The 72,089-nt window shown below is 31.8% G+C and overlaps 2 protein-coding genes and 1 long non-coding RNA gene across 8 annotated transcripts; 1 reads left to right on the top strand and 2 right to left on the bottom strand.

The window, feature by feature from the left end:
• The first annotated feature begins 30,028 nt into the window (after positions 1-30,028).
• On the top strand, positions 30,029-33,832 carry LOC111290902 (putative lysophospholipase BODYGUARD 3). The gene is made up of 4 exons (XM_022882417.2): positions 30,029-30,854; positions 30,975-31,303; positions 31,417-31,616; positions 33,367-33,832. Exons 1-4 carry the CDS (start codon positions 30,278-30,280, stop codon positions 33,692-33,694), a joined length of 1,434 nt encoding a protein of 477 aa, XP_022738152.1. The 5' UTR covers positions 30,029-30,277; the 3' UTR covers positions 33,695-33,832.
• Positions 33,833-39,403: 5,571 nt separating this feature from the next.
• Positions 39,404-41,417, bottom strand: LOC111290819 (transcription factor MYC2-like). The gene has a single exon (XM_022882302.2). The coding sequence runs from the start codon at positions 41,306-41,308 to the stop codon at positions 39,881-39,883; it is 1,428 nt and encodes a 475-aa protein (XP_022738037.2). The 5' UTR covers positions 41,309-41,417; the 3' UTR covers positions 39,404-39,880.
• A 21,471-nt stretch (positions 41,418-62,888) lies between these two features.
• LOC149516172 (uncharacterized) lies at positions 62,889-71,718 on the bottom strand. 6 transcript variants are annotated; one of them, XR_016346445.1, is made up of 7 exons: positions 71,208-71,718; positions 70,851-70,956; positions 70,594-70,717; positions 64,441-64,557; positions 64,165-64,250; positions 63,866-63,890; positions 62,889-63,283 (listed from the first exon to the last, which is right to left on the bottom strand). It is a non-coding gene; the product is annotated as an uncharacterized LOC149516172 (long non-coding RNA). The 6 variants fall into 6 exon arrangements; XR_016346443.1 differs by lacking the exon at positions 63,866-63,890 and having other exon boundaries at positions 62,947-63,283; positions 71,208-71,696; XR_016346448.1 differs by lacking the exon at positions 70,851-70,956 and having other exon boundaries at positions 62,947-63,283; positions 64,441-64,528; positions 71,208-71,674.
• Between the last annotated feature and the right edge of the window lie 371 nt (positions 71,719-72,089).

Below are 72,089 nucleotides of genomic sequence, written 5' to 3'. Positions count from 1 at the left end.
AGCTTTTTCGGAGTCGGTGACCAATGGCTGGCGGTAACGCACGACGATCGACACGACCGTCGGTGACCGACTTTTGAAAGTCGACTAATCTTCTATTTTTTGGTTGAAAGAAAAAAGTTTTTTTTTTTTTCTGAAAAAGGGGAGAAATGAGCTAAAAAAAAGAGAGCCTTTTATATAGAAAGCTAAAGCCTAAAATGACGTCGTTTAAGCCAAAAGGGATTTGCGCAACTCGACCTGTTGACCTGTTCCTTCAACAACTGTTGACGAGTTCAATTGAACCAGTCTGAATCGAATCGAACCAAGGATCGACCTCCTGAACTGTTGATTGAATTATCGAATTGGTCAGATCGATCCAGACCAGCGTTGACAAGACCTTTGACCGGTCCAGTTTAGTTATTTTTTACTTTATTTTTTTTAATTTTCTAATTTTTTATTGCTATTTTTGTTATTTAATGTTATTTATTCATGCATGATAAATTTTTAAATTTGTTAGAATAACTATTTAATTATTTTTAATAATAATAAAAATGAAAACAAGTAGGATAATAACTAAAAAAAATTAAAAATGCTAAAAAAAATAATAATCTAAAACGTAATAAAAATTGAATTATTTATTTTATTTTATTTTTCTTACCTAGATGTTGGAGGGAATAAAAATGTACTTTTAAAAATAATTTCGCTTAGATGTTGAGAAATTATTATATAAAGATTAATTAAAAAAGAAGGTATAAAAAGAATAATAATTAAATTAAAAAAAGCATAATAATAATAATAATAAAAATAAAATTGAATAATTTTTTTTATTTTATTTTTCTTACCTAGATGTTAGAGGGAATAAAAACGTACTTGTAAAAATAATTCTGCCTAGATGTCAAAAAATTATTATATAAAGATTAATTAAAAAAAGAAGGTATAAAAAGAATGATAATTAAATTAAAAAAAGCATAATAATAATAATAATAATAATAATAATAATAATAATATAATAATAATAATAATAATAATAATAATAATATTATTATTATTAAATTAATAATATTATTAATAATAAATTTTCATAAAAAATGAAATATATGAAAAATTTTTAATTAATTTTCAGAAATTATAAAAATCGAACTTGCTTCGAAAATTCACCTAGATGTTGAGAATTTTTAGAGATGTTCACATTTTCTTTAAACCCTAAAATCTAAACCCTAAATTTCAAAATCCAAAAATTAAAATGCTAAAATCAAACCCCAAACACTCTAAACCTTAAAATCAAAACTTCAAACCTTCAAACCCTAAAATTAAACCCCAAACCTCCAAATCTTAAAATGAAACCCTAAACCCTTAAAACCTTAAAATTAAATCCTAAACCTCCAAACCCTAAAATTAGAACCTTAAATCCTCTAAACCCTAAAACCAAAACTTCAACCTCAAACTTTAAAATCAAAACCCCAAATCCCAAACCTTAAAATAAAAAACCTAAACCTCAAAATCTGAAACTTGAAACCTTAACCCTAAAATCCAAAATCTCAAACCCTAAAATCCAAAACCTAAAAATTCAAAAGTCTAAAGACCCAAATTTGATACGCATTTTTGAATCTTCAAAATCTTGAAGCTCTAACCTTCAAAACCTCGGCTTAAGCTCTAACCAAATCAATTTCAAAATCTTAAGGACACGTGTGAAAATCTCACTTGATGTAATTTGTTCCCAAATGCTGTCTAGATGATGGGGTATTTAAGAAACTTTATTTTATTAAGTTTTTCATACAAATTCCTAGTCCTTATTAATAATGAGACTAATTAATAATAAAAGTATAATAGTAAATTAGGATCTTAAATATAAACAGTCGTACCTAAGCTCTACCTAGATGTTGGAGAGTCAATGTGGTCTCATTATATTTAAGAATCCATTTTTTAAAATTGCATTTATCATCTGACATAATATCCATGGGCATACATGCATCACTATATTATTGTTGATGCTCATTTCGTATTTTTTTGTCTTTAATTTTTATTTGTTACCTAACAATACCATTATTTACTTCCTCTTATAAAATATTTTACAAGACAAAAAAATATATATATATTTTAAAGTTGTGATGTTATAAAATAAAACAAAAATAACATTCTGAAGGAAATAATTTTTAGTATTTTACCTAGATGTTGGAGAGTCACTAATAATTATCTTCCATAAAGATTGTTATTTTTTATTTTAAAGAATATTGTGTTAAATCTTAAGCTAAAAGATTTATTTTAAATTCTACCTAGATGTTGGAAAATTTTAAGATAATTTTTTAACTTAAAGATTTTTTCAATATTCCTAAAAAAGAATTTTAACCAAAATTTATTTTTTTAAGTAAAGAGAATTAGTGTTAAATTTCAAATTGAAACCATTTTTATCCAACAACGAAAATAGCGCATAATTAAATGGTACTAATTTATAAGCATTGTGGGGGTGCTAATCCTTCCCTATACGTAACCGATTCCTGGACCCAACTTGATTTTCGTAAATCAAAATTTATCTTTTTGATAAACTTTAAACCTGTTTTTATAGTTTTATTAAAAAGATAAACTTTTGGGTGGTCAATCACATCTTAACAAAGATTGGTGGCGACTCCCCTTTTATTTTTCTCGACTTTAAAATCTTTTACATCTGACGATCCCAAAACTGTTACGACAGGTCACGTTAAGAATTGTCGTCGTAAAGCTTGCGAATATTGACTGGGAAGATACTGCTTTCTTCCCCATCAACCAACTGCTTTGCATTGATAAGATTAGTAGCTTTGGTGAGGTGATATGCATCCCAAGGCATATACTCGGATTGATCATTGCATAAATCTGATGTGCTTGTGTTTGCATGAAGGCTCTTAAAGTAAACCAATGGTGGAAAGTACCTATTGCACCATGATTCATCGAAGTTCTCAAAACATATAAATATCTTAAACAAATAATTAAATAAGTTTATATTTGATTCATTGTTAGTGTAAAATTTTATACACCATCAATGAATAATAGAGTATCACATCATTAATAAAAACACATTTTAAAAAATAGAAAAATTTCTAAAATGACAATGATAAAAGTTGAGTTCAATTTATTTATGTTTTTAAAGGTTGAAAGTGAATTTAAAAATTACAAAGTACTTAAAAATGAATTGAAGTGAATTTTTATTGTTTATGTTTAAGGATTTTTATTTTTTTAAAATATGCTCATTAATGATGTGTCAATATGTGATTTATTGACAGTCTGTGAAATTTTTTATCCAACTAACAATGTATGAAATTTATACACTATTAATACATTAAATATAAACCTTAATTAAATTTTGTAAGCTGCCATCATTTATGCTTTACGTACAATGATGCTATTCTAGTCCAAGAAATAGTGCCATTTCATATGTAATTAACAAAAATGACTATTTTTAGTGCTTTTAAAAAATTAAAGTTTATCAAATCCAAACAAAATTTAAAGTGTATAAAGTGCATGTATGTATGTATGCTCCGTTTGGTTCTTATTTTTTCTATTTTTTACATATGATTTTGGATCACATACAATTAGAGGCAACTTTCTCGTATATCTCACAAATGATAAGCTACATATGTTTCCATTCTAGGATCCCAAACTAAAACCTCCAAGTTTAACCAAAGAAACTATACATTATGAAATTTTAGTTTTAAACTTAATTTGGTTGATAAAAGGAATTTTATATTTCTAAATCTCTTCTTTTTATCTAAAAAAAGTTTAATTTATTTACTTAATAAGCTTTTGTAATTTATAAATGATTTTAAAGAGTATTTTACTTTATAAGATTAAACACTTAGCGGATCAATTATACCCTTATCTCTCAAAGGCATTATGAATATTTTATTTTCTTATTGTATAAGTCTCAAATTGATCAAACTCATTGATGTTGATTATTGTTGACGATATTGATAAAAAAGAAAAAAAGTGCTTAAATAATTGGTATACAATTATGATTCTTTAAAAATTCTAAGAATAAGTAAATAACTTAATTCATGTATCTTTTAACTCTCTTTATCATAATTTTAATGAAAGAAATTTGTTAGAAAACTTGTGTTTCGGGACAATTTTTTTTTTGAAATAAAAGTTACTATTGCATTAATAATAAATATTGGAACTAACAATGTTTAGTAGGAAATTAGGACTGTCACAATGATTTTTCATCTAGGAGACTCGATTGTTAGATTTGAATAAAAATTTGCAGAGTCGTCATTAATTTTTTTTTTAGGTGTGATTGATCACAAAAAACACCATCTTTTAATAACAATATTAAAATTAATTAAAATTTACTAAAAGATATTTTGGTCTACGAAATCAAGATTCGATCCAAGAGTATAGTTATGAGTGAAGAAGGTATTAGTACCATCGTATCACTTGTTCAAAGAATGGTATCAATTAAACATATATTATGCTTTAATTTTAATGATATTATCCTTTAAAATATTTAAATTTAACTCTTTTAAAAATTTCTTTATGCAAAATATATTTTATTTTGAGAAATTATTATTATTTTTTACATTATATAAAATTTCTAATACTTTGGCTAAATTTATAGAAAATATTTTTTATTCAAAAAAATTTCAAAAAAATTGACCATTCAAAAAAGTTTTGAAATTTCATCATAAGATATTTTATTTATTTATTAAAACTAATTTTAAGATTATTCCGACTTTTTGGTAAAATCTCCAAAATTTATTAAACTAATTTTAGAATTATCTTAACTTTTCAGAGAAATTCTAAACATTTTAAATAGATTTTAATATCATTTCAACTTTCTAACAAGATTTTAAATAAAATTATTTTTTATTGATGATAATTAAGAAAATTGATTAAATATTTAATTAATTTTTATTGTTATTAATTTTCTTATTTTCTATTATTATTTATTATTTTCATTTTTTTATTATTTAAATAACTCTTTATTTTGTAAAATTTTTTTTTTGAATTATCCAAACCTTTTGGTGAAATCCAAAAATATATTTTTAGTAATAATTAAGAGATTAATTTAAAGAAACATTTTTTACATTTTTTATTTTTTATATTGTTTAAATAAATCTTTATTCTAAAAATAATTTTTAAATTATTCCAACTCTATAGTAAAATTCAAAAAAATATTTTTACTTGCAATAATTAAAGAAAACCAAACTCTTTTAATTTTCTTTAAAAATTACATTTAAAAGATTAACTTGAACAATTCTTTAGTTTGCTTTTATTTTGTTATTTTTTAGCAAAAATTATTTTGTAAATTATCTAAATATTTTGGTGAAATTTAAATAACATTTTGCTTGTAACAAAATTTTATTTTCCTTAAATAGTTATTTTTTAAAAAAGATTTATGCATTTTTTTTTATTTTTACTAAATCTACATTTTATTTTTATTCTATTTTTATTTTTTTCTTATTTTTAAAAGGATGAATATTAATAGTAACATAAAATAATAATAATAATAACAGTAATATCATAAAAAATAACAAAATAAATAAAATAAGAAATAAAACAAGAAATAAAAAAAAAAGGGAAAACTGACCAAACTGGTCGAGTCAGGTGTTGGTCTATGTATGGATCCTGGTGGGTTGTTCCATTTGTTGGATGCCCTAAAAAGGTGTGGTATTGGCAGCCTATGAAAAGGCATTAATTTTATTTTCTCATTTTCCCTTTCTTTTAAAAAGCCAAAGCTTATTTCATTAAAATTAGCCCTCTTTCGTCGATTGCCGTAGATACCTAATTTTCGGTTGGCCATAGTCGAAAAATTTAGCAAACACCGAAAAGTTATAAAATTTTTAGATTCTGTCCCATTTTCTAAATTTCAGTGATTGGAAATTTAAATGGTTGCCAAAAAACTCATCAATCATTGAAAAATTCAAACATTTTTCAAAATTTGATGATCAAAAAAATTTTCAAAAATTCCCAAGATGTTTCATTTAACCTTTTAAACCCCTTTCCAAAACTATATTTTCAAAAAAAAAAAACCCAAAACTCATTAATCAAAGTTTTTAGTTTTGACATTTTTTGTGTTTTTTACAAAATTTTTTTTTTAATTATTTTTGCTGTTGGTTCTTCTATTCAATGATGACTGTGATGATTGATTTTTTTTTTGCTTGTGTGCGTGTGGTTTTTTTTCCATAGAATTCTATAGTTTTTAAAAATTCCTCCCTGTCTTTATATATATTTTTACCATGTTCACCCTCTAGGTTCCTCTGTGTTCTTTTCTTTACAAGAATTGGCTTTATTTATAAAGTTAATTAAGAGATAAAAATCTCAGATTTTTGTGGACTTCATGGGATTTTTTTGTGGAAAAAATGAAGATTTGTTTGGTGACTTTTAGTCATTAAATTTCATGTTACTAAGTTAAGTAGTGCAGAAGATTTTCAATGCATTAAATGCATGTAACTTTGTGTAAAAGATAAGGAAAAGAAAGAAAGAAAAGTGTGTCAGAAAGAAAAGAAAAAAAAAGTGTAAGAAGAAATGAAAATAATAATAATAATAATAATAATAATAATAATAATAATAATAATAATAATATTTAGAATGAAAAGAGACCGGATAAATGGGTTTCTATAGCTATATTTCTTTACACATTATTGAGAATCAGAATAAGGCAACGACAAAAAGACAATAATTTTGTCCAGTGATTTTTTATTTATTTTTGCTTTTTTTTTTTTGAAAGAAAGAAAACACAAAAACACACCACATTTTTTTTTCTATTGACTGAAAATATTTTTTTTAAAAGCTCTTTTTATAAGAGGTTTTGAAACTTTAAGAAGGCTTTTCTAACCAGAAGTTATGAAACTTTAAAAAAGGCTCATCTAACCAATGGCTATGAGAGTTTACTTTAGAAAAAAGGCTCTTCTAACTAAAGATTATGAGACTTTAGAAAAAAAGCTCCTCTAACAAGAGGTTATGAGATTTTTAAAAAGGTTCATCTAACTAGAGGCAATAAGACTTTAAAGAAAGCTCCTTTAACTAGAGGTTATGAAATTTTAAAAAGGCTCCTCTAACTAGAGGTAATGGAACTTCAAATAAAAAATCTAAAAGGTCTTATAGATTATGCTCTTTGATGTTACAAATCATGCCTAATTTTGATGGAGTCTTCTAACCAGAGGCTCTTAAAATTAAAAGCTCTTTTGACCAGAGGCTATGAAACTTTGAAAAAGGCTCCTTTAACCAAAGGTTATAACATTTTAAAGAAAGCTCATCTGACCAGAGGCAATAAAATTTTAAATAGCTTATCTGAATAGAGGCAATGAAACTTTAAATTAAAAATCTGAAAGGCAATGGTATTTGTAAGATTCCTTTAAGCAGAGGGCATGAAACTTGAATGATTTCTTTAGATAGAGGCTATGGTATTTGAATGATTCCTCTAAAAAAAGGCTATGATGTTTGAACGATTCTTCTAAACAGAAGGCTTACATCTTTTTTAATTTTCACATTCCTTTTGTTGGTCTTGGATTGTCTTAGACTCTTATATTTATTGTGCCATATGTGTGCATGAATGGCATTTTCATGCTTTTGCAATGTTTTACAATGAATGATGATCATGATGCAAATAAAAAGATCATCTTCTTTCTTTTTCATTTTATATCATTTTCTTTTAATTCTCAAGATTTTTCATTGTTTGTTTCCCTTTTCTTTTTGAATCATATGCATTCCAGAAAGTGATTTTTCTCCATATTCCTTATTTCAATGTTTACCACATTTATGACTTATAAGCCTATTTTTTATCGACCTTTATTCCTTACTATTTTGTTTATCATTTTAAATTTTTTTCAAAATAATGTGTATTTCATGGCCATTGTCACTCATTTATCATTTTTGAATTTCATGACAATTATAACACATTACACATTTTCCTTTTTAATTAAAGGGACAAAGGAAAGATAAACAAGGGTGGATTTTATTTCAGTAAAAAGGAGAAGTGTTTTATGCATCATTTAAAAAGATGTAACAATGAAAACAAGAAAAACAAGTAATCATATAATGAATATTTAGATCATTATGAACTAATTCATCAAAGATTTTTTTCTAAAAACTTTTGATTAATGCCCCTAATTTTTAAAAAATGCAGCAAACTGAGTTAGCCCAAAATCAATGAAATCTTTTGGCACATATTACGAATTAGCTACTCCATTCAATGCTTCTTTATTGAAGTTACCTTTTTAGGTTTTCAACTCAGATATCTCTTTGTTCATGTTGCTTTTTTACCTCTTATTTTTTTTTTGTTCTTTGTTTTTAGGCGTAATACTTTTTTATTACATCGACATTGATTGGATTTGGCAAATCATCACTATCCATTTTTGTCAAAATCAGTGCCCCATCAGAGAATGCTTTCTTTACCACATATGAGCCTTCTCAATTAGAAGTCCATTTTCCTCGAGAATCCTATTGGTTAGGAAAAATTTTCTTCAATACTAATTCTCCTTTTCGAAATCGTCAAGGGTGAATTTTCTTATCATAAGCTTGCATCATTCTTTTTTGATACAATTAACCAAAGCAAAGTGCAGCTAATATCTTTTTTTCAATGGGATTTAACTGTTCATACCGAGTGCAAACTTCTTCAGCTTCTTTTAACTCAACTTTCATGATAACACACAAGAAAGAAATTTTAACTTCAATGGGCAACACTACTTCTATCCCATATACCAATGAAAATGTGTAACTTCTATAGATGTGCAAATCAAAGTTCAATAAGCATGTAATGCAAATGATAACTTTTCATTCCAATCTTGATACACATTTGTTATCTTTTCAATAATTCCTTTTATATTTTTATTGGTCGCTTCAACTGCTTTATTCATTTTTGGATGATAAAACACCAATTTATGGTGTTTGATTTTGAATTGAACGCAGACTTTACTTTTCATTTTGTTATTTAAATTAAGAACATTATTCGAAATGATATGATCTCTTTCTTGATGAACTTACAAATCATCATTCTTGTCACATTAGCATATGAAGCTGCATTTACCCACTTTGTGAAGTAATCGATCACCCCCAAAATGAATTGATTTCCATTTAAAGCTTTTGGCGAAATAGGCCCTATCACATCTATTTTTCACATAAAAAAGGTCAAGGTGTCAACATAACATGCAAAGATACCGGATGACCTTACATCTTGTCTACATAAATTTGACATTTGTGACATTTTTTAGCATAGTTGATGCAATATTTTTTATTATCAACCAATATATTGTTCTCATGAGCTGCTTAGTCATCATGTGGCCATTTGCATGAGTTTCATAAATACCTTCGTGGATTTCTTCTAGCAATTTTTTGGCTTCAGCAACATTTACACATCACAATAGTGTTTGGTCTCGATCTTTTTGATATAAAATTTCTCCATCCAAAATGAAATCCATCTCCATTCTTTTCAAAGTTATGTTATTCTCTAATATGTACTATAGGTATTGCTAATACTTGACATATTGTAATATGTCAGAATACCTTGGTTTCCCATCAACTTATTCCTCAACTTTTGAATAGTGAGCTGATTTTTCTCGCTAGCTCTATTTGATGGGTTAGACTTTAGCATTTTCATTTAACTTGAACATTACTGTCAATGTAGCCAAACCATCAGTCATCTAATTGTTTTCTCAGGGTAAATGATGAAACCAAATATTCTCAAAATTTTTTATCAATTTTTATATGTACTTTTGGTATAGAACCAACTTTGAATCTTTAGTTTTTCATTCTCCTTGCAATTGGTATATGGCCAAGGTAGAGTCTCCATAAACTTTCAATGTATAAGCCTTTTTTTCAAGAGTAGCTTGAAGACCTATAACATATGCTTCATATTTTGTCACATTATTTGTTCTATCAAAACTAAGTTTTATAGTGATTAGGTAATAATCTTCTTTTAAAGATATCAAAACTACTCCTATACCATGCCCTAAAACATTTGATGTACCATCAAAATACATCTTTCATGCATCTTTATTATGCTTTTCTTCATCTATGTGCAATACAAACATTAATTCTTCATTTTAGAAACGAATGTCACAAGCACATAATCTTTATGAGTATACTCTGTGAAAAATTTGATAATAGCACTCTTTTTTAATATCTTTTGAGACACATACACAATATCATATTTAGAAAGTAATATTTGCAATCTTGTTATTCTTTATAATAATAAAGGCTTTTTAAATATGTACTTCATTGAATCCAGCTTGTAATGAGCCAAGTGGTATGATACAACATATACTGTATAAGTTGATGAGCTATCCAAGCAATATAGAACACATTTTTTCTAATATTAAATACTTAGATTCATAGTCGGTGAACTTTTTGCTCAAGTTGTAAATGGCTTGTTCTTTTCTTATTGTTTCATTATGTTGCCTTGAAATGCATTCTATTGATTTTTCATGCACTATCAAATACAAGGTGAGAGGTCTTCTAGAGATAGGCGATATTAATACTGGTAGGTTTGATAAGTACTTTTCTACTTTTTTAAACACCATTTGACAATCATTATCCCATTCTCCTGACCCATGTTTTTAAAGAATCTTAAATATGGGGTCATATTTAGCTGTCGATTGGAAAATGAAACAAGCAATATAATTCAACCCCCCTAAAATCTATTCCTCTATTATTAATCATAAAACCAAGAAACTTTCTCGATGTAATCTCGAAAGCATATTTGCTCAAATTAAGTATCATATTATACTTTTTCAAGGTGTTAAAAGTCTTTTTAAGGTCTTTCAAGTGCTCAACTAAGCTTTTGCTTTTGGCTATCATATCATCTATATATACTTTTATGTTACGATCGATCTAATTTTCAAAGACCTTGTTAATTAGCCTTTGATAGGTTGTCCTTATGTTTTTCAATATGAAGGGCATCACCTTATAATAGTAAAAACATTTCTTAATAATCAAAGCCATTTTTTCCTCATCATCTTTTAGCATTTTGATTTGATTGCAACCAAATAGGCATTTATAAAGTTAAGAAGGCCATGTTTGGCACTATCATCCACTAACCGATCTTTGCTAGGGAGGAAAAAACTATCTTTTGGGCATGCTTTATTCAAGTCGATAAAGTTAACATAAATTTTCCATTTTTCGTTATGTTTTTTTACCATAAACTTATTAGCTATCCATTTGGGGTAATAGACTTTTCTGATAAAGCCAATTTATAGTAATCTATTAACCTCATCTTTAATAGCCTTTTGCTTTTATGGAAAAAAAGTTCTCTTCTTTTGTCAAACTGGTTTTACCTCGAGATTAGTATGCAACCTATAGGCTATTACTTAATTATCAATTTGGGTATATCCGATGGTGTCTAGGTGAATAAATCAACATTATTTCTCAGAAGTTGGATTAACTGATCCTTATATTATACTTTAGTTCCAATCTATATGTGTTTTTCAAGGATGCTATCACAGAATGATATAGTTACGAGATCTTCAATTGGTTCAAGTCAATTTTCATCTGAATTTGATCTTTGATCAATTATCTTTTTTTTTTCAGTTAGATTGGGACCATTTCCTACGAAGATAGATTTTGACTTTATGATAAGTATGTTTTTGGTAACTTGTTAAAATGAATGGTTGAATTGGTATGTATTTTTCATTTCAAGCTATATTTTGGCCAACGTATTAGCTTGATTCAAATGACATATAATTGTTTACACCAGTTTAAAAGCTCAGCCATCTTTAGAATTACTTCAAAAATTTAAGAAATGGAACAAAAAATGTCTTTTTGTTGGATCTTAAGAGTTTGAAGTAGCTTAAGAGTGCATTTTAGTCAAGTCGATCTCACATTATCTATTTTTACTTATGGTTTCTTGCTTTTTCTCGATTTCAAGCTATATTTTGGCCAGCGTATTAGCTTGATTCAAATGACATGTAATTGTTTACACCAATTTAAAAGCTCAGTCATCTTTAGAATTACTTTTAAAAATTTAAGAAATGGAACAAAAGATGTCTTTTTGTTAGATCTTAGAAGTTCGAAGCAGCTTAAGAGTGCACTTTAGTCAAGTCGATCTCACATTATATATTTTTACTTATGGTTTCTTGCTTTTTCTCGATTTTTGTTGTTTGTCTTTCTTCAGCACTCTTGATTTTGGCCAAACTACCAATTTGCTTCCTAGTCCTTCTTTTCATTATTGTGACACAACACTATCGTACCATGTACTAGTCTCTCTTAACCTTTTCAACCTTTTCAACCTTTTTAAGAGTTAAAAATTTTACTTTTAGATGGAGAGTTGAGCATATAAGCCATCTAACAGATTGGCCAAGTCAACCTAATATCATATTTAGGTAGATGGGATGTCCCTAACCATAAATTTTATGATTGAAATGACAGTCTTCAATTTTACCTCAAAAAATATGGGTAGTTCGATCGTTTTTTTTCATCGGTACCTGCTCATTCCCAAATCTCACTAGTATCATAGTGGTTGGTTGCAGTTGGTCTTCACTAATTTTCATTTTTTTTCATGGTGTCATAGTACATGATGTCAAGCATGCTCCCATTATTGAACATGATTCTCTTGACTACATAATTATATACTACAGTTGTGATTACTATGGCATCATCATATTAGTGTTGGATTCCTTTTAAGTTTTTTGAGTTGAACGAGATCAATTCATCTTTCTAGTATTTTTTTTCTTTATCGAGGTGCCCATAGCCATGATCATGCTTAGATTGAATTTTTTTTAGCCTAGGTTGAGCTATCTTTTGTAATCACATTAATCACTCTTACGATTGACCTATTGTTATCAGTTTGGCCTTCTTCTCGTCTCAACTCATCTTCTCAAATTTTTTTTGATTTATTGGCCTTCTTTCCCTATCCCGGGTAAGCTTTCTTCAGTCTTATCTATAATCCATTCTAGGTCAACCTTGTCTTTATTACTCTACAAATCTCCTTAAATGAACCTCTCATAATTAGAGCTTCGATCTAATTTTTTAGGTCGACACAATTTTAAGTATTATGGCCTATGTCCCTATGAAAAAGTACATATTTTAGTTGGATCCCTCTTTGTATTCTGTCTCAATAGCTTCGACCATCTAAACTTAGGGTTTATTTTAATTTGCATCAAAATTCTCTCTCAAGAGGTATTTAGTGCAGTATAATTTCATTCTCCATTAAGGCTTCTAGCCTTATGTTGTTTCTCTTTTTGAGGAAGATCGTAGAAATCTTTACCCTTTTTACGACCAAAGAAGAGAGATAAACCTCTCTTACATCGATTGTTTCTCATTGTAGCTCCGTCATTTATATATTTTTTAGCCATAAACAGAATGTTGGCTAGAGTTTTAGGTGATTTTAGTGACAAAGTCAATTTAGGTGATATTCTTTGTCATTGAGTCCACTTGTTAGAAAGGTTACAGTAGCCATTTGCTTCAAGTTTTTTACCTGTAAAACTTTCACATTAAAACGCATGACATAGCTCTTTAAAGATTCACTATAACCTTGGTGGATCGATATCAAACTTAAAGTTATCTTTTTTGTTTTTCGACTATTTATAAATCGAGATAGGAAAGAGTGGTTGAGTTCTTTAAATGTTATAATTGACTTCAATACCAGGTTGCTGTACTAGGACCAAGTTACACCTTTTAGAGTGGTAGCAAAACCCTTACACATTAAAACTTCATCTGTACCCTACATCATCATGTTAGTCCTATTAAGTTCCAAATGATCGAATAAGTTAGAAGTATCGTCGTTGGTTTCTAGAGTCGGTATTTTGAACCTTTTGAAAGGCATGGCTTTGTCGATCTCTTCAGTAAATGACAAAGTCTTCAAAAATTTAAGCTCATCTTCAAATGCCATTGCCTTATTTTCAGCTCTTTCTCCATGGCTTGCATATAAACTTTTAAGTCCTTATTTGGTTAAGGTTTGAGATTTATCTATTTGGATTTTTTGATTATAGTATGTGTTGAGTTGTGACTGGAGTAATGGTGAATTGGGGTATTGTGCTTCTTTTCTTTGAAGGTCGAGAAGGCTTCCATCTTTTCGTAACTTGGTTGTCTTACTGTGATTTTTTGGCCAAAGATAATTAGGTCAGACACATTTAAAGCTTATGGTGGGGTTATGGTTTGCAACATCTGTTTAAGGGCTTATATCTATGCTATCAACGCTTAGAATTGTTCCATGGTTAGGCTAGTTGTGGTAAGGTAAGTTGGTCTAAGTGTTAGCTATTATGTGTTTTTGTCCTAACTAGGATGGTCGTATCTCCTTCTTTTAAAGTTCTTTTCCTAGCTGGCATTGTTTCATGCTCAGCTAGTGAATGGAAAAAGGTCTCTTACCTGGTACATTAAATGTTTGTGTTGAGCTTCGACCCAAGGGTGTTTTTGAAAAAGTATAAGAGAAGAATGATTAAAGGCAAAAACATGAAGTATTCCCTACATTTACACTTCGACATGCAAGTCAAAATGGGTGAGGTCAGAATGAAAGTAGTAAGAATAATTAAAAGTAGATTAAGCTGGCCTTAATAATGCCTAAACATTCGTATTTATAGGTAATGGATAAAGGACCATCAAGGGACAATAAAGATATGGTTAAGCTCATATGACACTGAGAATACATGTCAGGTCAGCACAAATGTCAGAATTACCCCTGACTGTCTACTAAAGGCTTATAATAAGAAAAAAGATTATTATACCATTTTGATCACCAAATGCCCCTAACAATTAGATTCCTTATACATCGTAGTTGCTATAGGCACCAGCATGTGGTAGGCACTCCATATTGAGAACCTTTCATCTTTCTCCAAATCCATATTTATGTATCAACATGCTCATATTGGCTTAAAGGTTTTACATAGATCACCATTGCAATGTTGGCTAAAAATAGAGAATTAACTAGCACCTCATTCTATCTCTTGTTTTTAATATCAATAAGTGCAGCACACTTTGTGTCATGGGCCATTCTTTAGACCAAAATCATGCTTCTATGTTGCACCAAGACTACTTTTAGTCCAAGTCAACCTTTCTTAAGTCTATTTTTCCATGGACAGATCATTTTCAATCTTTTAAGCTATATAGTCATAACCCTTCCTTGGCTTGAACCCTATAAAGTCACACACAAACATTCTCAAACTCGGTAGGGAGGAACCCAACTTCCATCATCATAATCAATCCATGATTTTCAAGGTGGCCTCGAGCGCCCATCTCTGCCCGTAAGCATTAAGATCCTGAGCATCGACTTTCTAGCTCATAAGGGTGCACAGCATCAATTCTCATGATATTATTTCATTCTAGAATGGTAAAAGCCCAACACCATGCCTGTCTGGGACATTCGTAGGCTCTCGTGCCTTGAACCCGAAAACAAAACACATATGCTAGTTAACAGCTAGCTTAAAGCCATAATAGACTCATCATGTTCCTCGAAACTCTTAACTCAGGGCCTTAGTCCCTAGCCTCATTTTAGGCTGTTTGCATGCAAGATTGACATCTTACATCATGCCTGTCCCACCTCAAGAGAGTCAAGTGTGCTACCCCAGCCATGGCACACCTCTATCGATTGGCTATAAAGGTTTAGTAGGATGCCTGTCTACTAGTCTGTTCATACCTCAGGCTCGATGGTACCTTTCTTACATAAACACCATATCATAATCCTTGGTTACTGATCGAACCGACGTAAAGAAGGGAGACTAAAGGGCATAGCAAATGCTACCATCTAACCTTATAGCTTGGCATGATACAAGGTTTGTCGGCTTTAATCGTCCCTAGGTTTACCATGACCCAAGGAGATATCGTGCCATACTCATGACCTGATGATGCCCATCTACCTAAACACGACATGTGCCTAAGAGTACCTCATTTTAGACTAGCTAGGTCATTTTTTGTCTACTAGCTAAAAGGGTGGTAAAAAGTGACAATAGTCGTCCCCCTATAAAGAGTGTAAGAGTTTTCCCAACCATCCTATCAGAAACCATAAGACTATTTGAAATAGGGATTTTTTTTCCAAGCCATATCGAGGTTTTTCTTTACCCAACTCAGCGCCTAGTAACCTGCCTCTTAGCTACCACAATTATTAGATTTTGCTCATTGCTCCACTATCCACTCAAGCATACTTGCATAAGGCTTTGATTGACAACACTCGACTGGCTACCTAGCTCCAAGGTACCCGTCTATTGGCTCGCACTTGTCCACGTATCTTGAGGCCTAGGGCTTACACCGCCTGCACACACTATCAGTAACGTGTTTCTAGGCTTACACTGCTTGTGCACAGCTTCATGACCACTAGTATGCCACAAGGTCTCATCTACTACACAGCTCAAGGTCAGTCATGGTAGGACCAAGGCACACCAGGGCCTAACCATGACACTCTCCCCCACTTACTATATCGATGCCCTTATCGACGCTAAGACCATCTTCAACTTTTTTGTTGCACACAATTGACATTTTTTCATATGTTTCTCACTTGTGCCTTTAAGGATTGAGTTGTGATCTCGTTCAAATGAGGCATTACCTATAGTACTCGTTCATTGTCGATGTAGAGGGGTCATCTCAACTCCACTTCTTATTTGTGACACTGTACTGTTTCACCCACAATCATAGCAAGTTGGGACCTTGAGGCAACCTTGTCAATCATGACCCTCAGTAAAATGATTGACCACCTATTTTACCACACATCGGTGTGCCTTATTGACATGACCCATCATACTAATTATAGGACTATGGCACTGACTCTTCGATGCACCCCTCTAGATGTGGTGTTTAAGTCAAGTGCACTTATGCGGCACTACCCATAATAGACCTTAACATGGTGGTATTCAAACACTTTAATCATTTTACAACTTGAGTCCTTTCGACCCCTCCAAGATTGCCCCACTAGGTGTGGCCTTTTGGCTAATTGTCTTCATGATAACACCTTAACGCTGGTATCTCGAACTCAACTCATGCTAAAAAATTTTTAAGCTTCACTGCCTTAGCTTAATACTACTAGAAATCACAAGTTTCCTCTACTTTTACTTTGAACTCAGCTTGGCTCTACATGCAATCATATTTCCACGATGGTTCCATAACTCATCTTTCTTGACTCTAGCATATCTCGAAGGGTAACTCAAAGCCCATACAAAGCTTGAGGATCTATTGATTCATTTAACCATACTATTCATTAACTGCTTAATCTCAGGGTTCACCAACCCACTCGATACTTAAAGTCCACTGACTTACTTGAACTCATGGCCATTATATTGGCCAACATCTACTAAAAAAGGTTCTATATTTGGCTCAATCAATTGACACAATTCTGCCTTGCTCAAACTCATCTAGTCCACTGACCAGAACCATACTCAAATGCCAATACCATTAGCTTAAACTCAAAGCCTTATCAACTGACCAATTCTAGATTGCTCATTTCACTGAACTGCATACTATCATGGTCCGTTGATCACCATATCTCATAAAGCCTTCTTTCTTAGCTAACATAAGCATGGTCTACTAATCAATAAAATTTTGTGATCCTTTGACCATAAGAACTCATAGTCCATTAACTATCACAAACTCAAGGCTTTAATCCTCAACTAACTCAAACTCGTTTGCCTTTATAGAATGACTCCATGCTTGGACTGAAAATACTTGGCTTGTACCCCCGTTAGGGCACTTACATCATATAATAAGTGCACATGTGTTAGTAACTAATCTCAATAGGCTCAATTTATGCCTTTTAGGACCTCATGCATTTTGGCCCACATGGCCTCACATAATACCCTTTCATGGTGTAGTCCTTTTCATATTTCAGTCAACACAGTTTTTCCCACCGTAAAGGGATTACATACTTATATGCACCAACATCTTTTGCTAGGTATGGCTAGACTCTTATGCCTTTTTGCTTGGCATCCAAGAGTTAACTTAAAAGGCTTTCCACTTAAGCTATTTTTTTCCATGGCATGCATTGATGGCTTATTCTCGAGGCCACATAGCCACTATATCACAATCTCACCTTAATAACTCTATTTAAACTTAGCACTATTTCGGTTTATCACTATGATGCCCACACTTGGGCCACTTTGTCCCACCGTTAAGCTGAACTAGGCTCTAATACCAAAATGTCATAGGTCACTTGCTCATTAGACTGAAACTATGCATTCGTGCGACACCAAGACTACCTTAATCGAGGTTAGCCTTTCTCGAGTCTATTTCTTTATGGATAGTTAATTTTTTATCCTTCAAGCCGTATATTTATGAGCATTCCTTGGCTCGAACCCCGTAGGGTCACACATAAATATTTTTAAACTTAGTGGAGAGGAACCCAACTCTTATTATCATAATCAATCCATGATTCTCAAGGTGGCTCTGAGCACCCATCTTTGCCCGTAAGCATCAAAGTTTCAAGCACCGATCTACTTGGCTCATTAGGGCACATAATCCTGATTATCATGATAGTATCTCATTTTGGTATGGTGAAAACCCAACACCATGCTTGCCTAAGATATTCATAAGTTCTCATGCATTCTGGTTAGCCACCAGCCTAGAGCCACATTAAGCTCATCTTGTCTCACAAAACTCATAACTCAGGGCTTCAACCCTTAGCATCATTTTAGGTTGACCACATGTATGATGGACACCTTACATCATGTCCATCCCACTTCAAGGGACTCGAATGTGCTACCCCAATCATAACATACCTTTATCGATTGGCTACAATGGTCTAGCAACATGCCTACCTACTAGCCCGTTCATCTCTTAAGCTTATTAGTGCCTCTTCTACGTAAACACCATTTCATGATCCTTGGTTACTGAATGAATCGGCTTAAGAAAGAAAAACTAAAAAACATGGCAAACGCTAACGTCTAACCCCATAGTTTAACACAATGGTGTGATATGAGGCCTACTGGCCCCCAACCATCTTTAGGTTTACTATGACCCAATGAGACATTGTGCCATACTCATGACCCAACGATGTTTGCTAACCTAGACACCATATGTGCCTAATGTCACGCTTTAAGTAGGCATACCAAAAGTTGAGGCTCAAGCACCAACGGCCTAGGCTCGAGCACTAGGGATAAAAGTAAGGGTTGGTGCAATAAGTATAAAAGAAGCATTCAGCCCATTCGCACAATAATCAGGCCTACTCGCACGACCAGGGCTAGGCCTGTAACATGCATACACTGTACCTAAATGGACTCAAGAGAGTATGACTAATCTAGAATGATTTAGAAACATCCAAGATTAGTAGCATTTAGTAAGAGATCAGGTTAACCCTTAGAATCAAAAAGGTATCCTTAAAATTAGGGTGTAATCTGTGTATTGATGTGTAATCCCTTATTTTTAGGAATCATGTAATCTTTTAATTTTAAGAAGTAGCTATAATTAATGTTGAGCCTCAACTATAAATAAAAGGTCACCTCACTCTCAGTTGTATATCATCAAACACATTTATTTTTAGTAATATACAATATATTCTAGCATATTCTTATTCTACTAGCTTTTGTATTTTATCTTTCTAGTTGGTCGAGTGCCACATGCTTGGTTCATAAGTTAGCTTAGGAATAATGAGTTAATTCTTAGTCTAAAGTTGTATGGATCCTAGTTTAAAGGTTAAAGCCTATGATAGTTGGTATCAAAGCATGTTCTATTTGATTATGTTTAGGTCACACTCAAGGCATTCGTAAAAATGGCATCCCAGAATGATATTGCTAGCCAACAACTAAAAGGCCAAAAGCAAGGCCATGAAAGGGGCAAAAAATCTAGTTCAAGGGATATTTGGTCTATCATGATGGGTGGCTATCCAAGTTAGAGGTGATAGTGGGTGATGTGAAGGAAAAGCTTGATGAGGTAAAGACTCAAATTGAGACATTGGCTCCATGTAGAAGGAGCTCAAAGGTGAGTTACAAGCGACTCTAAATGAGACCATTGACATGATCACCCAACATAATGAAACCTTGGAGGCCCAGGTAAAGACCATACACAAAGAGATGAAGGAACTCAAGAGAGAGCTTGCTACTTGCCAGATAGTATTAGGAATGGCATGATCACTAGAGTGTAAAAGTCTCTTGTGGATATCCTTAAGCCTAAGGAGTTCAAGGGGATTAGGGTTGCCAAGGAAGTGGATAACTTTCTATGAGGGATGGATCGAGACTTTCAGTTCACGGACATGCAGAATGATGCTACTAAGGTAAGCTCCGTTTTAATGTATCTTACTAATGTTCCTTTATTGTGGTAGAGGTACAGGTATAATGATGTGTGACACAAAGATACCTTGATTAGAAGTTGAGATAAGTTTTAAAAAGAATTTAAATAGTAGTTTACCCCAAGTATATCAATGATAAGGTGTGAGCAAAGTTATGTCGACTTATTCAGCAGGAGGACATAACGGAGTATGTCCAGAAGTTCTCTGAATTGATGCTACATATTTTAGATCTGAGCAAGAAAAAATGTCTATTTATCTTTATGGATGGGCTTAAGCTATGGGTGAAGCACGAGTTACAGAAGAGAGGAGTTCATGATCTAGCCAAGGTCATAACCACCACTGAGTCTTTGGTGAAGTTTAAGTTGTAAAACAAGTCAGAGTCTACCAAGCTTAAAGGGAAAGGCAAAGATAAAAGAGATCGAAAATGACAGTCCAAGGGTGGAGACCATGACCTACAGTCTAAAAAAAGAGATCAAGACCATTCAGACAAGGACTTTTAAGGTAAGCCATCAGCAGGAAAGTGGAAGGCTAGAAGAGATCGAGAGTTAATCTCTTGTTACTTATGTGATGGGCCACATAGAGCACGAGGTTGCCCTAAAAATGACAAGATGGCTGCCATAGACAAAAGGTTGGATAAAGAGCTAAAAATGGAAGCTACAAAGCTTAGCTCGATTATGCTCAATACAGTCAAAGGTAAAGTAAGCCACAAGCCAAAGGGATTGATGTATGTGGATATGATGGTTGTGGGTAAAAAAATAAGTGCACTTGTGGACATAAGTGCCTTGTATTTGTTTATTTCAAGTGATGGACCTAAAAACTTGACCTAAAGTGCACAAGGGGACTGGTACCATCAAGACAGTCAACTCTAAAGAAGTTTCAGCCATCGGAGTGGCACATAAGGTAGAGCTATAGTTTAGAGATTGAAAGGGTAAGAAGACCATCGAGGTAATACTCTTATATGATTATGAGTTTGTGATTGGGTTAGATTTTTTTATTTAGATTAACGCCCTCATTGTGCCTTTTGCCAACTACATATGCATTTTAGATGTACAGTGCCAATGTCTTGTACCACTAAGGCACGGGTCTAGGATTAGGACCAAGGTGCTATCAACCATTCAATTTGCCAAGGTAATGAACAAGGATAAAGATACCCTTTTGGCTACCCTGAAGTATGATGAATAGAGAAAGATAAATATCAACACCTCTTGAAAGTGCTAGAGGTGCTGAAGGCCTTTAATGATGTGATGCCTACACAGTTGCCTAGCAAGTTGCCACCCAAGAGAAATGTGGACCATAAGATCAAGGTAGTGTCCGAGGCTAAGCCGTCAGCCAAGGCCCCTTACTGAATGTCACCCCCAAAGTTGAAAGAGTTGAAGAAGTAGCTTAAAAAGCTTATTGATGTTGGCTACATCAGGCCATCTAAAGCCCTGTATGGTACTTCAGTTCTATTTCAAAGCAAGCATAATGGGTTCTTGCAGTTGTGTATTGACTACCAAGCATTGAACAAGCTAATTGTCAAGAATAAGTATCTTATCCCTCTCATTGTAAACTTATTCAATCAACCTGAAAGTGCAAAGTGGTCACCAAGCTGGATTTATGGTCAGGGTATTACAAGGTTAGGATAACGAAAGAAGATGAGCCTAAGATAGCATGTGTCACCTACTATGGTTTTTATTACATTCGGACTCACCAATGCTCTAACAACATTCTATACACTTATGAAAAAGGTACTACGATTGTTCATTGATCATTTTGTTATAGTTTATCTTGATGATATTGTGATCCATAACCAGACATTGAGAGAGTATGTAGACCACTTAAGATAGGTGTTTAAGTGTTACGAGTGCACAAACTATTTCTAAAAAAGGAAAAGTGCTTATTTACCTAGTGAGAAGTACCATTTCTAGGCCACATAATGGAAAATGGTAAGATATGCATGGATGTAGGCAAAGTCTATGCAATTCTGAAGTGGGAACCACTAGCTAAGGTAATCGAGCTGGGATCATTATTTGGGCTAGTCAACTACTACCGACACTTCATCAAAAGCCATTCAGCTATAGCCATACCATTAACTGATTTGCTTAAGAAATAGAGAGTGTGAGAGTGGAGCATCGAATGCCAACAAACCTTTGATAAGTTTAAATGGACGGTGATAGAAGAACCAGTGTTAACCTTACTAGACCATGCTAAGCCATATGAGGTGTATACAGATGCATCGAACTTTGTGATAAGGGGCATGCTGATGTAGAAGAACCATACGATTACTTTTAAAAGTCGAAAACCCAATGAGACCAAGCACAGATACAAGGTTCAAGAGAAGAAAATGATAGCAGTGGTGTATTACTTGTGCACTTAGTGGCATTACCTATTGGGATCGAGGTTCGTGGTTAGAATCGACAATATGGCAATCAACTACTTCTAAACGCATAAGAAGCTATCCTCTAAATAGGCCTACTAGCAATAATTTCTTGTGAAATTTGATTACAGATTGGAGTATAAGTTTAGGTGGGCAAACACAGTAGCTAACGCCCTGAATAAAAAAATGAACCTTGCTGCCATTAGCTAACCAAAGGGGTCCTTGGTGTCACGTATTAAAGAAGGGCTGTCTCATGATCCTACAGCTAAGACTTTTATCGAGCATGTCAAACAAGGTAAGAATAGATAGATTTGGTTGCAGGATGGCTTGTTATACACCAAAGGCAATAGGTTGTTTGTGCAATAGCATGGAAAGCTCCGCATAAAGGTTATGCAAAAGTGCGATGATTACAAGTAAATTGGTCACCCGAGGGTGAGTTGTACCTTAGCTTTGTTAGAGGACTGATACTACTAACTGCACACGAGGGATAATGTTAAGGTCTATATGAAAACTTATCTTATGTACTAACAAGATAAGGTAAAGCTCAAGCCACCAAGCGATCTCTTGGAGCCATTGCCCATACCTGAGCGACCATGGGAGAATGTCACTCTAGACTTCATATTCAGTCTACCTAAGGTAGAAGGGTTTGGAAGCATTATGGTAGTGGTGGATAGGTTTTTCAAGTATGAAATTTTCATTCTAGCAACCAGAAAGTGCCCAGTTGAGGAGGTAACTCATTTGTTCCTGAAAAATGTGGTAAAGTATTAGGGAGTACTGCAAACCATTATTAATGATCGGGATAGGCGACTCATAGGGTGGTTCTAGACTGAGTTGTTCAAGCTATTAGGGTCAAACTTAAACTTTTCCACTAGCATGCATCGGTAGATCGATGGGCAAATTGAATGAGTAAATAAATTATTAAAGGTCTAACTCAGGCACTATGTGAGTGCCATGCAATGGGACTGGCTAAAGCTACTTAATGTCACCCAGTCTTTTTATAGCCTATAGAGAAGTGAAGCAATGAACTAGAGTCCTTTTGAGATTGTGATAGGTTAGCAACCATTAACACCCAATTTGATTGCCATAGGTTACACATGGCCTAATCCAGTAGCCTACAAGTTTGCCAAAACTTTGCAGGAGTAAGCCAACTTGGCCATAGTCTATCTACACAAAGTCGCAAAGAGGTTAAAAAAGTGGGCAAACCAAAAGATAAGGGACATGCAGTTCCAAGTGGGTGACTTGGTCTTGGTGAAGTTACACCCCATCGTGCACCATAAAGGCCTACACAAGGGCTTAATTCAGAGGTATGAGAGACCTTTCAAAGTTCTTAAGAGGGTAGACAAGGTTACCTGCAAGTTAGATATACCATCCAAGCTAAAGGTACACCCGACTTTCTATATTAGCCTGCTCAAGGCATTCTATTAGGATTAGAGGGATCCAAGATGGGCAGAGTCGAGGTGTGCAGCATTAAGAGCCAGGGCCTCATATGAGAAGAAGGTCCAAAGCATTCTTGCTGACTGAAAAGTGGGGCAACAGAATTATCAACCAAGACAGGAGTGCTTAGTGCAATGGAAAGGGTTTCCAGATAGTGAAGCGAGTTAGGAACTAGTGGAGGACAAATGGCAGTTGTAGGACCAAATCAGGTAGTTCTACATAGAGGACGTGATGAGAGCATCGCATAATCAAGTGGGGAAGAATGTCACACCTTAGGCAGAAGCACCAGGAGTTGAAGCTTGAGCACATGTTGCCAAGACTCGAGCATCAAGGACAAAAATAGAGGTTGATGTAATAAGTGTGGGAGAAGCATCTAGCCTGCCCACACAGCAGTCAGGCCTGCCCACATTACCAAGGCTAGGCCCGCAACATGCTCACACCACACCTAGGTAGTCCTAGGAGAGTGGGACCGACCCAAAGTCATCTAAAAGCATCAAGATTAATAGGTATTCAGTAAGAGATCTAGTCAACCCTTAGAATCAAAAGGGGATCCTTAAAAGCAGGGTGTAATCTGTGTATTGATGTGTAATCTCTTATTTTTAGAAATCATATAATCCCTTGATTTTAGGAAGTAGCCATAATTAGTACTGGGGGTCAACTATAAATAGAGGGTCACCCCATACTCAATTGTACATCATCAAACATATTTGTCTTCAGTAATATGCAATATATTTCAATATTTTCTTATTCTTCTAACTTATGTATTTTGCTTTTCTAGTTGGTTTAGTGCCCGCACACTTGGTTTATAGGTTGACTTAGGCATAAAGAGTCAATTTCTAGTCTAAGGTCGTACAAATTCTAGTTTAAAGGTCAGAGCCCGTGACAATAGGACTAGCTCACTTCAGACTAGCCAGGCCCCCACCTACCTTGTTAGCCAATGAGGTAGTGGAGAGCTGACATCAGTCGTCTCCTTATAAAAAGCATAAAAGCTTTCTTTGCCATCCTATCAAAAACTATAAAACTATTTGGAATGGAGACATTTTTCTCCACAGCTATCTCAGGACCTTTCTATAACCAACTCTGGGCTTAGTGACCTACCTTTTGGCCACCACAATTCTCAAATTTCACTCATTGCTCCACTAACCCACTTGAGAATGTCTATGGATGATTTTGATCAACAGCACCTGACTGGCTACTCGGCTCCAGGGTGCTCACCCACTGGCTCGCACTTGCCCACGCATCTTAGGGCTTATGGTTCACACCGCGTGCACACACTATCAGCAATATGTTTCCAGGCTTACACTACTCGCGCACAGCTTTAGGACCACTATCCCAACCATAGGACCTCATCCGTTGCTCAGCTCAGGGTTGGTCATGACAATACATAGACACATCAGGACCTGACCATGACACTTTGCATGTGGCCCTAAAATACTTTGTCTATTTCTCTCTTCTATTACTGTCTTGTTGTCCGGCAACTATTTGTCCTTCCATATGTTCACCTACGTCGCATTACCAATTCTCCACCGTAATCCCTTTTCCAATGTCGCCCTCACCATCCAAATGCTTTTGAGGTCATTGAAGGATTTTGACCTAGTTGAGCATTAAGAAACTCTCCATCCAGGAAGTATTTATCATGGAGCACCTTATGGAGTAGAGAATTCTGTTCTTAATCAAGCGCTATCCTTGCTTGGTTAAAAATTCGAAATGTCTAAATGCCATTCCTCCTTCCTTTTTACTTAAACACATTCTGTCCCACCGTAACCAATGGAGACCTCTCCGGTCTTGTTTGGATCCCCACCAATATGTACTTATGAGGCTATTTATCTCTTGACAGAATCCTTTTGGAAATAGAAAAAAACTCATACTGTATTCTGTACAGTTGGTAGAACTGCTTTTATAAAAATTTCTTTGCCTTCCGTTAACAAGGTGCGGCTGCTGCATGTTCCAATTTCGGAGCGGATCCTGCCCTTCATGTTGCCAAACGCCGTCCTTTTGTTTCTCCCCGCTGACATGGTTAGACCTGGGCCGAGTTTAGATGATATCGCAGGCATGCAATTTATAGAGATCGGATGGCTGTTTAGAGCATTAAATTCTAGTCTGTACGGATACATAAAGCCGAAATCCACAATTGTTTTACGATTTTTTTTTTTTTTACGGTTTTGTTGATTGAATCTTTATAATTGTTTCTAAAATACTATTTTTTTGGTTTTATTTTCTCTTGTATATATCTGATTTACTTCTCTCTTTTTTTTTTCTAAAAAAATAGATTGAAATGCTGTCAAAACCAATATCAGCAGCTTATTGTTCTCAAATTAATGTATAGGGTTTTGAGACATTCTAAATCTCTTCCATCCGGTGATTGTTATCCACTTTCTAGCTCTCTAGATTTAGTACAAATAACAAAAGTTATTAAGTAGAAATTTTTAAAGCATAAAAAAGAATTTAAATGCTATTCCACCCGCACGATATTTAAAGAGGAACAGTACTATGGTCCAAGGTTCAAAGATCTTCTTGTTATAAATTAAAGCAGCGATAGCATTTGTTTCACTGTCATAAACAAGTGCAGAATCCCAATTATTGCCAGTATTTTGGTATTGACAGTTATAAAGCCTCATGAAGCATCCAATATCACGACAATATTTGGATATTTTATCAACATTTAAGTTCATTACAATTTAGATTCTAAACAAACGAAAGGATATACAGCTCAATGCTGTCCATTAGTGGAACCATCCGATCCAATTGAATAAACGGAGTAATTAACCATACAAGGATACTAATGATTATGCTCCTTGGAATGACTCTCTTTTTTTTATTGAAGTGCTCAGCGTACAAAGCTGGTCCTAGCTAGAAGCAAATTAGTTGTGAAGTATCACTGTAAAATATACATTAATCCTGTCAGAAGTGGACAGTGTAGGTGTGCATTATATGTTGCAAGAGGCCTGTTTGAATTTTATAAACAACGCATTAGTTTGTAATCAAATTTGTTTGATGCTGATCATAAAATATATCTATATATATATGTATACATGTGTGTGTATACTCGTGTTTAGTGAACAAATAATTAAACAACTCATCTTCCAATTTTATTATTCTGATATATACATGCTGCTTCTACGTGTTGCCTTTTTTTTATCATTTGCGTTCTTATAATTGCAATCCTCTTTCTCATTCACTTCTTGATGTAATGCAGACAATTGGATCATCTATTAGCCTGTTAAGTCGGCAGGAAATTATAGGTAATCGCCCGCTTGCAAGTCAGCATCAATATCATAAAATCAATTAAAGGCTGTAGCTCACCATAAATTGAGGCTCATTAAGTCTGCTCATTGCTATTCTCGAAACATCATACTCAGGAAAGCGTGAATCTCATTAGCCAATAACAGCCAGTCTAATAGTAGTGTTAGGCATTCAAAAGTCGTTTTCTTTATTTCTTTTAAAGTTAATTACAGAACTTTGAAAAAAATATATAAATTGATACTTAAAAAAATAAAAAAGTATAATTTACATTCATATTTAAAATCGTACCCTTATCGCCCTAAAGTCAATAGTAATGCATGACAGTAAACGACAATGGAATTGGTGATTAGAACCTTGAGTCACTCGGAAGCATAATTTTATTTTATTTTTAAGTGGAGTCAATAAATTAATATTATATTATTGTTTTATAGCATCAAGTTTTTAAATATTTAAAAATAGTTATATAATTATTTCATTATTAATACTGTCAACTAATTTTTCTTCAATATACGTAATGAAAATAAGCAATCCCTCATTAATTTATCTCCTATTCAATTATTGGATTATGCAATAAAATTTTCACCATTTTCATTGTTGAAATTATCTTTTATATATATACACTTACAGTTACAATTGGTAAAATAAGATTAATTTTAGTAGCAAAAAAGAAAAAAAAAAACTTGAGAGATTAAGATCAAATTTAACATTATACTATGAATTAATATTGAATTTTACAATTATACTTCAAATTTAATTAAAATTTCCCTACACTTCTAATTTTTTTACAATATAATAGAATTGATGAAAATTTGCGATTTACATTACAAAATACTTCCTGAAAATTTTCAATTCCATTATTTTTTATTAAAAAATCAATGAAATTGAAAATATAGTAACAAAATATATCATTTACATAAACCAAATATTTCATGAAATTCTCTAATTTCATTATTATTTTGTCTAAAAATAAAAAATTAAAAGTGTAATAACAAAATTCAATAAAAGTAAAATACAATAGCAAAATTCGATATTAAAAATATAATGATAAATTTCACTTTAATCCCAAAAATTAATCGATTACAAATAGAATATCTTTTTTGCCTTCAATAATTTTTTTTTTTCTAATTCTTTAAGAACCAAAGACAAATGCGTGATCTCTACTTTCCACTAAAATTTTTTCGGGATTAATTTCAAACTGATTCTTAATTAATATTTATTATAATTTATAATTTACATTAAACTAATAGGAATATTATAATGAAAGAGATGTAAATTTAAGCGAAATCAATTGACCCCCTAGTTATATTTCGGCCACGCCCCCTGACCTTAGTTTACTAGGAATCATCTTCTTTGTGAACTTAGTTCGAGAGTTAATTAATGATTTGTTTTTATGTACGGAATTTAATGAGCGAAAGCAGAGGAATCGAACATAGATGGGGACGTGGATTGGAACGGTACGAGGAAGATGCAACATTTTTATTTTTATCTTAAAATTTTTATATCATATTTATTTTTGTATTTATATTGAATGAGAATTTTAAATTTATTTTTATTTTTATTTTCGTAAATATTTAATGAGTAAGGATAATTTTTGTATCTATAATTTTTATAAAAAAATAAAAAATAAAATTTATTTTTTAATTTTTAATTTATATATTTAGGTAAATTTTTTATAAATATCTATTAATATATATTTTAATAAAAATATATTTATTTTAATTAATCTAAAATAATAATTTATATTTTTTAATAAAAAAATTAATTTATTAATTATATATAAATATATATGTAGATATAAGTATGAGATGGATATTATATTATTCGTCTTCATACTCATATTTAATAAAAATTTAAAATCATATTCATTTTTATTTTCATACCTATAATATAATAGTTATCCTCATATATATTTGAATAGAAAATTAAATTTTTTATTAAATATAAATAATAGTGGCATCTCTAATCGGGGGATGAAGAGAGACAATAAGCCGTTTATGCTGAAATCTTTTATAATAAATTAGTTCAAGTAACATGACGGTATACAAGATTTTACTTGAGAGAATGTGGAGCGTGCTGGGATGCGAAATATCTGCGACACGCAGTTGCCCTTTTTTCCAAATTAAAATAGGAAAGTCAATAAATTGGTTAAGAAGAAGCGTTGATCATCGACATAATTATTTGAAGCAAGATCAATTAAACTTGTTTGTTGACATTACATTAAGCAAATAATCAAGATTAAGAAAAAAAAATCCAAACATTAATAAGCCCAAGTGTCACTACCAAAGGGAATACGAGAGTCATGTGGAGAAGAAAACAAGCAATAAATAGAAGAGGTTTGCACAAAGCAGTTCATTATGAGAACAATAATAATAATAATAATAATAATATTGGTTGCATTCATGGTTCGCGTAAGCCTCCAGAACAAGGGATGAGTTGTAAACAATGTGGATGAGAAAAAGGAACAAAAAAAACTTGACCTGTAAAAAGAGTCACCGAGTGGCAAGAAAGTGTTTTTTGGCCCTACTTGTTTCTCTGTTTTCCTGATTCTTAACCCCTTCTATTGTGTTTGAGAAAAGGTGAGAAAAACTCGTACATCTAATATAAAGAATTAATTGATATGGGGAGGTATGGGAAGAAAACTTAAATTTAGGCTGAATATTGGGCTAAGGTGAAGAATCGTAACAATTCTTTCTTCGCCCTGGGGGTTCAACCACCACCTACCTTTTTATTGTGCATCATGTATGCCCTCTGTCTCTCTCTCTCTCTCTCATTAAGCTCTAAGAGAAGCTCTCCAACACGCTTCTATTTCATGACACAAACATTTGATTAGAGGTCAAGATCGCAAACAGTGGAATAGTCCCGCCACACATTTTCAGAAAAACGTGTTGGATATAGTTGCCCATGTATATTCTACTGTTGGCTTCCTATTTATGTTAGTGTAGGATTTGCATACTGTGAGGAGAGAACAGACAAGAGGGATGAGAGAGAGTTTATGCTGAGGCCCTTCAATTGTTTCACAGACATTTTCATCTCTAAAAAACCCAGTCACAGCTTTCACATTGTCCTTAGTAACTCTGTCTCTCTGTCTCTTGTTCTCTTTAACTCTTGCTTCCTGGGGGATAATCAGCCATTGCCTGCGGCAGGGTTGGGAAGAGAGGTTCTCTCAAATGGATGTAATGCGTAAAATCAAAACGGTCTTAACATTAATAGGAGGAGTTCTAAATAAGGCAGTGAGCTTCATTGTCTTCTGTATTCTTGACCTTCTTGATTTCATTCTATGTTTTGTTTACAAAGTGGTTGATTTCTGCATTGAAGCTGAATGGAAGCCTTGTTACTGTTCCTCTGCTAAAGAAGCCATCACTAGTAGTGGTAAGATCTTGGTCTCAGAAAAGGGCGAGTCCAAGATTGTTTGCCTCACATCAAGCAAGCTGCAGCTGGAGGACATTTCAGATACCCTCTATTCACGTCCTTCTCTTGTGACCGAGGTCTCAAAGCTTACCGTTAATGAGCTAAAGAAGCTCAAATTGGATGGCACCATCATCCAATCTTCCGAGAAGATGAAGAAAGGAACAGTAAGATCAACGTTCACCATTAACTCTACCATTGTGGAAATGCTTCAGGGCAAGATGGTTGGGCAGCAATTGCATCCCATTCCTAGATGGTCCGACTGCGATTGTACACTCTGCAATTCTTGGACTTCTTCTAGCAAAGACACCCTTTATGTTAAAGCTGAGGGACCAAAAGGTAAATGAGATTCAATCAAATATTATCCAAATGTGATAAAATAACTATCATCGTATTACCATGAACCTTCATTTATTACATTCAGTTTTTTGAAGCTTGCTATTGGATTTGTGATGTCAGATAAAGCAAGAGAAGATGTTTTATTCATACATGGCTTCATTTCATCGTCAGCATTTTGGACTGAAACTTTATTCCCCAACTTTTCTAGCACTGCTAAATCAACTTATCGGCTGTTGGCTGTCGATCTACTGGGTTTTGGGAAAAGTCCTAAGCCAACCGACTCCCTTTACACGTTAAGAGAGCATGTGGACATGATTGAAAAATCGGTGCTTGAAGCATACAAAGTTAAATCTTTCCACATTGTGGCTCATTCCTTAGGCTGCATCTTAGCCCTTGCTATAGCTGTAAAACATCCGGGATCTATCAAGTCTCTCACCCTTCTTGCACCGGTAAATTCCTTTTTCTTTTACCAATCTTAGACAAAAATTTTTACCGTTTCCGGTCTTAATTTATAGTAGTATCAAGTATCATCTAACAAGAAACGTACATATGAATATGGCAGCCATATCATCCAGTGCCAATGGGTGAACCAGCAACACAATATGTTATGAGAAGAATAGCGCCCCGACGAGTGTGGCCAGTGATGGCTTTTTGTTCATCCATTGGTTTCTGGTACGAGCACATCAGCCGGACGGTTTGCCTGCTTGTTTGCAAGAATCACCGTCTGTGGGAATTTCTCACCAAACTTATCACCAGAAACAGGTAATGATAATTTTTTCAATCCTAATTCCTAACACCGATCGTCAAGTCATGTCCGCCCAAACAACCTTAACTACAATCCCATACAGTAAAGCAAACCATGTCATTTATTATCTTTGACTATCCAAATTCCACATCTGTTCCTTTCGGTCTATATACCAAACTACCCATCAATCTAATATTCGTAAGTTTGGAAAATTATTATCTATTTCAGCCAATCTCATCGTTCAGAGAAGTTGAGAGGTGGAAAAGATTTGTCCATTTCAGCCATGTACTTTACTTTTGGCCCCTGCATGCAAATCTTTCGAGTCCTCCTAAAAACCAGGAAAATTTTCCATTTTAGAGAAAACTTATTTAGGTGAAATTTGTGAAATGTTTTTTTTTAAATGATGTAATAAAAATTTTAATAAAAAATTTAAATTTATAGATTTATACAGTTTATTTTAAAAATCAATAATATATAAAAAAAATTATAAAAAATATTATTTATAATTTAAATTTGATCGATACTTATTCAATTAAAAAAATTCTATCAATATTTTTATGAAAAATATTTATCTAAAAATATATATCAAAATTTATTAAAATTTATATACTTAATTTATATAATGAAGCTTTTAAATCTATTGATTTTTAATTTTAATTTTAATTTAATCAATTTTAATTAAAAATTTCATAAATTTCACCTAAAAAACTTCTTTCAAAGTTTTTGCAATTTTTAACAGCAACTGATCAAAATTGTCCTACTCCTGTACCAATTGAAGGCCTTACCTCCAGGCTCCAGCGAAGCCATATATATTTTTTATAGCAATAGAATTTTTTCTATTCCTATACCACGTAGAGGCCCTCCCAGCCAATCTATTTCGTTCATTAGGGACTAGAGACGTATAAGAATCCAGACTGCTATAGGAGTGAATTTCTGTTTTTTAGAATTTGTTTTGGTATAAAGTGATTTTGTGAAGAAAAAAATGTTAACACCTATTACACTACACAACCTTATAAAATAAATCCAACTTTGATTGGAATCAAAATTATTTTCCAATTAAATTCAAGATGCAAGAGGTTTTCAACCAAGCAATTTATATATTTTTCTTCTCCCTCCCCACCCCCCACCCCCACTTTTTTCTCAAACTTTCGTGCCAAAAATTAGTAAATATAATAGAATTTATAATAATAATTAGGGATATAGTGCCCTCCTCCGTATATGCATTATTTATCATTTGACTAACAGAAACAAAAGTAATCGAATTTTTTTTGTTAGAAAGAGAATTCAATCCTATATTTTAAGAGAAAAAAAACTGAAAAAAGTAAAAAATATTAGTATTGAAACATTGATTTAATAATAAATACATGTATTTTTATTCAAAAAAATTTAAATTTCAATCCCTACTTTTTTTAGTAAAAAAAAGAATTAAATAATTATAATATATAATATACAAGAGTTTCTTTGCGCTAGGTTGTACTGGTGTTTAAAATTTTGTTCCTTAATTGCTTGGTGAACACAAGTCAAATATAGTTCAAAATGAAGCCCCAACCGATGGAGACAGATGTGTTTTTTTTTAAATTTAAAGAAAATATATATTAATAGAGAAAATAGGCTAAAGCATGGAGACAGATGTTTAATTAAATGTAAGAAATGAATTTGGTAATGTCATTTATTAGGTCCTACTGTATATTCAAATTCATTTGTGCTATGCTTCTGGATACCGACCTTCATCTACCATCTCACTTGAAATTTTAATTATTTTTTCAGGATCAGGACTTTCTTGCTTGAAGGGTTCTTCTGCCACACTCATAACGCCGCCTGGCATACTCTTCACAACATTATTTGTGGCACCGCCAGCAAGCTCGACCGCTACTTGGATGCCGTCCGCGACGGGCTAAAATGTGATGTCACCATATTCCACGGCAAAGACGACGAAGTTATCCCACTCGAGTGCAGCTACAATGTTCAAAGGAGAATCCCTCGTGCTCGAGTTAAGGTTGTTGAAAACAAAGATCACATTACAATTGTTGTTGGTAGGCAAAAGGCCTTTGCCAGGGAACTTGAGGAGATTTGGAAGAGATCAACAAGTGATTAATCAATTCTCTTCTTTTCTGGGCGAAATTAAAGCACAAAAAAAAAAAAAGAAAAATAACAGTGAAATCATTGTGTCCAATCAAGTGCGTAAGGATGACATGAGATTGGCAGGGTTTTCTATCTTAAGTCCTCAAGACCTCTGATTTTAAGTCAATATTTTAGGCCATGTGAAATCGATACCCCTATTATTAGGGTTGTGAAATGCTTAATTAATCGTAAGCATATGACGTTTTATAAGAAAAAAACAAGTGTCAAAATAAATAGTATTTCCCCCTTTTTTATTTTGTCGTGAAAATGTATGTAAATTATGTTTTTCAGTTTTACCTTCTCAACTTATGTACAAAACTTTGGATTCAGTAAGTTCTTTAATATGACATAAAAAATAATAATAACACGTATCATAGAGAAACGATTATATATACGAAATATATATAGTTTCCATTTTCAGGACTCTAAAACTTGATATCTAATTTAAACTCTTATGTCACTCTAATTGTTTTTTATATATATGTTGTGGGTGGTTTTTAGTTTATATATTATCGGTATATAATTTTATATATTATTATTGAATCACCTCTTATTAAAATATTGTTATTTTTATTTTTTGATTAAAAAATTACAATTTAATGATTAAAAAATTACAAGTATTAAAATCAAATATGAATTTATTATTAGAGGTTTAAAAATTTTCAACATGACATGAATTTTTGGGTCTATTAATATGATAGTTTATAACATGATAAATAATGAACCCCTTTTAGTAATTGTATAAGATTATTTTTAGGATTACATCTATTTCTTTTCTCCCTAAAACAAAATTAATGTGCATTTCCAACCCATGTGGTTGAACTAATCAGGGAATAAATCAGTATGTCATGTTAGGCTACTGAACTTATTAATCAGGGAATAAATCAGCATGTCATGTTAGGCTACTGAATTATAAAGGATAGAGATTTTATTTGGAAGGGTTTTACCCAACCCAAAACTATTTCTACTTTGATGGTAGAAAAATAAATACAAAGCTGCCTTATTGTTAACTTGATTGGGCCATCAATCGAATTTAAGATTTTCCGAAACGAGGAAAAGAAACAGCTGCTGAGGGTAAACGAATAAAAATGAATTTAAGCAATTTATTAGAACAGCACACAGAAAAATGTACGGTCGAATGACACGTGTCGTGTCCCAGCAAAATTTGATCAACTCTTCACTTCATGGGGCGAAGCAATTTGTTGTCCGAACTTCCTTCGCTTATTCGAGTTGGCAACTCTTCTGTCTCCTCTTCTCTTCATGGGTTTAGGTAAGAGTCATAATTCAGTTTAGTATCAGTTAAATTTTTATTAAAAGGTTAAATTTGTTTATTAAAGTATTTAAAATAATTTTATTTATTTATTATAAATTATAATTTTATAAAGAATCCATTTTTTGATATGATAAAATTTTTTAATTTTAAAAATAAAATTAAAAATTATCAAATATCTTATTTTTAATTATTTTTTAATATATTATAAAGAATATGTATCATATTATTAATATTATTTGTAAAATTTAAAGTTTCATTAATAATAAAATAAGATAAATTCCTTTAATAAAAATTTATTAAAATTTCTTGATCATTCATATAAATACGTTCTTGGGTTCAAACCTCCTTATTGGAATAGTGCAAAGCAAATATGAGTCGTGTGCCCCACCGCACAAGAGTGTGGGCTGACCAACTTCCTTCCTCGCAACTTCTCATTCTTCTACGCCCTAAATCTAAGAACTTTTTGTTTTCCTTATTGACTTTCCAATTAGTTGCTTCTCAATCATTTATTGATTCACCTGACCCATAATCTTTCAATGAAGACTTAAATAGTAGTGAGATTTAATCCAAATGATTTATCTATCTCTTTTAATAAATAAATTTCCTTAAAGAGTAAGAATTTGATCCTCCATACTCATAATTTTTTTAGAGACTTGATCTCCTTTATATTAAAAAAATCGATAACTAATACTACAATACAAAAAAAAAAAAAAAGGAAAATATAAGTATGATACATGTTATTGTGAAATGGCAACGCAGATTGGTATGATATATGTCCTAAGAATTTTGTTAATAATTCTCTTGTTCATTCTATATTTTTTACAAGAGAGGACAGTATCTAAATGTCTCTCTAATACGACTTTTTTTTTTTTTAATTTTATCTTCATATTAATGAAATATTGAATGGTTTTTCTAAAAAAAATCTAAAATTAAATTCTCTTTCTTTCATTAGAAATAATGAAAATTAGCCTTTTTTTAAACCCAAGCCGTTTACTCAACCCAAAGAAGCAAATAAATATAGAGAAGTGGAGAGGGTATGGTTAGCAGCTAATTACTTTACTTCATATGCCTTCAGTGCAAATTTATGGTGTAGTTGAGCTGCAAATTTTGAAGATTTTTTTTTTTTCGATTATATGCAGTCATCCCTGACTTCTTGCAGATGTTGCTGAATTAAATCTGAGTATTCTCGTTATTATAAATAATGTGCAAGCCCACAACAATCCAAATTAATTAACAATGACAAGAGGTAAAAATTGATATATCTCTCCATTCTCCAATGACTCAAACCACACAAACCAAACCAGGCTTTTCTTGAACTCAAATCAACAGCTTCCAATTATTAATCATTCATCCAAGTTGTAATTTGTCTTGTTAACAAGCAAGATATGTACTGTTCCAATTTTCTTCATATATTGCTCACTTTCTCACCAACTTTGAATGTGTGGGGGTTTTTCTAAAGAAAACATTGGAAGCTTTTTCTTTTTTTTTTTTTTTGGGCATAAAATGGACTCAAAATTGGATTACTGTTAGCTAACTTAATTAGAAATTTTGGTAGATTTAATCTGGGTTTTCTCCACACGCCTTGTTTTCATGCAAGTTGGTTGGAAAAAGAAACAACCTAACAATTTGCTAGCTAGCTGTAAACTTTTGCCCATCAGAGAAAGTTATTCAAGAGCATCCCCTTTATTCCCCCCCCCCCCCCCCCTCTCTCTCTCTTTTCATTTCTATTAGTGATTTATATGATTCTTCCTACATTTTATTGATTACTTCCGAGCTTTGTCAAAAATTTGTTTAGAGATTAATTAAAGTCTGTCACTATAGTTATGAGTATTTATACTGATTGTTGACAGTAATTAACCTAGTTGTTGAATAATGATCAGTTTGGTTTTATGGTAGAAAATGGGAATCATATAACAAAAGTAATTAAATGGGTTTATATATATAATTTTTCACCAAAGAAATACATCTATTCAAAATGCTGTAAAATGGGGATGTATTTCCTTCCATTTTTTTTTTTTGAATTTAAGTGAGGGGAATCATCTCATTTCAAGATTAATGTATGTTGCAAATTTTAATAATAACTTAGATTGAATTTACAAATCTATCTCTAATAAAAAAGGATTGTTTGTAAAGAAAATCGAATCTACACTTTATAAATTAAATATTCAATTTTTACCGACTCATCCAACACTCATTCCTTCCTATCTATTATTTTGTAGCACAATAACACAATATAAGAAAGTAGAATCTTTTTTAACTGATGGTGTGATCATGCATAGTTGTGTGAAACTTGGATTAGCAATTCATATCCCTGCGATTTTTTTTTTTTTTGAAAAGCCCCTACCAATATTAATCACTATCTTTAGGTTTACGTCTGAAGTTTAGGTCTAAGCGAAAAATAATTACCTTGGTTTTTCCAAATCATAAATTGAGTAATTCTAAAAAAAAAAATCATAAATTGAGTAATATTAATCTAATTGGATTTGGATGTGTCACTATTATTAGATGAAAGAATTGATAATAAAGCAAGTCCTCAAAATGGGCCTAGTTTTCTCTCATATCCCCAATTGAAAAGACAAAGGCCCATTATATAAATTACAGACATTTTCAATTGACAAATGAGTCTTGGCAAGAAATGGGTCGAATAGGCCCATATTGAACCAAGAGGGTTAAAAAACCAAAACGGAACTTAATCTCATAATTAAACAGGTGGAAAAGAATATTCAACCAGTTTCATAGAAAATGTCAAGTCCAGAAATTCTTTGCTTGATATGTTTCAGACTGAATGTGGTTATCATAGCTTGCATAGGTATGGTTTACTTTATGAGACAAGTTGTTCCTTTCAAGAAAAAAAAACTAGTACTATTATAATAATTTTTTATGGGATAAATAATAATTTAGTATTCCTCCTGTCCCATAAATCATGTTTACGTAAAGACATTTTTTTCAATAAAAAATTTTCAAATAAAATGAAAACAAAATTTGCCGGTAAAAAATGGAACTAAAATAATGTTTATGAGATGTTGTACCATAAAATCATGAGATATGTGACAATAGCTTTTCATTGAGAGGACATTTATACATGACGAGGAGAACTTCAAGTCTTCAACTTTGGAGACAGATTTTCTCCTGTGAGATAGAGTAAACACACAAGAAAGAAACAAAATTTAACAATTGGAAATTAAAATCTGTATGATGAATATATAGACCGCAAACCTAGAAATGCATGCAAGTTATATAGTAGTACCTTTAACAGATGTTACATTATGCAACTGCCGACTTTCACTTCTGCTGTCATTTTTTGTAACGTTTACCACTGCACCACAAAAAATCTCGTGGGAAAGAGAATAATCTGACATAAAATTCTCTCACTAATGTACCCAACACAAGTATACTTCATTCCTATAAGTAAAAGAATCTTATTCCATACATGATCAGACCAGTGCAATTTCAAACAACAATCTCAGCCAAGGAACAAATTGACATGACAAAAGCCTGCACAAACAATGGAAACACTAATGTGTTATTTGAAAATTATCACCATTATCCGTTTAGTTTAATACCTGTATTTAACATCTTACCAATTTTAACCAAATATATTTTCTATACATCTAAGTGGAATATATATTGCAGTATCACCTTCATTTATAAACTTATTTTATATTGGATTTGGTTAACACATGCTTATAAGTTATAAGTACTTGTTAAGGTTAAGTAAAAATTTAACTTTAAAAAAATGTTTTCAATGTGTTTCTAATAAATTTGAGAACAAATAATTAATGCATTAATTGCAAAAATTTTTTATATAACACTGTTGATAGTCATTCACTCACTCTTTAACATCTTTCTTTCATATAATATAATTTTTTTTTTCTCTCGATGTTTTGGTGATTTTTTGCAATTCCTTCCTTTCGATCCGAATAGTTGCAGCGCAAAACTAATTCAATGAGTGATTATATGTGAGTATTTCTAGTTATGTTTGGAGATAAATGGAATGCTTCCTAAAATGTTCATAATGAAGTGCAAAGCCAAGTACATATATAATCACTCAATTCAGATAGGAGCAAGCACTCAAAGACAACTACCTATATAGTAAGTTTCCTAAAACTTGATCCCTTTTATATCATAAAGATATCAATTCTTGTTTCCTATCTCAAACCCTAAGTCTGTAGACTGTTGCCTTCATCTTTATATCTCATTTCTCTGACAGCAATCTCCAAAAGAACTTATATCATATATATATATACCAAAATAAAAAGATTAAGATCAGGTTTCAGAATTGTTTTAGGGATAAGTTTTCGCTATGAATTTAAGGCTGATTTCAGTACTCAAGGATTGTGTCATGATGCCTAAAAGGCCGTACGTACTGGCCAGGTAATTGATCTATTCTGCTATATATGTGTGCTTTAAGTGTGATCAACAAAAGTACTAATATTTTATGTTTTAATTATTCAAACATATTCAAACATGCATATAGTTAGCTAGTTAGGCCAGGAAAATGAAGTTTTTAAAGCAGATTAGCTTGTGCCAATTCCCGTAATGAAGCTTATCTCTCACCATGAGGGAGCCTAGGGACTCCCAAGCATATAATAATTGCACTACGAAATACTAAGAACATATATCAATTGCTTCATCACTTGGTGCGCACTCCTGGAACATGTTGGAAAGGTGAATTAACTAGCTCATACACATTTGAACAAGAAGAATATTGATCATAAAAAAGTAAACAAAGCCAAGAAGAATATGCTTTCACTTAGAAGCGAAAAAAGGACAAGAAAGAACGAAAAGAAGAGAACAAGTAGTAATGTTAAATATATGTGGCTTCATGATAATCCATACAAAGAAAGAAAAACAAAGGACTGCTTGATATCCTCACTGGAGAGCTTGCTAGTTCAATCTGCATCTCTGAAGGATAGCGGTCCTCAGCACCTCCTCGCTTATAAATCCCGTAGGAACTCTGACAACAACATCTTGAAGCACCAGCTCGTTCACGTGTGATACGCTGGCATGGTGTATATGAAGCTCTAGGTCTCTAAGAGCATCCATCAATCTTGCAGCCGGATAATTGACATCAGGACATTGAACCCGAATCATGGCGTCGGATCCAATAATCTTGACACAAACTGCCATTGTCTTTGGCCCGTAATTAGAGAATGGCCTTGTATTGTCAAATGAAGATGTTGTACTAATTTGATTGTCAAAAACATTGATCGCATAAGACTTGGATCTTTGCGATTGTGCTTGGAGTTTTGTCTGCAGTTCATCAATCTTAGATTTGAGCTCCTTGATGTAGGCTACTGTATCTGAAAGCAAAGATGCTTTGTCCATCTTGGACACATTAGGAACCACAGATCGAAGTGCATAGAATCGATGATTCAGTCTCTCACGGCGTTGCCTCTCTGCTTCCACGTGGTTTAAAGGGGATTCTTTTCCACTACCCGGCTTTCTCCCTCTCTTCTTCAACCAGGCATTACACTCCGTGTCTGCAGAGGCAAAATTACCGTCAGAATCAGCACCGGAGTCTGATGACCAGCGGCCTAAACCGGTAGTATCTTTCTTGGTCTCACCTTGTTGCTTCTCTTCAAGAATCCACTCCTTTTGATCACCTGAAACCATTCCGAAATCAAGAAAAGGAACACTTTGGGTTGAAATTTGGACCTGAGATTCTTGGCCAGGTTGCTTTGAACCCAGACTGTTGATATCAGAACCAAAAATTGATTTTGCAAGTTGCACCATGGCCCAGTCTTCTTTGATCATTTCAGAAGATCCCAATTCAACTACCCCAAAGGAAGTCGAAAGACAGACTAATGTCTGAATTCCTCGCATTCGAGCTTCTCTAACTCGCTCACAATCGTACAATTGGAGTTCCTGATCTCCACTCAACCAAATATAGGAGCCTGACCCGAAAGCCTTCCCAAGAATGCCATCTCCTATAGCGAAGGATCGGGTAATTGATACGGTGTAAAACCACTCGTAGTCAGTGACATCGCCATCCACCATTCTGTCCATGTCCATCTCTTCACTGAAAAGAGCTTGCACCTCTTTGCCCCACCTTTTTCTCTCAAAATTGGACACGAATTTGGGTTGGCTTAGCTTATTGCTGGATTTTCCTGTAAAGTCCCTGGTTCCCCGAAAATATCCATCACCCCATGATAAAACAAGTTGGCCATGAGCATCCCTGGATGCTTGCCAGAAAATTGAGTATACCCACCATTTAGGCCTGCTTTGGACGATGATGAGTTGGAGCCTTTGTTGCAGCGTTGGTGAGGCGTTTTGGCCGAAGGTAATGAGAGAAAATGAAGAAGAGGAAGACATGATATAGTCCTTGATCCAAGACAATTTCTTTCTACTCTTTCTTAACTTTTTGTTCGAGCGCAAGGGAGTTCAATTGTTATCAAAGCGAATAAAAGTAACAAAAGAGGTACTCGGGGACTGGAAAAATAGAGAAAGAGAAGACATACAGCAGAAAGCAATAGCTAGGTAGCAGTGTCACGATTTCGGAGTCGTAAATTTTATATCGATTATCTATTAAAATTAACCTTAATGATATAAAAATTTATAAGATAAAATTATAAAATTAAAGAGATTACAATAAATAATATTTTATAAAAATATAAATAGTGATAATTAAATTGATATGAGATATTAGATGAATTAATATTTAAATTTTAAAATTATATGAATTTAAAAATTAAATCTTGATTTATAATAAGTAATATTAAAATTAATTTTAAAGATATTAACGATATATCATTAAAAATGATTGCTGTTTAAAGTAAAATTTTACTTAATTTTAAGGATACTATCGATGTATCCAAAAATGATAAGACATTTGTTAGAGTAAAAAAAAAATCGTTCTTTTAGAGAAGAATCATAAATTTTATATTAATTATGTATTAAAATTAATTTTAAAATATAAAAACTTATATCATTTTATTGTTTTATAAAATTAAAAAGAGTTTGAACGAATAATATCTCATTAAATGATGATAATTAAACTGATCCGATACTCGGTGCGGGGTGTTAGGAGAAAACAAGAATTTCCTGGGTATGAAAGCTCCGTCCTTCTGGGTACTGTTGTTGGTCACAATCATGGCACCATTGTCACGTGGAAAACCTAGAGCCCAGTAGATCAATCTGATTTGATGGGCATCGACTCTATTCATTGTGATGCTCATGGTTCCACTGGGGTGGTCTCACTGTCACCGCGCCACTCGTCATTTCCAAACTTTAATTCACTACTTCTTGACGTTTCCCTGTTCATCTTTTTGTTTCCATCGTTTTTATTCCATGAATTTTTCTTACGTTATTTTTTTCAAAACAGGAAGACAAGAATTTCAAAACTCAAGATTACCAGTTTTAACTTTACTAACATACTATCTAATCTTAGTTACATTTAATTATTTGACTAATCATCTGACCCTTAATCCTAACTACTAATTAACTACCTTGCCTGAAACATTGAATTATAGAAATGTTAATGCATCGCCAGGCTTTCATCATAAAAGTTTCCGTATGTAAGAATGCTTCAAAGAAAGTTCAAAATCAGTCGCAAGGTTTAATATTAATGTTTAGTTTCCAGCTTATTGTTCATGTACCAGATTCGTTTTGACTAGTGGAACAAATGTAATTTGAAATACTAACGGAAAATGGGTACATAACTAGTTTGATTAAAACAATATAACTTGGGCTATAGTAATTAATTACTCACTATTTGATAACTACAATATTATATATTACATAAAACAGTTATTAGAATGAATGTTTTTAAAGTTTCAATATCAAAATATTTAAGTTTGTAACTCTCTTTTGAATATTTACTTTAAAGAAAACTACCATTATATTTAAGTTGAGGAAGGACTTATTTTCATTCTTAATTTTATGAAATTTTATGCTGTGAATCAAAAGATATGGCTATTGATATTTTAAAGTATTAATATCCCTACTTAGAAAGAAAAATTATACCTATAAACATTAATTAAATATTAAGATTCGAATTTTAAATTTATTAAATGCTTATGAATCAATTAAATTAAATTTTAAATTCTATTCACTTATAATATGTTTTATATGTTTTTGATTAATAGATTTTATTCCTTCCTTTCCATTTCTTTATCAACTTTTTTCGTTTTAGATGTTCCAAAACTATATTCTTTTTTTAAAAAACTTAAATCTTTTACCTTTTATATTTCAAAATTATTTTTTATGATTTTTTATTTTTTATCATTAAAAATTATGGAACAAAATTAAAAATTTAATGTTATATACACCATAGTCAAAATTTAAAGTTATATACAGCATAGTCAAACATATTTTTCTTTAATTCTATAAAAATCAACTGTAGACTAACCATATGGGCGGAGGGAGTAATTGATAATCCTTGACACGCATACGTATTAATTATAGCATGGCAAATCATAGTTTTTCAAAATAATTACACAGTTTAACTAAAAAAGCTATTATATTGAACTAATCATAAATATATTTATCCGGCCGTGACACAAATTACTTAGTGCATTACTAGACTCTTTTCTTATGTGTTAAATCCGATGAACTAGGTAATAGCTGAGATATAAATTAGCGACCAAGTAATTTATACGCATGATATTGTTAATTACAAGTGCAAAAAAGAAAAATCCATAATTAATTAAGTAGATAATATACATGATATTTTTAACTACAAGTGATGCATCATTAATTTTCGGGGAGAACAGAAGAAATGAATTCCAAAAAAAAATAATAATAACGAAACTAATTTCCTCAAAAAATATGATTACATGCAATTGATTTACAAGTAGAATTCTCATGAAAAATATGAAAATTTTTTAGTACAAGGAAGGCTAAGATATAAGGCGAATTGGAGAAAGAGAATTTGCAATATCAGTTTTATGAGAATTCATCACTTAAAAGAGATGGGTGGAATTGAAGAGAGAATTTGCAAATGCTAAAAATCGAATATCATTCTTATGAGAATCCATTACCTAGAAAAGGATGAATCATTAAGCTAAGCCTCAAGCTCAAAAAATATGAAAATTTATAGAAACTTGAATCAGTGTTTGACTGGTATAGCAGATCATTATAATAAAATTTCACCAACATATCTCCAAGGGGCTCTTGCTCAAGCATGCCCAAATGTTTTTGACCTTAGAAATCTCGGATAGATGCATTAAATGTGAAACAAATGAAACTTAACCCACCACTCATCGTGAGAGGCACAAATGAGTAGCTGGGCCCTTCGTGTCTTCTCATCGTTTCCATCTTTTCTTCTTTTTTCAATGCATTGATTCTTGGTGTTTGACTCTAGCAATCGGAACACAGGGTGGGCAAAATTGAAAATGGGGTTTAGCACGGTGAAACTAAGATGTCTCCATCTTTGTCATAGGCATTCATTAGACTATATTTCCACCATTCATTATTATCAACACTAAGTTTCCCATCCAATAGGGAGTTAATTTGTTCAACATTATAGCACATGAAACATGCCCTAGCTAGCTAAGAAGTTTTTATCTTTTAAGGAGAGAGACGTTGGGTACTAATATGTTTGACCTGTGATCTGTTTCGTACTCTCATCGTGAAGCATTCTTTTAGTCTCGATGAATCACGTTCGTGAAAAAACAGGAAACCTGTTGGTGCTAAGTTGTTTAAATAAAGGCAAGAATCTGAAATCTCAAGGTGGAAAGTCAATTAATAGTAAAGATTGAAGGTGTTTTCAGCGTTTATACTCCAACGATTAAGTCAATACTGGAGAAGAGAGGGAAAGAGAGAAAACTTGGGAGTAGATATATGAAAATTGAATGAATAGTACTCGAGGGTGAGGTGCTATTTATACTAGTAGGATGAGAATGTTAGGCCTAGTGGTCCAAGCTCTAAGCGACGGGGCTAAAACTAACGTTGTTTGCCTGACTTGATATGATAGTTAACAATCTAATTGAGAGGTGACAAGCCAGCATTGTGATATGCCTTTAGGTGGCAAGTTAAGGTGATCAAGCTAATGTGTACCAAGATTTTAAGTCAACTCAACAAGTCAGCTTGGGTCGAAATGACCAAACTACCTCTATTTTGTTGATGACACACTTTAGGGCAAAATGTTTATTTTACCCTCTGGACCATAAAATGCCCTTAACATTATGTTTTCTCATCAAATATTTTAAGGTGCTAGACTAATGAAACATAGGATTGGTAAATTTGTTGTTGTTAAAACCAAGCCACAAGTTGATTGTGGATTTTTTTTAGAGTTCCCATTGTACCAATGGAGGAACTACTTTTATGATTATCCCAACCATGATTTGTAGGGCTAATCTTTACGATTGTGTCAACATGGATGAGTTAATGTTGGCATCCTACTAAGGTGAGTGACATGATGCTTGTATGAAATGATTGACATAACACTTAAGGTGTATGTACAATCTGCTCGACGTGACATTACACATATGGCTAACATGACATTGGTAATATATACGTAGTATGTCCGAAGTAATGTTTATATACCATGACCAGTTTAACATTTGTACAATATGACCAATGTGACACGTGTGGATTTTGGATGGACTTTTTATAGATTCATTTGAATATGCATTTATTGATGAGAGAAAATTTTATGCGAAAAGTAAAAATTTAGGCGATTCTTTGACTTTGGACTGAAAAGTTGAAAAGTCATCCTCAGTATCAGTATAATGATGTGGCTCAATCAGTTACATCTATCGAATCTAAGACATGGCCATATAAGGCCCTTAAGGCCTCAATTCTTCACTTTTCAACACTCTTTTGCTCTATTGTTGACCTACATTCATCAATCTTTAGTTTCTTAATTTTTTTTGTCCAAACTTTTCTTTGTCCAACCTCTTTATGCTTAAACAACTTTGGCACATCTTTTTTCTCTCATTATGTCATCTGATTTAAGTTTGTCTAACTTTGTTATAAAAGTTATAGAGGGCCAGCTTGGCTAAGATAGGATTTTTTTGAATGACAAGATCCCTTATATTATTACAGAAAAAGATAATAGCCAAACTACCTATTGACTAAACCTAATGTTTGTAAAAAGTAAATTATAACCTTCAAAACCTTTATATTCCCATAAGTATGGTAAGTTCGATCCCTCCATCTGACTTTCCTTCTTATTTTTGGCTTCATTACCATACACTTTTACCTAACCATCTACCAAACCATCTAATAGTCTGAGCTCAAATTTTAGTTTTAGGTTGATGTCTGAGTCTAACGAGTCTTCTGCTTTTGCATCATCTTCATCTTCTTCTGACGTCGTAAAGGTCCCTACTCCATCTCAAGCTCAAAAACCTTCTCAGACTCTAAAGGTCAAGTAAATTAGCGATAAGGCTTCTAGAGTTGACCAAGCTTAGAGATCTAAGCAAGCTAAATGGTCTAGCCAAAATGAGGAAGAAGGTGAAAATAAAGAGGGAGTAGAAGGTTTCGATGATGATGACAACTCTCTTGTTTCCTTTTGCATTCCTAATTCCTTAGGCTTAACCTAAAAAATGTGATGATGAGCTTAAAGAGCTAAACTAATCTTAAAATTACCCTAATCTCGAACTAATCTTAAAGACTACCATAATTTTTATTCCATTCAACACATCTCTATTGTAAAATTCAAATTTAATTTTTCTTCTAAAGGGTACAGAGTAATAATGTCGATGTTTGAAGATAGGATTGCCAACCCATTAAAGTCTGATAAGATGTAGGTGTGTTCAAATTCTATTATGGTTAGCCTTAGGTTTTCTTTAATTTTTTTATCATTAAACTTCTTTTAGCTTACAATTTAACCATTACTCAACTCACCCTCAATTCTTTTAGATATATAGTAGGCTTCGTAATTCTTTACAAAGAATTAGGTTTTTTTCAAACTGTCCCCTTTTTAAAAAAAAGTTTTTTGGCTAAGAAGCATCCTCATGATAAGAATTAGTTCTATATCATAGCTCGACTCTCAAAAAGAAATTTTGCTAATTTTTTGAGCTTAATAAAAACATAAAAAGTCATTTTTCTCTGTATCAAGAAAGTTAATGGGGTGTGGAAAAAAATAATGGGTTGAGCTTGCTCAAGGAGGCTAAGACAGGCCCTCAAACTAACAACAAGCACAGAACCAAGACATAATAAATGACTTTCTTAAAAGGAGAAATTAGTAATAGATGTGAGTGATTTAGCTCCCTCAATGTTATCAAAGAGGTTAATTGTTGGGGTAAGTTCTTTACTAAATCTTCAGAGTGATTTTTTTTTATATTACATCAATATTTTCTAATTCTTAATTTGGCTTTTGTTTTAATGGTAGACAAGGCTGGTCAAAGAGCTACAGCTTTTGATACAACCAGATAAATTTAAGCTCTTTGAGGGAAAATGAAAGGGTAAAACACTTTCCCAACTTGGTGGTCCCCATAAGGAGTGAAGACCTTCGATCCACCACCTCTTTAGCCCGATCAAGTAAGAGGCAAAAGTCTCGTTATAATGCAAAAGCTTAAGCAGAAAGCTATGGCTTAAAAGTCCCAAAAAAGATTAAGGATGGAGTCTTCAGTTGCTAACCAAGCTATTGAGCTTTAGCCATTTTTTTTATAGGGTTTCTACCACTATAGAGTTCAACTCCACGGAGAACACTTATGAAGACCTTGAATTGGTGAAAAAGATTACCAGGGCCATCATGTCCAAAAAAATGTTTCTCATTAATCCTTAAGTGCAGTTTAAAAGTAATCATGGGGAGTTATTATCTGTAAGCTCGACTTTTATATATGTAGTTTCTGATTAGCTCCTACACTCTATCTTTTAAAATTTAGGATAAAACGTGTTGTTCTCATACCTAACTCTTGCTCATTTTTCAAAAACCGAGCAAGATGTGGAAAACTATGCCTGAGAACTTAACTCTCTCATTAAGGCTGTCAAAAAGCTCAAGGTTTTTAACATCAAGTATGCAAAGATAAACATTAAGCTTGATAAGAAGGCTGAAGACTTGAACTAGAGGCTTGAGGACATGTTAATCTAGAAATCCATAACAGTTTCTAAGTAAAAGTCTAACCTGAAGCTGAACAAGGCCTTAGCCAAGGTAGAGTGCTTCAAGAGTGACTTTCAAGCTTCTAAAAAGGCTAAACAACAAGTGATTAAGAACTTTTTTGAGTCTAATGAGTTTTACAATATATTAATCGAGTTTGCTTGAAACCAGGTGTTTGGCTTTTTTAATTTATCTTTGAATGAGGTAAAGTGCATTTATGTTGATCTTGATTTATCAATGATCAGCATAAATAATCTTCAAACCCAACAGGTCATGATTGAAGAAAAAGGCTAAAAAGAAGAGGATATAAGATTTGAAGCCATGGTGGCTATTGCTATCAGGATCAAGCAGAAGGGAACAAAAAGGAATGTTCCAAGAAAAAACGTAGGTCAGTAAACCTGAGGCATTTGCTATAGAGGTACAGCTCGATAAGGGGATTTAATGTATTTTTTTTTATTTTTTTTTACTTGTACACATCGACAAATTAATGAAAATATCATGTTTTTCCCATATCTGAGTTCAATATTTTTATTTATGAATTTTTAATTTAGCATTTATAATTCATAAGTAAATATTCTCATACACTTAGCTTAAACATCATAATCATGAAAACTAAATATAGTAAATTAATCAAGTTTGAGGTAGATATTAGTTTAAGGAACTTTATGAAATATGGTCAATTAGTTTAGACTATAAACATTTCAAAAAATATACTATTACTTTAGAATTCATATAAGTAAAAATAGTGTAATGTACTTGAGACAAAGCTTCATTTATTTCGGGCTTAAGTAATACAAGTAGATCAAATAATTACTTTGGTCTATGTTTTTAGGATAGGATTTTCATTTAAGTCTTGCAACTTATAAGTCTTAGGTTAAACAATTTTTTTCACTATGTAAAGGCCATTCTAGTTCAGGGCCAATTTTCCTACTTGGTCATCAATTATCAAAGCTTTCATTTTTTTAAAATAGTAAGTCACCCTTATTAATGTTTTTTCATCGAACCTTCTTATTATAATAATAATTAAAGACCCTTTGATGATAGACTACTATCCTTGTTAGAGTAATGTTTCTTTGCTTTTTGATCAAGTCCAACTTCGCCCTTAAAGCTTTTTTATTCCTCTTTTGGTGTTTAACTCAACTTAAAAGCTAAGCAAGCCAATCCTTAACTGTAACCATGACCTCTATTCCAAAATTTAGATTAAAAGGAATCTCTTTTATGAGGACTTTGGTTGAACTTTAAATTTTTAAACTGTTTTTCATTATCAATTATTATGGACTGAGATAAACTAAACAGGCAAATTATGTTCTTTTATACAAATTTTTTGACCTGAGTCTCTGTTGTAGTAGCTAATGCCTCGATTGCCAACCATTTAGTGAAATAGTCAACAACCACTATCACAAATTTCCTCTGCCCTAGGACCAAGGTAAATAGTCTGAGCATATCTATACCCCCACTAAATAAAAAGCTATGGCCTTATTATAGAAAATTAACTTAGTCGAAGATAAATGGTGGACATTAGCAAACTTTTAAAACTTGTTGCATTTTTTAATTAGGTAGCTCACATATTTCTTGATAATCGACTAGTATTACCCTTGCCTTAAAACTTTATAAGCTAGCAGTTGAGGTTCGAGGTGTTTTTCACATATTCCTTCATGGATATCTTTAAGTATATAGTTTTCTTTTTTTTTCATCCACACACATCAAATATAACAAACTGAATAATTTTTTATACAACTTTTTGTTAATAATGATGTACCAAAGAGGTTTTTTTATCAGAGCCTTTGCTTGAATTTTGTCATCGGGTAATTCTTTTATCACAAAACATGTTCTAATTAGAGACATCTATGACTCTTTCTCTTCAATATGATTGATTTGTTTCTTATCAATGCTTTTCTCTAGCAATTATTCGACCACAATGTAAGTTGAGCTATTTATTGTGATTCCAAATGCTAACCTAGATAATAAATTAGCTAATGTGTTCTCTGACCATGATATTTTTCTTACTTCAACTCTTAGGAATATCTTTAACTACGTTTATGCCTTATCCAGGTATTTCTTTATTCTTTTTTTTTTTTGGTTTCAAAATTTTCATTCACTTATCCAACCACTAATTTCAAACCATTATACACAAAAAGGCTTTCCACATTTAGGTTGACAGCTAATTTGAGACTTGCAATTAGTGCTTTATACTTTGTCTCATTATTCAAAGCCTTGAATCTAAACTTTAACATATATTGAAACTGAATACCTCCCCAAGTTTCGACTTTAACCATATATAAGAGGAGTAAAGGAATTTTTTAAGCTCTTCAAAAGATCGTTGACACTGAACATCCATTTAAAGTCATTAATATTTTTTAATATTTTAAAAAATGGTAAACACCGATTTGCTGACCATGACATAAACTTACTTAGTATTGTAATAATGCCATCCTATTATGTTAAAATTTGAATAAATCACCTCATTTTATTTGTTCTAGAATAGAAAAAGATTGATTGCTTGGTAGGCTTTTTTTATAGATTTTGTTAAACATAATGTGGATACCTCTACTATTAATAATCTAGGTAATTTGGTCATTGGTGGATTATTCAAAGATTGTAATGGTTTTTGGCTTTTGGGTTTTATTAGGAAAATTGGTTTGGGTAGCATCTTAAAGGTTGAAGTGTATACAATTCTTACTTATATGTAAATGGCATGGAAGTATGGTTGTTGGGCTTTGATTTTGGAGTTTGCTTATGGTAGTTACTAACACTATTAGAAATTATAGCATCACAAATGGAATACCAATGGAATATAATTGTAAAAAAATTCAATCATCACCGACGAAATATCGATAGAATTGAATCTATCGATAATCTGTAGGTAAAAATTTGATGTGAATTACCATGAAAATTACCAACAAAAAATTTCATTGATAAAAAAATTTTTGAAAAAAAATGTCAATTTCTAAAGGAATTTTCGTCGGTAATCCATCAAAAAATGAAAAAAAAATTTAAACCCATATTCCCATATTGTGGAACCCCAAATTTCTCATAAATTCAAAATTCCTAAACCCAACTCTTTCTCACTCTTTTCCCTCTATCCCTTTCTCTCTCTCATCGTGAATCTTCAATCCCCTTATTCGACTTCTTCTCTCTCGTCGATTGTTCGAACATCATTAATTCTATGCTCCACTGTCATTGATTTATGAAACAAATGTTGATTTTCTTTGTGAGGTGGTTGATATCCTTAAATTTGAAGTCTTGGGAGAATAGCTTAGTAGAATGAGTGAGTCAATGGTTGGGTTACACCCTACATTGGAAAGAATTTTGGCAAACATCTATGATCACTTGACCTTTTATGCTCGAACACATATCAGTGATGAGGTTTGATTATTGCTTATGTATGCATGCATGTATATGTCGATTTGTATAGATCTCATGAATCAATAGAAAGATTTAAAGCTTTTAACTTATTGAGACATAAAAGTATTTTTCACTACTCTATGAGTAGTAGCTAATGGGAAATAAAGTATTGGTTTGCCTATATGATATATTGATGTTAATTTACTAAAATATGGTGTTGAAAGAACAAATTATTTTAGTTGCCTATTGTTTGAGATTGAAAAAAAAAATTTTTATGGTTGCATCGCATGTTTGGCTGGGTTAATGACGCACACCCCAATGCTAAACCTATTGTTGTACCATTTATGTTTTTTTTTACTTGAATCATTGTTTCCTTTTTTACACTGATTGCAAGTTATATCCCATTTGATGAAAACTTGAATTACTCTGTAAAACTTGAGCATTCTACAAATGTGAAGTCAAAAAATGCTTATGTTAGTTCTTTAACACTTTTTTGCTTTTCCCAAGCTTATAGATAATTGATCATGTGTGATGAATATTTATATTTATTGGACAATTTCAAATTGGGAAGCTATTTTTTCCTATAAGTCAAAGTTATTATTTGTAATTCAAACCCTTATATGAATGCTCTTCGTAAAATTATTATAGGACCTAACTTGATTTCTATGATTTGTGTTAATTTATTCTTCACCTTTTTTGCCCAAACTTAAGTGTTGCATTACATGGTTGTGTGTGTTTAGACTTGGTTACTGGACTACTCAACAACCTAACAATAGACATAGAGTTGTCTAATGAGATGAAACATATACAATATATATATTTGGCACGAATGTTTTTCCTATATAGAAATATTTGTGGAACATATAGAGGAAGAATTAGTATATTGGGTGTCTCATGCTAAATCAGAATGGATTTATCATCCTATTGTATTAGACGTGCATGTACCGAGTGTGGGTTGTCCTAATTTGTTAGGAAACATACATGTCCAAAACCTACGTGCAGACATGTTACCTTAAACACTTAGTGAAGTATCTAGTGTCAATAACTATAGTTTTGACTATTTGGATATTGATGTTGGCCAGATTACTAACACATTGCTCATGTTTACTTGAATGTTACTTTATGTTTTCTTTTTTTAGAAATATAATTACACCATAATTACACTATTATCTGCCTTAACTTTTTTTTTTAGATTACAAGTTGATGCAAACCCAAATGTATTCAAAACTTAGTATCTACCATTGGATAAAACCATATCTATTCTTTCAAAATTGTATCATTGTTTGGAACTAGTAGTCTTCACTGGCTTAGCACAATGCTTTGAGTCTTTGGATAATTACCTTTGTTTAGTTTATTAGCTATTGAATTTATACAAGCATATTGATATTCTTTGCTTATTTGTTAAAAGATTGATTTATGCTATTTTTCTCAGGAAATTGTGGAAGTTTGTTCCATCTTAATCCAAGTAAGTTACCTTAACAACAATTAATCAAACTTTTCAAGGCCTTACATTATTTGCTTTTCTAAGCATGCTCATGCTATACAATGATACCATTTCTATATGCGAATAAACTTGGATTTAGATTTTAATAAAATCATGTTATCTATTCTATAAAGAAGTTGACAAGTTTATTCTCTTTTTAGCGAGTTCTCAAACACATGTGCACTTACTTGGATTTCTTACCATTTTGCATTTTTGCTTTTTAATCTTTTAATTGTACATAAAAAGTAAGCAAACTAATTGCAAAGAGATCAACACAAATGGATAGGCTGCTCTTCTTTGGAAAGCATATTTTGATATTAAGGGAACAGGTTATCTTTTTTATTCCTCTTTTTTGCTTTTTTTTTTTTTTTGTCATCCAGTTGATAATGAATACTTTGCCTATATCTTTAAATGAGTTTTGGCATCATAGATAGCAGTATTTGACATAGAATTCTCCATCTCATACAAAGACTTGATTTCTCTCATTTGCTGCTATGTTTCTTTAAGGCAAAGTTTCTTTTCAACTTAAATGCACTGCTTCATGTTTATAATCTTTGCAAGCTTTTAGCATCCTAGAAGCTTGTTTTGATTTTGACAAAGAAAAAGAACTATAATGCTCCTTTTGATGTTCAGATTGTTCAACCTACACTTTTTTTCATCTTTGAAAGTTATTTGTATGTTATCTTTATTTTACACGAAATTAAAGCCATTTTTTTAAAAATGTCTTTGACAATAGAACCTAATATGGTTATTTATAGGTTAGGCCTCTTTATTTGTTTTAAAATCTCTGCAATTCTTTTTTCTTTTCTCATTATTTCGCTAACAAGTAATCTATTTTATATATTCATTTCTCTTACAAACTTCTATAATTCCTTTTACATGTTATAGCCAAATATGAAATGTAAAATTTTTGTGAATAGGATTGTTACTACAAGATCCTTGTCATACATACTGCAAAAACTTAACTTCTGTCACTTTTTTATATTTTAACATTTTTTTATCTATTTTGTAGGTATTTTTATTATTCTATATTAGAAGTATTAGTTTATTTGACTTGCAAACATTACCAAATGTTTGTATGGAATTTGTAACATATATGTATTTTTTGTATTTTTATTTAATAGAATTCATAAACAATTTTGTAAAATATTTTACATTCTTGTATAAATAAAATGGAGCATTTTGTTTATTTATTTTTTCTATGTTTGTATATTTAGTATTCATGTAATTACTTTAAAAATAAATTTAAAAAACCAAAATAAAATGACAAAAATTATAAATAAAATATATTAAATATATTTGAAAAATAAATATTACCAACGGATTACCGATGAAATACCAACAGATTATCAATGTATTTTACCGATAAAATATCGACACTTTTGTCGATGAATTTTATCGACAAATTACTTATGAAATTATTACCAACAGAATTTACCGATAAAAATTTCTTTTACTAATTACCAACAAATTTTACACATTACCGATGAAATAGTATTACCGGTTTGTCTATCATCCATAAAAAATTTCATTGGTAAATTACATCAATAATACTATTACCGATGAAAAACATGTTATTACCAACGAAAAATTTTGTCAATAAAAATCAATTTTCTGATAATGTAAAATAAACCAAGAACTTATTGGCAAAATAAATAAATAAACCAAGAACTTAATCCAAAACATTCTCTTTATAGAAAATTGTTTATTTGCTGAAAATTAGAGGCTAGAGATTGATATTGTTAAGTTGTCCATGTAATTATAGAAGCTAGCAAACTATTCTACATACTTTCAAGCTAGTTTGACACAAAGTGGTGCTATTGAGTTGATGAAAATGTTTACCACTCCTAATGCTTCATATAAAGCTTATGCAAAAATATATAGGTCGTGTTTGGTATTTAGGATAATAGATAGAATAGAATAATAATAATTTTATATCATGCTTGAGTTGTATTTAAAGAAAATAATAAGATTGTAAGAAGTATTAATCATCCTCTTAATATAAGATATTTTAAAAATCTTCAAGTGAAAATAATTATTTATAAATTACGAGGATAAATTTATATTTTTTATTATATTTTTAAAAATTACATCAATAATTTAAATTATATAAATTTAAAAAAAAATAATTTTGACTAATAAATAAAATTATTTTATTATAATCTTTCACACATTAAATATAAAATAAGATTATATTATTTAATATAATTTTACTTATAATATTATTTTTTTATTCTATCATAATTTTATATATCAAATGTTCACTTAATTTATATTATTAAATCTCAATCATGTATTATTTAAACTGTTTTAACTACTTTTATGAACAAAAAAATAAAAGGATTGTGTGCATATGATTAGGCATGCGAAGCTGTCAACATCGTGTAATATTTGATAATTGTCTATTATTAGTTTTAATAATAAAAATTCAATTGACAATAATTTTAAATATATAATCATATAAAAACTAGATTGATTATTCGGAAAATAAATTATTAATTTTTATTGTAATTATTCATTCTTGACATGACTAACATATTTTTATTGATATTGAAATTCATACGAATAAGTGTGTCCAAATCAAGGTGAGAAATTTGAATAAATTAATGTACGTCTTGTCCTTTAACCGATTCAATCAATTATTTAATTTTACGTTCGCAATTTCCCGAGAACCAAATATGACGGTTGAATTCCCAAAACTCGTGGACCATGCAAGGTAAAATTAGAAAATAATTAATCAACTACGGATTTCGTAACAAAATCGGATGATATAATTTATATAAGTTCTGCACGCAATTAAACTAGTAAACTCTTAAAAAAAATCAATAAAAGCAAATTAAAGAAGAATTCTTTAATGGCATGGTCGGAGAGTGGGCGGGCATGCAATAAAGGTCGTCGTTTACAAATTGCGGTCTGCTATGGATCCATTGTCAAAAGTGACATTATGAGTACGGAAACATTTTGCAAGAAAAATGAGACAATATTTGATTAGACGTGCTTGGTATAGATTCTACTTCCCGAACATCGTTTATCTCGTGTGGAGTGTGGACCCCCGAAATGTACCGTAAAACTATTATGGGCAGAAGTGAAGGGAACGGGTTTGGATCGATTTCGACTAGCGTCCCCCAATATGTTCCTGTTTTACCTGGCTTTGAATCATAGCATGATTCAACGAACATACAATGAAACGACACTGGCCATCATGTATCAATATGGTTGGTTATTAGCTTGTGACCATGACTTTCGCGTTGATACGACTTTATAAATCTTGATGACCAAGTTATTTCATTTTAACCCGTTTTCATTTCTGTTCGCCCATCCACAAGAATGGGCTTATCTGTTCTTTGGGAAGGACATCTAATTTTCTAACATGTAATCAATTGTTAGGAACTTAGGGTTGAGTTGGTGAATATATGTGTTACCCTGGTTCCCTCAGTCAGTGACTTGAATTATGATTTGAGTAAGATTCACTTAATGAATAAAAGTACATCTCTATGACTTGTGACTCTAATTCCTTGTAGTGTGTATTAATTGGTTGTGTGAGTTTTCTTTCTCCTTATAAGTATATTATCTACTTAATATAATGGCTATAGAGTTTTTAAAATCTGCAAGTTTATTTATAGGAATGATTCATAGTGAAATTAACTTGTGTCCATTTAATATATTTTATAAAAAATGGATTATTTAAAAAAATATATCTATATATACGTAGACATCAAATTTTATCCAGATCTATCATTTTCAATCTTTGGTTTAATAATAATAATAATATTAATTTAATTAATATAAAAAAATAAAAATAAAAGTGATAACTACTAAAAAAAAAAGAGAAAAAAAAATCAGGATAGCAATGGTGCCTTACACACCACAACTGCCACCCACCATGTCACCACCATCCCTAATCTCATCGGAGCCCATGCACCTCACTTGCCTCAACTGCTCAAAACCATCAATCTTACCCTACCATCACACCCATACCTCGCCAAATGTATGCTCCATTGGCTATCACCATTTTCAGTCTTATAAAACCCCCCAACATTTTCCTTTTCAGCCTCTCTTGGACCCCTAGAACACGTCAGAAACCCAACTCTCCACCCATAAAAGCCAATCCCATCAAACTCACCCACCAATACCAATCCCTTTTTACCCATACAAACCTCCAAAACAGAAAAACAAAAGCAAAGACAAACAGTCCTCCCCGTAGGGAGGAACCTCAGCGTCGAAGCTTCCTGCAAGAATAAAAAATCAGACCAATCTTCAATTTACAAAAGAGAGAAACAAAAATCTTTAAACCTCGATCTACGCCAATCGGAGTAGTTTCTAGCAAAATAAAGGTTGGATCGAAGCTCAAGAGAATACAGGGAATTTTTTTTAGACCTTTTTTCAACTTTCCAATCGCTGGCGACCGAAGACGACAGCCAAAGCAACGGACGGTCATCATCCGACAGCTTAGAGAGAAGGGCTCTGAAGAAATGAAAACTAGAGAGAGAGAGAGAGAGAAAAATGAAGCAAAAAATTTTTTTTTGCTTTTATAAAAGACTAAAATTTAAAACGACGTTGTTTAGAAGAACGCCTAAACGACGTTGTTTTAGCCAATGAGATCCGCACATCAACCCGGGGTCCACGCAACCGACCCGCCAACCCAACTCCTCATTCAGCTCTCAATCGATTTTATCAGACCGGACCGAACCGTTCCCAAGACCGAACCAAATCGTTCCTCAGTCGGTTCAACCGAATCGCTCTTCAGTCGACTCAATCGTACCGCACGCCAAACCAAACTCTTTTGCGATCTAACCGAACCGCTATTGATTGGTTTGGTTCAGGTAAAAAATATTTTTTTTTAATTTTAAATTTTTTATATATTATTATTTTTGTTATTTTGAGTAATTTTTTTATTTTTATTTTTATGCATGATAAATTTTTAAATTTATTAGAATATTTCTTTGATTATTTTTATTGATAATAAAAATAAAACAAGTAAGATAACTAATAAAAAAATATTAAAAATGCTTAAAATAATAATAAGAATAATTTTTCTTATTTTCCTTGCCTAGATATTGGAGGGAATAAAACATATTCCTAAAAATAATTCTGCATAGATGTGGAAGAATTATTATTAATAAATTTTCATAAAAATATATATATAAAAAGATTTTTAATTAATTTTCAAAATTCACTAAAATTGAACTTGCTCTGAAAATTCGCCTAGATGCTGGAGATTTTTAGAGATGTTCTTTTTTTTTTTAACAAAACGAAATTTAAACGTTAATTCTTAAATTTCAAAACCCTAAAACCCTCTAATCTTTAAATCCAAACCCCAAATCCCTAAAATCCAAACTCTTTAATCAAAACCCCAAACCTCAAATTTTAAAACCAAAACCCTAAAATCTCCAAACTCTAAAACCAAAATCCTAAACCTTCCATACCCTAAAATCCAAGTTTTAAGACCTTCTAAACCTTAAAATCAAACCCTAAAACCCTCAAAACTCAACCCAAAATCCTAAAATCTGAATCTTTAAAATCTTAAAACCCTAACCTTTAAAACCTCTACTAAAGCCCTTACTCAAAACATTCTGAAAATCCTAAGGATACGTGTGAAAATCTCATTTAAAGTAATTTATTCCCTAATGTCACCTAAATGATGGGGAGTTTAGGAAACTTTACTTCGTTAAGTTTTTTCACACGAGTTTTTAATTCACATTAATAATAAGATTAATAAATAAAAAGTATAATAGTAAATTGAGATCTTAGATATAAACAGTCGCACCTAAGCTCTACCTAGATGTTGGAGAGTCGAGATGATCTCATTATACCTAAGAACCCAACTTTAAAATTGCATCTCATCCTACATAATATTCACGGGCATACATACATTAGCATCTTATCATTGGTAATTGTTTGCATTATTCTGTCTTTAATTTTTATTTACTACTTGGAATAATACATTTTTCAAAAAAAAATTTTTTTGTAATATTATAAAATAAAATAAAAATAACAATCCGAAAAAAATAATTTTTAGTACTCTACCTAGATTTTAGAGAGTCACTAACAATTATCTTCTATAAAGATTGTTATTTCATTTTAAAGATTATCGTGTTAAATCTTAAGCGAAAAGAGTTATTTTAAATTATGTCTAGATGTTGGAGAATTTTAAAATAATTCTTTAACTTTAAAATTTTCTCAATATTCCTAAATAAAGAGCTTTAGCAAAATTTTATTTTTTCAAATGAAGAAAATTAGTATTAAATTTCAAATTAAAACCATTTTTATCCAACACCGAAAATAGTACATAATTAAATAATACCAATTTATGGGCGTTGTGGGGGTACTAATCATTTTTCACACGTAACCGACTCCTGAACTCAACTTAATTTTTCGTAAATCAAAATTTATCTTTTTGATAAACTTTAAACTTCTTTTATAGTTTTATTAAAAAGATAAACTTTTGGATGATCAATCACACCTTAACAAAGATTGGTGACGATTCTCTCATTTATTTTGATTTTAAAACTCTTTTACGTCTGACGATCCCAAAACCGTTACAACAATATCCTATCTGTGAAATTTTTAAATTTTACATAAATTTTTAAAGTTGTCACATATCTCATTATGGTATATCTATGTAAAATAATTACTAAATTAATATGATAAATAAAAATAATGAACTCTAGTTGAAGAGTTTAAACACTTCAACCGTGATTTATAAAATAATAATCCATAATTTAATTATTGAATAAACATGTAAAAATTGTACAAATTTTTTTTTAAATTTTTTAAAAAATTATACCATGTATAGAATAGTTAATAATCCATATGTTTATACATTAAAGGAAAAAAAAAAAAAAGCCGTCTTTCATTGTATTGCTGAGTAGAATTATTCGGCATAAAAAAAATTATTAGAGAAGTAGTATTAAATTTACAGCCTCTCAACATTCCCAAAGGACAGCCTTTATAAGCTGCCATAAATCATTCTGTGATTGTCATTATTCATTAATTACCGGTGATCTTTGTTCCATTTATTTATTCAGTTAACATAGTCAATCCATATGCTTGCGAAGTTAGTAATGTCTGATCAGATTTTTTGTCACAAAGCGAGTTCGTCCCCCCTTGGAAGGGACGCGTTCAACTGCATTCAATAACGTTCCATTAAAGTATTATTTTATAATAAATCAATCGATTTTTAATTTATCTAAAACTATTAAATATAATTTAAATTAATTTAAAATTTTAAATACAACTCACACTTACTCACATAATTTATTTTCAAATTACATATGAAATTACCATCAACTTATCAATAGTTGTAATCACATCACTATCTTTTTTTTAATATATAAGATAAAAAGAGTTTCATGTACGATAAAAATTTTAAATCCTTTTCTTTGAAGCTTCCTTAGCATTTTCTATTGTTCAACTTCTTTCTTTCAAAAATTCTAAATATTTGACTGATTTAAGTGTTAAAACACGTCTTGGAAAATTAACTCTGATATTCCTTGACAATACTTTCATGCTGCAAGTACAAAGTCATCCCTATTTCAATGTACAAATCACCCTTCATCCTACCAACACCCAAAACACCATCAACAACCTCCTTTTAATGAATTTGTAAATCTCACTTGTGATACGCGTGGACATGCATGCATGTTTATGCTTCGCCGCCGTGTTTGAGTGTGTGAATGTCCTTTCCTCTTTGTAAAACCAAAGTACAGTTGGGGGTAACGTATGAACCTCGATGGATGGCTCCTAAATATCCTTTTTTGGGCAAATTCATGCACAATTTGATCTCGGAGTTATCAGATCACTTATTTGCAAGCGACATCAATTATTAAAACTTAATTTGAAACAGAATCTCCCCATCTTTTTTCTCTAATCATTCCTCTATATATCGATCCTCTAAGCATAAAATGTTTTTAGAATTCGTATGATATACAATTAGTTATATGCTTTGGTTGATAATTAATTTTAATGTGAAAGCAGGATCCGAGCTATCCATATATATACATATATATATATATATATGAGAAAAATCGACTTACATTAAAATAAAACTGAAAAAATTTATATATTTTAACTATTGATTTAAATAGATCTAAAAAATGAGAGTCAAAGTAAAAAAAGATGAGTTAATTTCATATTATGAATCTATTAAAATCAATGATTAAAATAAATATAAATTTTTTTTATATAAATTGATCTCTAATCATATATATATATATATATGTATAGTAATAATAATAAAAACAATAAAGAAAAAAGATAAGCACACGAGAGCAAGATTTTGTTCATGAATCATGAACACAAATATGATCTCCATCAGTAATGGCAACTTTAGGTGAATTTTTAAGCAAAACAAACAAAGTTTGAATAATTTGTAAGCAGGGGTTTCTATTTGTCCATTAAAGGTGAGAGACAACGGTGGGTCCTTTTTTGACAAAGAAATTAAGAAAGAAAAGAAAGAAGCAACAGTTAATGAGAAATTTGGCCCGTGAATTGTGTGGGCGGCGCTCCTGGTTTGGAACATCATCATTTTTACGCCAAAAGTAGATATGGAAATGAATGATGATGGTGATGAGATTATACCCGTAGGCCTGAGGCAATTTCTTTAACTCTTGATTCTTTTAATGGAAAAGGATTTTTCGGTATGATACCTGGTATTTCCGAAAAGAGCATACCGACCTAGCTACATTTAAACCTCTTTTTTTTTTTTTTTTTAATTTTAAGACTATATTTTATGCTTCAAATGATAATAAAATAAAATGATAAATATTTTATATTATATTTAATTTATATTTTTAAAAAATAAAATTATAAAAAAATTAATTATTTTTTTAATATAAAATAATTCAATCTTTTTAAAATGAAAAAAATTATTTTTAATTCATAAAATTAAATTTATATATATCTTATTATACCGTTAAAGTTACATTAATAAATAATAATTTAAATTATATAAATTTTTTTAAAAAATAATCTTAATCAATAAATAAATTATTTTATTTTAATCATTACATATATTAAATATAAAATAATATAATATTATTTAATTTAATCATATTTATAATATCATTTTATTCTATCATATCGTAATCTTATGCATCAAATACATACTAAAAAGATTAAATTTCGTTAAACTTTTTTTTTCACCTTTTATATATGAAATTTCTGGAACTGGTTATAGTGTGGATATCTTTGTTAAATCACTTTCTTTGTATTTTTCTGTTTATAACAAAACAAAATTTTCAAAGATGCTCCATTTGATCCGCATGATCCGATCGTATCATACGTATCCTACAAATTTCAAATAGAATAGAAAACTATAATTTTTAAAAATTGAAAAGAATGCTATAGCTGAAATTCTATGTGCGAAGATCCATTTAGTTATCCTCTGAATCATTTTGACTCGTATTGGCCACTCAAAAACAGAAGTAAAGCTGCTTATCATTAAGATTGTAAATGATATATTAATACTCGTAAGCTATTCAAATTCGATTCGAAAAAAATTCGAATTCGAATTCGATTCGATTATTATCGAATCGAGCTTGAACTCGAATAACTCGACTTATCAATCGATCCGAATTCGAGTATTCTTATATCTAATTCGAGTAACTCACGAGCTAAATCGAACTTTTATATTTAAATATATTTTTATTATTTTAATTAATAAAATATTTCAAGTTCGAGTTCGAATTCGAGCATAAATAATCAAACTCTTGTTGAGTATACGAATCGAACTTATTTTTACATATTAATCGAGCTTAATCGAGCAAGCTCGAATTCGATCACGAATCGAGCTCGAACTTGAAAAATAAAACTCAATCGAACTCAAACGAAATATCAAACTCCGAATTATGAGTCGAACTCGAATTCGAGCTTTTCACTATTCAACTTAATTCGGTTCGTTTACAGCCCTACTTACCATTGCTTTGGTTGGGGCCAAATGTCTTTTTCTACCTCAATTCTAATAATACCAGCATCCTAAATGAACTGACAACTACTACAACATCCACTCAATGATTCCCACAGATGCATTCTTTTTTAGCAAAGCGAAGCTATTCTCCATTAAATAAATGAGTATCATTAAATGAAAGGATAAACTATTATGCCACATTGCCAGAAAAATTGAAGTATGGTACGTGAAAATTTCACAAGACTAAGACAATCCTGATTTATGTAAGTGCACCATAAGAAAGCTACAAAGCTAGTAATATTAACATCGCTAGAATGAAGTTGAGAACTAAAATTTAAAAACACACACAAACACACATCTTAGTATTTTACTTGAAAATTAAATTAACAGAACTTAGAAAATCCTAGAAAATGCATTTCGATTCTCCTTAAAGATTCCACTGGTCCTCTGCACCTGATGCATAGTAATCATAAACCATCTTGGGCAATTTCTCCTTTGCAATGGCCCATATACAGAAACATTACTTATCTCCATCTTTTCTACAGATGGTTTTTGCTATCCCAAAGTAACCTGAATTCCAGAAACAAGGTTTGATTGATTTCATTCAGAGTTCATTATACAATAAGAGAGTTCAAATAAAGGTCAACTAACTAACATATAAGACCACTACAAAGACTTTATGGAAACAACAAATCTTAACTACACAAGACTCAGTTACTAGAGTGACCAGTATAGCAGAATCAAAAGAAATCTCTAGAGTAAGACTTAAACTAATTGCCAGATACATAGGAAAAAATATATAGACTTGAGGCCAAAAAGTCCCCTGCTAACCCAATTGAGTCATATTTAGCACTATTCTCCAACTTTTCCAGTGATTGCAAAGTTTGAAATCCACTTACATTTTCTATTGAATTAAACTGCACCATAAGGATTTTGGTGAAAATAATCATATGTTATTTACTAAAGCTCATGATTGTAATATTACACCTTTGGATTAAATTTTGGAGGTTAACTAAAGATTGAATGTCCTGATAAAATCTACGTCAACAGAAATAAAACAAGAAAAGTTTAAATGCTAAATCCAGAAACAACCAAAGTAAGATGGTGGAGAGAATTGCTTAATGTATCACTTAAGGATATATGAAGCTTAACTCTTCCCGGGCTAGGAATCATAAACCTGCTGGTCATCCAAGAAAAAAAAAATTAATAGAGATCCATTCACTATTCTAGAAAACTATCGAAAATAATACAAACAGCAACTAACAAAAGAAGTGAAGCATGAGATAGGTAATCAATGGCAGCAACAATAAAAACAAAAGTTAATCTCAGTTCTTTGATGATCACAATGTTAATCTAATGATCAATCATATTTGCTCATTGGAAGGAACATATCATAAAGGTAAGGTATGGAGCTCCAAATATAAAGGTGAGGTAAACTTTCCTTCTCTTACCATTTCTCTCTTTGAATATATGCTTCTGTAAGTAAATGCAATAATGAAACCAGTCTAATTGAAAGAAAGTGAGGCCATTGAAACACCTAAAGGTAAATCAGAAGGTAATATTAGTGAATAAGATTAACGAAACAATCCTATATGCAGCTATGAGATCCATGTCATAGAGTCGTAAAGTAATGTGTCTTACGTCACAAGCTTTTCAAAACATATGGATTGTTTAGCAAGGAAGAATGAAGAAGTACAAGAAAAATAAGGAATTCCAAAAATATTTACCAATAACAAGCCAAGATAATGAAAGCTAGGAATCCGGAGGCCCAAAACGAAACCTGAGAAGCTGCAACATTAAAGAATGGCTCCAGGGCTGTTGGAAAACATAAAAAGACAAGTTGGCTTCTTTGTGTCAGCAACATTTGCTTGTTTATTAAAATATCAAACTTCAAGCTTTGGATCCAATAAAATAACAAAGCACTATTATTTCTGTGAAAAAACTAAGAAATAAAACTATGTGAAAAACTAAGAGTAAAACTGAATGTATATCGAAAAACTGCTCATTAAGAACCATACAAAAACCAGAGGTTTATATACAACTAACTAGGGGTTAAACTAGGAAACTAAATCTTCCTAAAAACTGATCCTATAATTGAGGGATTGTCTATCCTAATTTTTTGTCCTTAATTCTAGGGATACAAATACTTAATTCTAGAGATACAAATATAAATATAGAAATTACAAGATTACAAAGTGTTTTCCCACACTTCCCCTCAAGCTGGTGAATAAGTGTTTTCCATTCCCAGCTTGGAAATAATTTCTTGAAATGTTGCATTGCTAAGACCTTTAGTCAATACATCTGCAAGTTGACCCTTGGTTGATACATAAGGTGTACAAATCAACCCACTGTCTAGTTTCTCCTTTATGAAATGTTAGTCTACTTCAATGTGTTTTCTTCTGTCATGTTGCACAGGATTGTGTGCAATGCTTATTGCAGACTTGTTATCACAATATAGTCTTATTGGTCTATCCCACTTGATCTTCAACTCTTTTAGGATAACCTTTAACCATAGTAATTCACAAATACCTTAAGCCATTGCTTTGAACTTTACTTTAGCACTTGACCTTGCCACCACATTCTGTTTTTTACTCTTCTGAGTCACAAGATTACCACCTAAGAAATGGTAGTAGCCTAAGATGGATCTTTTATTAGTTACTGAACCTGCATAATCAGCATCTATATATGCTTCTGGAACTACCCTCGAATTTCTTTTGAATAAGATACCTATCCCAGAATTGGCCTTCAAATAGTGCAATACACGGTGGACAGCCTGTAGGTGCACTTCTTTAGGACTATGCGTAAATTGACTTACCACACTCACAACATATGCTATACCAGGTATAGTACTGAAAGATAAATGAGTCTTCCAACTAATCTTTGGTACATCTCTCTATCTATAGCAACATCTTTATTAGCTTCTCCAATTTTATGATTAGGATTTATAGGGGTATTTGTAGGTTTACATGCGAGCTTCCCAGTTTCCTTCAGAAGATCCATCACATATTTCTATTGTGAGAGAAAAATACCATGCCATGAATGAGCTACTTCAATTCCTATGAAGTATTTCAATCTCCATAACTCTTTGATCTCAAATTCTCTAGCCAAACACTATTTTAGAGATTCTCTTTTTCATCATCTCCAGTTACAATTATATTATCAACATACACTAATAGAACTATGACTCCCCCTAAATCAAAGTGCTTTATAAACAATGTGTGATCTCCTTAACTCTGTTTATATCCCATTGCTAGCATCACTTTGGCAAATCTCCTGAACCAAGCCCTAAGAGACTGTTCAAGGCCATATAAAGCCTTTTTCAGCTTGCATGCTATATTTACTTCCAGATGACTTCCAAATCCCGGTGGAACCTTCATATATATTTTTTTTTCCAAATCACCACATAGAAAAGCATTCTTTACATCAATTGTTGAAGCTGTCAATTGTAATTTGTAGCCAATGATAACAAAATCCTAACTGTATTCCTCTTGGCAACTGGAGCAAAGGTTACCTGATAATCCACTCCATAGGTTTGAGTGTAGCCCTTAGCCACTAACCTTGCTTTATACCTTTTAACAGTACCATACGCCCTGTATTTTATAGTGAAAATCCATTTACACCTCACTGGATTTTTTCTTTTAGGCAACTCTATCAGTTCCCATATCTTATTTTTCTCTAAGGCTTCCTTTTCTATTTTCATGGCTTGCCTCCATTTCTCACTGGATAATGCCTCAAATAATGTAGTTGGAACAGAAATAGTGTTTAGGCTCATAAAAAAATTTTTGTGGGATGGTGAGAATTTTTCAAATGAGACAAAATTAGAGATTGGGTATAGTAGATGCTTAGTACATTTTCTGGTTCCTTTCCTAATGGCAATAGGCAGATCATAATCACTAATTATAGTTTTAGGAGATTCATGCTCATTTTGAGAAACAGAGTCAAAAACTGTAGTTACCTCATTTCCAGAGTTGGGATCAAGTTTTTGGACTGGCACTGGTTCAAGATCTGGAACTTTCCTTCTTGAATACACCTATAACTCCTTCATAGAATCAAGAACAATATTATCCATTTTCACATCTTCTATGTTTGAAATGGGTTCAACCTCAAATTCAGTGTTTGACTTGGGCTCAGCAAAAACAGGTTTTGACTCAGAAGAATTAATGGGTGAAACTGTTGAAGAAGATGACAAATCAAGCAAAAAGAAGTCTTTATCCTTATCTTCCATGAATGAAGTCTCCCCTTGAAGATAAGGTTGAGTAAAAAATGGTTTACTTTCTTCAAAAGTGACATCTGCAGACACTTAGAATTTTTTGATAGGAGGATGATAGCATTTATACCCTTTCTGAATTAATGAATACCCCACAAAGATACACTTAATTGCTCTTGGATCCAACTTTCCCATATTATGACTATGAACATGAACAAATGATGTACAACCAAATATCCTAGGTGTAAGGTTGATTGTGGAATTAAGGTTGGGATAAAATTGCGATAGTAGTTCCATAGGAGTTTTAAATCCCAAAACCCTTGAAGCTAACCTATTTATAATGTGTGTGGCAGTGAGAACAGCTTCCCCCCAATAAGATTTGGGTACATTTACTTGAAAAAGGAAAGCTCAGGTTATGGCTAGTAAATGGCTATTTTTCCTCTTTGTTACTCTATTCTGTTGTGGAGTATTAACACAAGAAAACTGATGAATAATCCCCTCCTTTTGGAAATAGGTGGATAGACTCAAGTTGAAATACTCTCTTCCATTATCAGACCTAAATCTCTTGATTCTCACTCCAAATTGATTTTGGATCATGTTTTGAAAGCTTAAAAACACACTATTCACATCTGATTTGGATTTAAGTAAAAAACCCAAAAGATCCTAGTACAATCATCTATGAATGAAACAAACCATCTTGCACCAGAAATATTAGGAATTGTAGAAGGACCCCAAATGCCACTATGAATCAAGTAAAGGGAGTAGAACTTCTTTTGTTACTAATTGGAAAAGACACACATCTGTGCTTTGCAAGTTCACAAACATCATAATGAAAATCTTCGACTTTAATCCTTTGAACAAAGAAAGAAACATGTTTCTCAAATTTCCAAAAGAAGGATGTCCAAGACGAAAATGATAAAGCTAGATTTTGTCTTTATTGGAAGATTCTTCAGAAAAAAATGACAACAGTAAACTATTCTTTATATTACTTGTGTTGTTTGACGTCTCAAGATAGTATAATCCATCCTTCTCCTTAGCAAATCCAATCCTCTTCACCAAACTCTGGTCTTGAAATTCACAATAAGAGGGATAAAAAGTCACTTTACAGTTCATATCTCTGGTGAGTTTTTATATAGATATCAGATTAGTAGCCAATCCAGAAACATGAAGAACATTTTTAAGAACAAATGAGGGATTAATTTGAATATCTCATAATCCTGCCACTGTAGTAAGTGAACCATCTACAACAACAATTTTCTTATTACTAAGACACAAGATACATGTATTAAACTTCTATGAGAAATGTGTCATATGGTCTGTGGCTCCTGAGTCAATGACTCAAGAACTCGTAATAGGCTTAACCGAGACATTTAATCCATGGGAACCAGAAGCTTTACCTGAACTAGAGACCTTACCCAAGGAACATACCACAGTAGGCTTTTCAAAAGTTTTCAATAGATTTCTCAGCTTGTCATTCTCTTCTTTGTCCAACTCTCCCTGTTTCCAAGATATCTATAGTACTCTGATGATTTTTCCAGTTGACATTTCCTCAAATTAGGTGGTAGTGATATATTTCTTTGAACTAAAACAAGTCTTAAGATATAACCAGAAATGACTCTTAGCAATGAAGGCTCAAGAAGGGAAAATAGAATGGCTATGAAGGCCTAAACAGGGTTCGGCAATGAAGGCTGAAAATCTTGCTTCCCAAGAAGAGCCTAAAGCTCTGATACCATATGGAAAAACTAAGAAATAAAACTGTGTGAAAAACTAAGAGTAAAACTGAATGTATATTGAAAAACTGCTCATTAAGAATTATACAAATACCTTAGGTTTATATACAACTAACTAGTAGTTAAACTAGGAAACTAAGTCTTTCAAAAATCTGATCCTATAATTAAGGGATTGTCTATCCTAATTTTTTGTCCTTAATTCTAGGGATACAAATATTTAATTCTAAAGATACAAATATAAATATACAGATTACAATATTACAACCAGCTGTAAATAAGTGTTTTTCCACAATTTCATACAGAAGAAATTTATTGATATTTTATCCACTACTGTGGCAACATATAGACTGAGGAAACAGTATCCCCCCTCCCCCTAAAAAGTTGAAGTTGAATGGTCACCAACAAATGCCAAAAGCAAAGCTTTAAGTTGCAAGAACCGGGTTTGGGTTAGAGATATTAGATTAGTAATGCAATAATTGGGTTTGGGAGGTTACAATGGCCACTAACAAATGCCAAAAGCAAAGCTTAAAGCTGCTTACATACGCAAAGTAACCATGGATAGACATGACATATCAATCCACAAAAGAAAGGCATGGAAATGGAATGCAATAAGTTGCTGTTATTCACCTTTTTTAAGGGAAATTGACCCTTTAATATATTAATTAAATTAAATACTCTCTTTAATATGTTTGGGTGTGACCAAAACTACAGCATGTTTCTAAGCATTGATCCAACTTCAAGAAATGATATGCAAATCAATAAACATGTGTATCTATCTCATTAAGCACCTGAACTTTTTTTATTAATCTTTGATTGTTTGCTAAGTCTTATTATTTTAGAGAACAACAACCCTAACTACAGTAAAACAAATTTGGATGTAAGAAAAATTATTTGTTTTTTTCTTTTCTAAAAAGTAAGGAGAACTAGTAAGTATCTAGGGGAAATTCTGTTATACTCAGTGTTGTCAAGGCGCACAGCACCTAGGGCTAGAAAACAAAAGTGCCTCAGACCCTTTAGAGCAAGGCGCATTTGATCAGGCACACACCTATTGTGCCTAGGCACGCTTTTTTGCAAGGTAATAGGCACAAAAAACACGTGCCTAATTGAATTTATCTTCTGTTACACTTAGTGTTTCCAGCACTATACAACAAAAGCGCCACATGCCAGGTGCGCCTAGGAGCATTTTTTTTTTTTTTGTGCCTTGCACCTCATGCAATAAAAGGGTTCTAGTACCTTGAGTGCGCCTTGTGCACTTCACAACACTGGTTATACTTATGGTTTGTCATTCTGCCTCTAAAGAAGGCTAAGTTTGTTTTCTTTTCGCATCATAATGATACTATGAAAGAAACGCAAACTAAGAAAGGCGATACAACCCTCACACAAACCGAGTTTTCTAGTAAATAGTTTACCATTCTTCTAAGTATAATATACAATCCATCTTTTTGATAGTACAAAACATCAGAAAATGCAAACTTTTCCAATGACATTTGTAACATTTTACTTCCTATAAATTGTAATCTTTATTGAACAAACAACATAATTAAAAAAAGAAAATAAACCCAGAGTAATTTTTATTCTTTATATGTTTTTCTGGCTATATTTAGTTGCAATAATGTGAGAATTACTTATTAAGAAAAGGGTAGATATGGAATAGAAAGCATGTGTAACACAAGTTACTTCAGCAACTGATGAAGAAACTGCAACAAGTTAATACCCTGACTGAAATATAACTAAGCTTCAAAATTATAACGATTATAGCACAAGCCAAATTCTTGACAATCTGACTTTTCAACCAAAAAGGAAAACTTAATAAACTGATGACATTAGACCTAGAGGGATCTAAAACTCATGATTAAAGCTTGCTTGGTAAACATAATTATTATCATATACAATGGTACAAAATAGGTTCAAAGAAAAATCCTAATTTAGGACTGAACACATACCTTTTCCACAACCTTAACATTTCTTACACCACTTTCTACCCTTAGAACCACTTCTTTCTTCTTGATGAAGTGCATCAACTGCTTTCTTCAGTTCTCTTGCCTTCTTAACAAGTTTGGCTGCTTCCTACAAAATCAATTGCAATTATGACTATTAGCAATTACAATACAATGTGCAAATATCAATACTATCTTCCAACTCTAGTGAATGGTTTCATGTGGCAGTATCATAACTCATAAGCAATTAAAAAAAAAAAAACCTTAATATATTATGTGCGAGTAATAACAGCCTTTTGATGGCGGCTAAATGAAGTCATAAACCGAAGTCCGAAGAGTCAGACAAGCAATACCAACACCACCAAATATCTGACAAGAAATTTCAAGATGTAGCCAATATATTCTATCAAAAAGGTTAACATTTACAAACTAGAATTGCTATTCAATTTCCAATCATAAATATAATATTAAATTTAGCACGAAATTAAATTCGGAGAGAAGATCAGATCTAACAATTGTAGCAAGAGCAACAACATATTCTGGAAAGTTAGTGATTTCAACAACGAACATAAACAGTATATACGATTTCAATTTTAAAACTAGCTTCAAGAAATTCGTACCTAAACAGCTTCGTATCCAAACATACGATTTCTTTCGATTTTTCTCAACCACCAAATAACACATCACTGCTATCCAAACAGCTTCATATCCCAAAAAGATGAGAGAAAATCAAATTATAAGAAAATCTGAATCCCAAAAAGGAGGAGAGAATCAGCGAGAGAAAACCTAGATTTGTTACTTTAAAAGGAAATATTGGGGAGGGAAATCTGAGAAAAAGGAAGGTTCGGGAAGGTGGAAAGAGACAGAGTGTTCGGCGTGGAAAGTGAGAGAAGATAGGATAAAGAGAAAATGACCGACAGCGTTAAAGAAGTAGACGGCGGCGACGGTCGTGATAGATTTTGAGATGCCGTCACCGGCATTGATGGTTGCGTTGAGAGAAGGAGAGAAGATCTTTTTCGGGCAGAGCCTGGTTTGGTTCTAAAAAATATTTTTTATTTTCATTTTTAAAAATAATTTTTATTTTGTATGTTTTGAATTTTAAAAAACATGTTCGGTAAAAAAATTATTTTTAAAATAAAAAATTATAAAAATGTGTTTAATATTTGTATTTTCAAAATAAAAAATATAAAAATATTAACTAAATAACAAAATCATGAATTAAATAAAATCTCAATTTAATATCCATTTTACTAATACATAACAGCACTATCTTAAACAAAAATAAGCACAAAAAAACAATTTTCCTTTCCACTAACAGGGTTGGTATTGCTAGCATAACACCAAATATCAGTTCACATTTTCATAAATTTTTTATTACGTGGACTTCAAATTATAGAACACCGTAAAGGGGCTATTGTTTGCCGCTGCAAGAGCAGCTGTAGCTAGGATGCCAACATGCATGCTATCACTAGACAATTCTGATGATGACTGATTGGTGGTCT

Source organism: Durio zibethinus, chromosome 11 (assembly GCF_047325235.1).
Source record: "Durio zibethinus cultivar Kanyao isolate XHJ-2024 chromosome 11, ASM4732523v1, whole genome shotgun sequence".
Taxonomy (NCBI): domain Eukaryota; kingdom Viridiplantae; phylum Streptophyta; class Magnoliopsida; order Malvales; family Malvaceae; genus Durio; species Durio zibethinus.
Note: the sequence above shows the minus strand (reverse complement) of the source record. Positions and strands in the feature narration are given on the sequence as shown.

Coding starts and splice junctions, on each gene's coding strand:
- LOC111290902 (XM_022882417.2), top strand. CDS start 30,278: ATGGATGTAATGCGTAAAATCAAAACGGTCTTAACATTAATAGGAGGA. Junction 31,304..31,416: donor CTCTCACCCTTCTTGCACCG/GTAAATTCCTTT, acceptor TGAATATGGCAG/CCATATCATCCAGTGCCAAT. Junction 31,617..33,366: donor AAACTTATCACCAGAAACAG/GTAATGATAATT, acceptor TTATTTTTTCAG/GATCAGGACTTTCTTGCTTG.
- LOC111290819 (XM_022882302.2), bottom strand. CDS start 41,308: ATGTCTTCCTCTTCTTCATTTTCTCTCATTACCTTCGGCCAAAACGCC.